General features: G+C 40.4%; 3 protein-coding genes across 6 annotated transcripts; 1 reads left to right on the plus strand and 2 right to left on the minus strand.

The window, feature by feature from the left end:
- Positions 1–5840: 5840 nt before the first annotated feature.
- glcci1a (glucocorticoid induced 1a) lies at positions 5841–37631 on the minus strand. Of its 2 annotated transcripts, XM_034601194.1 has the most exons (8): positions 36936–37629; positions 24648–24799; positions 19348–19437; positions 14922–15068; positions 12606–12758; positions 12227–12437; positions 10329–10449; positions 5841–10237 (listed from the first exon to the last, which is right to left on the minus strand). In XM_034601194.1, the coding sequence occupies exons 1-8, from the start codon at positions 37300–37302 to the stop codon at positions 9922–9924; spliced, it is 1557 nt and encodes a 518-aa protein (XP_034457085.1). In that variant the 5' UTR covers positions 37303–37629; the 3' UTR covers positions 5841–9921. The 2 variants fall into 2 exon arrangements, with proteins under 2 accessions (XP_034457085.1, XP_034457086.1); XM_034601195.1 differs by lacking the exon at positions 19348–19437 and having other exon boundaries at positions 36936–37631.
- Positions 37632–38894: 1263 nt separating this feature from the next.
- On the minus strand, positions 38895–50668 carry umad1 (UBAP1-MVB12-associated (UMA) domain containing 1). 3 transcript variants are annotated; one of them, XM_034601247.1, is made up of 5 exons: positions 50315–50668; positions 49727–49817; positions 47425–47510; positions 41808–42094; positions 38895–41694 (listed from the first exon to the last, which is right to left on the minus strand). In XM_034601247.1, the coding sequence occupies exons 2-4, from the start codon at positions 49806–49808 to the stop codon at positions 41819–41821; spliced, it is 444 nt and encodes a 147-aa protein (XP_034457138.1). In that variant the 5' UTR covers positions 49809–49817; positions 50315–50668; the 3' UTR covers positions 38895–41694; positions 41808–41818. The 3 variants fall into 3 exon arrangements, with proteins under 3 accessions (XP_034457138.1, XP_034457139.1, XP_034457137.1); XM_034601248.1 differs by having other exon boundaries at positions 38895–42094; positions 49727–49818; positions 50529–50668; XM_034601246.1 differs by having other exon boundaries at positions 38895–42094.
- A 123-nt stretch (positions 50669–50791) lies between these two features.
- rpa3 (replication protein A3) lies at positions 50792–53162 on the plus strand. Its single transcript, XM_034601253.1, has 4 exons — positions 50792–51044; positions 51131–51205; positions 52756–52867; positions 52946–53162. Exons 1-4 carry the CDS (start codon positions 50946–50948, stop codon positions 53026–53028), a joined length of 369 nt encoding a protein of 122 aa, XP_034457144.1. The 5' UTR covers positions 50792–50945; the 3' UTR covers positions 53029–53162.
- Positions 53163–61856: the final 8694 nt, after the last annotated feature.

Below are 61856 nucleotides of genomic sequence, written 5' to 3' on the forward strand. Positions count from 1 at the left end.
TATTATTATTATTATGATTATTATTATTATTATTATATTGGGCTTCTGTGGCTCAGGAGCTTGAGACTCCAGTATCCAGACAGTGTGTGAATGGTGTAAAGCACTGTATGAATGTACGAGTGAGTGGGTAAATGTACTGTAAAGATCTTTGAATGGTCAATGAGAGGAAAACCTGTTACATCAATACAGTACATTTACCATTAATATATTTTAGAGATCACCTTTGACTCTCAACCTGTTACTAGAATCACAGGCACAGCCACGGCTTTATTTAAACCCTGTTTTTTTTCTACACTGTCAGTTAATATGTGTCCGTACCAGTTTACTGTATATTCACTCTGAGCCCACATTTTCCACAGTGAACTTTAACATTTGTTAAATGGTCAGTAAGGCCCCTGTACCTCCATTTTTCTCCTGGGTTAAATTTGTTCTGACTGCAATATCTTTTTATACCATATTGGTGTAATGACATAATAGACATGTAGCGACATAGAAGACGTGTTGACAAACAAAATACAAAAGTCAGAAAAAAATAAATAATAATAAAGTAAAATTAGACAAGTAAATAATTGACATGAAAATAGACAGTGTGGATAACAAAGGGTAATTACATGGTTCGCAGTTATTTTTCTTTCATGCAAGAACTTTTTCAACCTGCAATATGAGAACATTGACAAGTGGGAAACAAACAATAATAAGTTTCAGCTCCATTTGAAGATCGGCTATTCTCAGACCGATTTCCCCCTGAATGAATTAATAGTTACTGGACAAACTATGGCTGCCTTCAAGAAAACACAGACATTCCAGCTTCCAATCTGTTTTTATCAGTGAATAACTGAAGCGAGCATCAACAGCAAATATCTCCTTTCCACATGCAGGGAGCAGAGCAGTGTGGAAGCATGTGTTTAACCTCCGAGCCCTGGCTCTGTGTCAGCAGGACTGATTGGCTGGATGAGAGGGCTCTGATTGGGGACAGCTCTCACTAACTACGTGCTAATTTTAAGGCTTGATTGGTCAGAGAGGGAACGCAGAGTGAAGGGCAAACCAACCTCTGTCCCAACATGGCGGACTGTCTTCATGCAGCCACATGTCACACGCGTGTGTTCCAGCAGCTGGGCGCCAGTTTGATGTGCTCCATTATCTTTTTGTCTTTGATAAACAGGGATTAGCATTTTGCACAGAGCTGCATCTGAACGGAGGAAACAGCATCACTGCAAAGACGGCTGGAAAACAGAGGATTACAAGAGGCTTTATGCTCTGTAATTTGATTTTAAAAGAGTCTTACCTTTGTTCTGTGTGCCCAGTTCCCATGTGCTGGGAGGTTGAGATTAGCACAGAAAATCGAGTTTTGTGACAAAGCCGATTAGCAGCTGAAACAGCGCAACAATGGTTTTCTTCGTAGAAAATCTGCATTTTAGAGTCAAATTTCTCCCAAGTCTTTCTACTTCCTGTTCCAAATTTATGGCAACCCATGAATCATACCATAATAAGTCCCATGGTGATAAAACATGGCATTAACATGTATTTGCTGTAGCAGTCAGAAGTAGACAGGTAGAGTTTTAGACATGTCTTAATAAGAAACTAACACAGTGAGTTCATTGAGTTAAACATTTCTGTTGGTGCTGATCAGGCCTCAGCTGCAGCTGTACTGTGGTTATATACTGCCATCTGCTGGATGAAGACACTACTGCATGTTACTCTGTACTGTCCCTTTCACAACAGACACCGACTTTAATGCATATTTTACCCTTTTAATTTTTGGGGGGAATAAAAGACTTTAAAACCAATTTAGTTAGTTAGTTTAAATGATGTTAAAACTGCAAATGAGCAGAGTAACTGAAAAGTTGGGGCTTTTCAGTTACTCTGCTCATTTACAAGTGTTAAATCACCACTGATGTGCTATATTCATTTGAGAGCAGACACTGTCACTGCATGACTGTTCAGCCATGCGGCGCCTCCTTTATAGAATAGAATAGAATAGAATAGAATAGAATAGAATAGAATATATCTTTATTGTCCACCGAGGTGAAAATGTGAAACCTAAGCACAAGACAAACAACAACATAAAAACTGCAACTTACATACTAGTGTGAATAATGGAATAAGAGGGAAACAGTAAACCATTAAAGGACTTCCATAATATTACATTTTAAGGCCCATGTTATCACATGACCAAAGCTGATGACATCTGGCCCATGCGTTGCAGTTGAAAGCTCAATGTGCAGTTTATATAGTATAATGTCAAAAATACTGTTTCCAAAATTCAGTCTCAACCTTCATGCTGAATTACTGATGCAAATGACACCTGAAGTTCTTGGCTTCATGATGGAACTGCCTCAACTGAGTGTGAAGTCATTTATGTCAAGTACAGTTCAAACATCTACCATTAAGTCCCAATACAGAGTGAAGATAATGTAATAACAATAACAATAGATTGCATGTCACTGCACATTTCTAGACACCCAAGGACACCTTACAATATATGAAAATATATCAAATATATACACTACCGTTCAAAAGTTTGGGGTCACTTAGAAATTTCCTTATTTTTCAAAGAAAAGCACAGTTTTTTTCAATGAAGATAACATTAAATTAATCAGAAATACACTCTATACATTGTTAATGTGGTAAATGACTATTCTAGGTGGAAACGTCTGGTTTTTAATGAAATATCTACATAGGTGTATAGAGGCCCATTTCCAGCAACTATCACTCCAGTGTTCTAATGGTACATTGTGTTTGCTAATCGCCTTAGAAGACTAATGGATGATTAGAAAACCCTTGAAAACCCTTGTGCAATGATGTTAGCACAGCTGAAAACTGTTTTGCTGGTGAGAGAAGCTATAAAACTGGCCTTCCTTTGAGCTAGTTGAGTATCTGGAGCATCACATTTGTGGGTTCGATTATACTCTCAAAATGGCCAGAAGAAGAGAACTTTCATGTGAAACTCGCCAGTCTATTCTTGTTCTTAGAAATGAAGGTTATTCCATGCGAGAAATTGCGAAGAAACTGAAAATTTCCTACAACGGTGTGTACTACTCCCTTCAGAGAACAGCACAAACGGGCTCTAACCAGAGTAGAAAGAGAAGTGGGAGGCCCCGGTGCACAACTCAGCAAGAAGACAAGTATATTAGAGTCTCTAGTTTGAGAAATAGACGCCTCAAAGGTCCTCAACTGGCAGCTTCTTTAAATGGTACCCGCAAAACGCCAGTGTCAACGTCTACAGTGAAGAGGCGACTCCGGGATGCTGGCCTTCTAGGCAGAGTGGCAAAGAAAAAGCCATATCTGAGACTGGCCAATGAAAAGAAAAGATTGATATGGGCAAAAGAACACAGACATTGGACAGAGGAAGATTGGAACAACGTGTTATGGACAGAGGAATCAAAGTTTGAGGTGTTTGGATCACACAGAAGAACATTTGTGAGACGCAGAACAGGTGAAAAGATGCTGGAAGAGTGCCTGACGCCATCTGTCAAGCATGGTGGAGGTAATGTGATGGTCTGGGGCTGCTTTGGTGCTGGTAAAGTGGGAGATTTGTACAAGGTAAAAGGGATTTTAAATAAGGAAGGCTATCACTCCATTTTGCAACGCCATGCCATACCCTGTGGACAGCGCTTGATTGGAGCCAATTTCCTCCTACAACAGGACAATGACCCAAAGCACACCTCCAAATTATGCAAGAACTATTTAGGGAAGAAGCAGGCAGCTGGTATGCTGTCTGTAATGGAGTGGCCAGTGCAGTCACCAGATCTCAACCCCATTGAGCTGTTGTGGGAGCAGCTTGACCGTATGGTACGCAAGAAGTGCCCATCAAGCCAATCCAACTTGTGGGAGGGGCTTCAGGAAGCGTGGGGTGAAACTTCTACAGATTACCTCAACAAATTAACAGCTAGAATGCCAAAGGTCTGCAATGCTGTAATTGCTGCAAATGGAGCATTCTTTGACGAAAGCAAAGTTTGAAGAACAAAATTAATATTTCAAATAAAAATCATTATTTCTAACCTTGTCAATGTCTTGACTATATTTTCTATTCATTTTGCAACTCATTTGATAAATAAAAGTGTGAGTTTTCAAAAAAGGGGCAAATTGGGTTTGGGTTAACTGGAGACTATACATTGACAGTGGGTGTAAATGTGAGAGTGAAAGGTTGGTTGTCTCTGATTAAAAATAAACTGCTATTGTGTTTAAAAATGGAAATATTTTCAACTGTAGATGTAATGAAGGATTAATTATAGAATGTATTCAGCACAATTATCCCCTTCAATGTAATTTAATAATTATTATATCAAATCTATGACACTTATTGTCTTACCACTACATCTTAAACAGCATGTCCACAGAGAAGGGTTCAATCATTCATGTGACGTAAAATGGATACAAAAATTTTTAAAGAGTAAAAAGAGCTTGTTTAGGAAACGTAGGGCGTACACACACATAATGGTGAAGCTACATAGACTTTATGGGTCTAGCATAATGTGAGTGAAAATGTACTTGTGTTTTGGGTGTCTGATGGTGGTCTAAGGTTGTATCAAAGCATACCTCAGTAGCTTAGTACATGGTAGATACATACATGTAGTTTAATTTTTCTGAGCTTAAAGTTTCATTTTTTCAATATGGGATCCTGTTTTGTGCCACTTCTCAAGAACCAGTGCTCTGTACGTTAGCCCCACGATGCATTGGTGACCTGTCCACAGTGTCTGGCACGTCAGCTGGGTTTGGCTCCGGTCCGTCTGCAACCCTTACGACATGAGTGTTATAGATAATGGATGAATCACTACAGTCATGTTTTGTATTTTGTGCATTTATGGAGTGTTATGTAGTGGAGATTGTAAAGTGGCCCATCCTATAATTAACAGCAACATTTCACCATATTTAGCTCCAAAACATAAAAAACTATTTTTTTATTTGTTTTTACAAGATTTATAGCAACATTTGTGAATTTTGAAATATATAATTTTTTTCATAAAAGTGTCAATGCCAAATCTGAATATTAATTTTAAACCTTAATGTTAAATGTTAAACCTAAATGTTAAATAGAACTCTTAAATCTAAAACATTAAATGTTTTAATTAAAATTTTATCTGAGGAAGAGTGATTTTGGTACTGTAATAAGAATTTGCATGTAAACTAAACATTTAATTAATTGATATTTAGATTTAGATTTATTCTTAAAGTTTTTATTTTATATATTTCGATTTAATATTTTAATTTAGATGTTTAGGTATAACATTTAACATTAAGATTAACATTGACATGATCTTTGATATATTTTTTTTAATTAAAAAAGTAAATATGGAAAAGGTTGACAAATATTAAACCTGGTAAAAAAGATTGCATATAAAAATACACACTTTTGTTGAACGTTTTGGAGCCAAACATGGTGAAATGTTGCTGATATTTTCAGCATGTACAGCTTTCTGTGCCCCGTAATGTGAACATACTAACAGGCTAAACTAAACAACATGAATCTTCTAAAGCTTCATGAGCATGTTAGCACACTGACACTGGTGCTCAGTTCAAAGCGCCGCCTCATAGTGCTGCTGGTATAGTATACAGATCTTTTATTTATAACAACCCACTTGAGTTCCTGGCACTGGATGTTTTTGCTTTTCTTTTTACCGGAGCTGTAATGTGAAGTGGCTCAGGAACAGAGAGGAACACTGTTTAAAACCATCCAAACCCATCAGTAGATCAGACTGAAGCTGGTTCTGTTCAGATGGAGTATAATGGAGATATAATGGAGTATAATGACACATCATAAACACGACCTGTGTGCTTGTTGATCAGTGGTGATGCTCAGACTTTCCCTTGACTCAGACTCAGACACACACACTATAGAGTGGACAAAACAACCAATATTTCTTTATTGCCATTGTGCATGAACTTTGACAATGCAGATTACACAAGGAGTATCATGTAGTAAGTCTATGCACACTCTGACCTGCCAGTGATGTGCTCTGGTCACTCTCAGTGCTGGTTTTGTATTGGTTGATGGCTTTAGCAAAGAACTACTTGCTGATCCAGCCCCCGTGCTCAAAACCAAAGGAATGCAAGATGAGACGCTCGAGTCAAAGAATGGACAACATCCCAGAGAACATCACCTTTTTTTATCTATTATTGCACACATCTAGTTTACCAATGTCGTGTATATGTGGGACATTGGGAAAGCTATAGCTCTTGGTAAGGTGCTGAAAAGTCTTTAGAAACCACAACACTGCATTGAGCCTCTTTAAAAGCCACATATATGCAAAATATGAAGGGAACATTAATGCAGGGATTCCACAAGCACACCAGATATCAAAATAAATGTGGATTACGTTTCACTCTTGCAAATCAAAGTGGTGGATCATTTACACTTGGCGATGCTCACTTAACAGCCTAAAAGACGGTGTTTAGCACAGAGTACATGGGATGTTCAGAAGGTTCAGCTGCCTGGAGGCAGCGTGAGGAGGCCTACAACACTCAGTAATAACAGAGACAGGCTTTTATCTGTGCATCACACACATGAAGGTGCTACTGACTCTGCAGCCAAAACATCGCTTAGTACTGCAGCTAGTCTCTTACAGCAATCACAACAAAAGGCTGAGAGATATTTTAGGAATGAATCATCATGAGTCTATTCATGTCTTGGATACTAAAATCGCATGGAATGCATTTAATAGAATAACAAGTGTGTGGATGGTTAGTACAGTCTGAGTTTGGATATCAACTGAATGGAGATAAAGGTTGTACAAACATTCATCTGATGTGGCCGCACCCGGAATTTTTAAGATTGAACCAAGCAGTGTTTCCACATCCACTGTTGCCCAGGGCTGGGTATCAAACCTGATTACTTTACTTACTGAATCATTATTAAAACATATATAGTGCCAAGGGGAGTAATTTAACGTGTTTAATTGTTGCTTGTCAATTTAAAGCTGCATTAATGGGGTTTTTGTCACTTGGGGGCAGCAAAAAATACAGCTGTGTCTCAGTTTAGGGGCCGCATACTCTGCAGGCTGCATTTGAAGACTGATTGTGTCACCGCAACTAGACTAGACATTTTAAGGCTCCTTCAAATGCAGCCCACAAACACTACCTTCCATCCCGGAAAAATGATGGCTACAATGGGTGAATCCCTCCCATCGCTTCATCGACAAAACGTTCTTCAAAGAGGTAACGGCATGAAAAGACGTCCAATGCTTGAGTATCAAGCTTCAACTAAACCGAACAGCTAACGGTACACGTTAAAAAAGGGGCATTAAAACGTTATCGTGTCCAACTTCAGCTCTGTTGCTAGGCAACAGCAATAAGGATAGGACAAGCTGGTGACGGCAATGACGGGAAGCTTCTGTAGACCAGACCGTCTCATTTTGGTTCTGCCTGGTCTACACTGCAAATAAAGAAGGCGGTCTCTGTGGGCTGGGTGGACCACATCCTCCGAAGGATGCAGCCCCTGAATTGAGACACAGCTAATAAGTGACATGTACCCGTTGACACATCCAGCAAATACAAGTGAAGGAAATATTCAGTCTCTTAAAAGCCCTGTATTGGTTTCCATTAACCCCCCTGTCTTTTTAGCTGCGTCATGGTCTGTCGTTGTCATTTTGTGCTGAGTGGATTTTTAAGAGTTGTTTTCTTTAAAAACATATGTTGGCTGGTTAAGAGTGAAGTTTTTAAAAAGAAAAGAACTCCATGGAGCTGAGGGGAACTGCAGATTGGTGAGTTCTCTGTGACTGCGGCACAAAAAAATGATCCTTTCTACAGTTTACACAGATATTGGCCTATTGGAAAGAATATTCATAAGTGCAAGCTTAAAGCAATTTGCCAGTCAGGATGAGTTTTTCTATTGAAGTTGCTTGTGTGTATTTAAAGCTTGGTCTTTCACAATTGGTTTGTTTGACAATGGTATTGATACTGAAATTTGAACGTCTTGACGGTACCCTGCCTGAATGTGCCTCGTGCAGTCACACATCTCCTCATTCATTATTCTAGAACTATTTCTTGATGAGGGAAAAATTGTATGATTCTCTGATTGAAATAACAATTCAGTCTCATGACACGTCTTATACATTCTTTGAAAACAATGACCTGTTGCTTTCCTTATCATCAGTGTTATACTGGAAGAAATGCTGGAAAACGGGGAACATTGTGCTCTATATCTTGATTGCAATTCTTCCAACTTAGGAGGATCATCAAATTACCAAATATTGGTAATATATAATATTATCTTTTTTAAATATATGGATATGAACCTCAGAAATTAGGTGAGGTGTGGTCTTGATGAAGTCAGGCTCATTTGTACAATACACCTCCTTAGTAAGGTCCAATATAACAAATCAGGTCATGTCTACCTCAGAGAAAGTTTGTATAACCTCATCTCCAATCTGCACATATGCTTCTGTTAGAGTGTATTTTCATGTGATGGTACTGCAGACTTCTCGTCAACAGGCTCAAGAGAGCCAGTCCTACATTGTCATCAGACTTAAATAACAGACTTTCACTGCATGTCTTTCCAAGTCTCTGTCCAGCATGCTTCCATCAGTGCACACACGGCCACACATGTCATCAGTCACAGTGTGTGTGGTCCAAACAGTGTTCCACCACCCGTCCAAAAGGAAGCCCACTAACTTAAGCCTTAACCCTCTGCAGCTCCTGTCACGGGTCTAGTCTCAGACTGGACTCTGGAACAGAGAGGAACGATTCGTCTGGGAATGAGAGAAACCAGGAATAAATGACAGTGAATCTGCTCTGCTTTGTCAAGCTGCAGATATTTGTATGGACACATATTCCATATTACCTGAGTATATACTCTGATTGTGAAATACCTGAAGCAAGGCCAGATGCAAGGCCAGATGCAGACACTGTGCAACCAATTTGTGGCCATTTTGTATTTTCTTTAGTCTTTGCCCAAATTATTTTTAAACAGGGTTCAATCATGTGACCTGGATAGTGTAAACATAATCCAATCCATTATACAGCCGTTTCTCCTGCTCAGTACATAACACAGCGATACAGTTTTGGATTTTTCTTTTAAACAAGCATATGTCTTTTGTTATAATACAGAAAATATATATATATATATATATACAAACACACACACACACATAAAATATATGCATATATACATTTATGTATGTATATATACACACATTGATCAGTCTCAACAGTAAATGTGGTAAGTGGTATTAATATTGTGGCTGACCTGTGAATATGTATGTGTATATACATATACAGGGTTTTCCCTACGGTTATGGGACTTTTTGTGAAGCGTCTAAACCGAAGGAAAATAATTTCCTGAGAGTTCTTTACTACTCTAGAGAGAAAAGATGGCGTTCAGCTCCAATGTAAGAATGTCAGTCTCTTAACGTCTTTACTGCAGAAATGAAGAAAGATGAGCTCCAAGACAAATGATTTGAGAAGAAGGACTCTCGCTACAGTAGCTTGGTCAGCTGACTTATGACTTATAAATATCAATAATAAAAACCAGCACCTAAGATGCCTAGGGAAAACCCTGATATATATATGTGTGTATATATATATTAGAGCTTATTTATACTGTGATTGTTGAAACAGAAAACAACACATAATTTAACCAGACTACCATTTTATAATGCATGCCCCCACCCCCCCATCCAGAGTGCTCCATTCCTCCCTCTGATGCCTGCATATAAAAAACTTTAACCATCAAGTCCTTCTCTACCAACAACAGCTCAGACATTGTGCAGGACAGAACATTGAGGTGGCGAGTCTTGTGGTGGTGGTGGTTAATTGGGACATTGGTGCTACGTCATGCAGAGACAGAAGAGTATGGAGGGGGTCAGCACAGAGAGTCGCAGACTCCCCTGGCAGAGCAGAGGGAGGTGTTGGTGGGACAGTTAGTGGTGTTGGTTGGTGGCTGCTAGCGTGGATCCTATAGCCAGAGGCCAGCTCTGCTCAGGTCTAGCTAATGGCTGGGCTGTCTGTCAGGGGGTCTGCAGTCTCTGAAGGTGAGCCGGGCTCCTCTGGAGGGTCTTCTGTGCTGGTGCTCGTGGAGACCTGAGAAGGGCCACCGTAGAATGATGTGGCCCCCTGGGGCACTGAGCCGGGGCCCGCCGCCACATCATCTTCATCCTCTTCCGGCTCTGAGGCCGGGGTGAGGTGCAGGGAGCCGGGGAGTTTGACGGGGCAGAATGCCGAACCTGTCGAGATGAAGTTGACCTTGTTTTTGTCGGGACAGGAGAAGAGGGGGACTGACGCCGATGCGGACTGCCTCGAGCTGAAGAGAAGCACAAGTAGCATCAGTGAGGTTCATACATTGCTGAGGCCTTAGAGCGATGCTTCAATTCAACACAAGTTACAGCCTATACCTCATCTCCTCAAAAGCTTTGATCTTCTCACAGCCCTCCGGCGGCTCTCGCTTGAACATGTAGCTGTTGTTGGGTTTGGGTGAGGAGGCGAACTTGGGCAGTGGTGAGCTGCTTCCACTGTCTGTGAACAGAGACACATGGTAGATACAGCAGAACAATTCACAAGGGCAACATTGTATTTCTAAAGTTACAGGTGCATTTTTCATGTTGCCCACTTATCCGTCTCATGCAGATGTGCTTATAAAATGTAACAACTCGCCCTCCCTGTGTCCTCTTTGATGTGAATCCAAGGTCCAACTTATTTGGTACTATAAGTGAGAATAGGGAGCATATTACATGTGTTGTTGTCCCTCATTGCCTCTCTACTGGTCGCCTACAGTGCCAACAGTGTGCAACGCTACCTAACATTACCTTAGAAATGTCCACCAATATCAAGAACAGGGTGGTGCATGAAAATCCAGTACCAATTCCAAGCCACCAGTTCCGACAGAGCAGGCACCTACCAGAACACTAACAACTCAGATTTCAGTCCCTGCTTGCATGACCCTACCTACTCAGTCGCCACCCTGGCCCTGGTGAGGAGACAATTGAAGACTAGTTTGGGGCTGAAGTATTTAGGTAGCGCACAGGTAGCGTTGTAAAAGTCTCGATTTAGCACCAGTATCAGAAAAAAACGCAAACGATACCCAACTCAAGTCAACAATCAACCGGTTCCCAGGAGACTAACAACAACTCCACAAAAGCACCAAACACCAAAACAATAGCATAGCCAGGCCACACCAGGTGCACGGGCAACAGGATTCTGACTGCAGGTGCCTAAACAAAGGTTTTTTTAAAAGTTACACAGAGAACATGCTTTAAATGTGTGTGGTTGGTCCAGTTTTTTGAAGACTGCTTTAACAAGCTCTGCTTCTACAGGGGAAACAAATGTGTGACAAGTGAAATCAAGCTCTTAGAGTCACCTGACAGCATTACTGCAATAAATGCACAAGACAAAAAAATCTGTCAAACAGCCACAATATTCTCCCCCCTATAGCAAATCCAATGAAAAGACCAAATTCAACAATGTTTTAGTCATCTCTCAGGACTTCCCTGAGCCCCAAGCGCACTGCCTCCTACTGAAGATGTAATGAAGGCTGTAGCAAGAGGATCCAAACTAACAACCGATGAATCGGCTTACTGTACCGTATCTCAATAGCATGCTGTGCCAAAGTGAATTATAGTGTGGGCACTTCATTGATTTAAAAGAGGATTCTCACAGCTCACTGTCCCGACAAGCTTAATAAGAGAGCTATGAGCTTCAAAAGAAAATAAGGGATGGAAAGCTCACTGGAACTACAGAGCTGGTGTTCTCTGACCCATTGTTAATGATTGATTAATGAAACTTTAAATCATTATTTTCTAATTAAGGTTGTGGTAAGACAGTTTTCTGCTAACACAAAGTGAAAGTCATGAGTAAACAGGTGAACAGATGAAGATGACATCAAAAATCTGAGGAGTGATGTGAGGAAGCACTTTGGGATCAACACCATAGATGGAAAAAATATCAAGAGGGTCGAGGCTGTTTGTGGAAAGCTAGTTTGAGTCAAGTTAGACTGCAGGGGGACAACACATGAACACAATGTCATGTCACCCTGAGTGGGTTGTGTTACCTTCTTTTAGAATGAAGGCTATAGGGTAAAAAAAAAAATTGCTGAGGAAATCACTGTTGTGGGATATAAATGGAAAATGTTTGATAATACCCAGGGCAATTCCATCTGCCCTAAATTTAATTTAATGCATTCCTTTCTAAAATTGCAGAGCTTTCAAGGATCCACCAGAGACTTGTGGTTACAACTGGGGAAACAACATGAACTCAGTGACTCCAGGAGCCCGAACAACAGCTCGACGTTCTTTACCTTTGTCCCGGTCGTACAGTAGATCCTCTGTGGAGTAGGGGCTGCCGTCATGTGATCCTGGTGGGCAAGCTGGCGAGGGGCAGGGCGACAGGCTGGAGCAGCTGCTGGACCGGCCGGGGGCTGAGGGAGTCTGGGTGTCCACGCTACGGGTGCTGCTGCTGCGCTGCTGAGGAGGGAAGGGTGCTCGCCGCCCGTCAGGAACCTCCAGGGACTGTAGAGTCGGAGAGGAAACGGACATTGGGGTTTGGGAGTAGGGGGGGCAGAACAGCAATCAGAACTGAGACAAGGCAAATCTGTACACGAGTTCAAGAGAGGATTACTGAAACACTGGGTTGATCACATCCGGTCTCAGAATGAACTGAAATGAAACATAGCCCACCTTTAGCTCCTCCTTCTCTCCGTTGTCTTTGATGAAGACCTTCTCCAGCTCATGGTTGATGCCCTCCATGCTGCTGGGCACCCTCGAGATGGAAGGCTTTGGCACTGTGATGTTGGACAGCGCCATCTGGGCCGACTTCGACATGGAAAACTGCTGCACTCCACACACACACACACACACACACACACACACACACACACACACACACACACACACACACACACACACACACACACACACACACACACACACACACACACACACACACACACACACACACACACACACACACACACAATTTCGTTACTTGTTTCATCCCTTTGAGGACAACTCATTTACATAGTGCATTCCCTTGCCCTCACACTTACCTAAACCATCAGACCTAAAAGCTTAATCTTAAACTTTACTTTACCCTAACATAACAGTAACCTGGACCCTTGAAATTAATTATTACTATAAAGACAGTGTGAAATTCGATTTTCAACCCACGAGTGACACAAGGCCCCATGGGATAGTGTGTATTCAGTTATAAAGTTCTAAAAGTGCACACTCATGTATGTACATACACACACACACACACACAAAGCTGTGAGCTGGCAGTAAAAGTCAATGAGTCTGAATTCTTTCTGAGGCAACCGTATTATTCCTCATAACAGCAGTGCTACATATCAGATTCCAATGTTATACTAAGAAGATGGTTTTCTTCCAACTATGTTGCTATATTACTTTTGTTATTTTCTGTCCACTTTGGGTCTCAACTCAGTTATACTACCTCATACTCAGGGAAATCAAGGACTTCATACCAAAATAAATAAACATGAAGAAATTGGAAAAAAAGCGATTGTACCAAGTCCCCTTCTCCTCACTGAGTCCTACATGTTCTCATCGAAGTACTTTTCTATTAAATACACAGGAATTCCAGAGTCAGATTCTTCCTGAGTGAGGGATGGTGGAGTGTAGATTTGGCATGCAGTGTAAATAGGCAGGATTTTTGCAGCTAGAAGCAGAGGAATATATTTTATTCAAATAAAATACAGAAAACTGCACCTTGAAATGAGAAAAAGATGCACACACACACACACACACACACACACACACACACACACACACACACACACACACACACACACACACACACACACACACACACACACACACACACACACACACACACACACACACACACACACACAAATCAGAGCTTGTGAAAATGAGTGGGAGCAGTAAAACAGTAAAGCATTTTGTGCTGTCATTCTGCATGTAACCTTTCATAGCATGTGATTGTGATGTCACAGCAGCAGCAATGCCACTATTAAAAAGCCTTTGTTTACATTTCCTTCAGCGTGAGGTTCAGTTTCAACACTTGTTTTACTCCCCGGAGATCCTACGTAACACAGAGACCAGCAGCGTTACCATCCCACCAGCAAAATGACGCAGGCAAACAAGATGGATAAGATCAGAGTGAGATTACGCCTCAATTTGTGACTATAATCACAGAGACCTGGCTGAACAACAACATCCTGGACGCGGCAATCGAAGTAGCCGGCTGCTCTGTTTACAGAAGAGGACCAAACTAGGGACTCCGGGAAGAGCAGAGTGAGTGAACAAACACTGCTGCCAAGACCTAGAGCCCCTGGTGGTAAGGTGCAGACCATTCTTTCTTCCAAGGGGAGAATTATTAATCATGGCAGTATACATTCCCCCACAAGCTAAGGCTCAGGTAGCGCTTGAAAAGCTGCATGATGACTTCATGCATGTCTGCTGTTTGCAGGATGCATATCTATTAGGAAATGTATATTTTTGTTGCTGTATGATTGGTATTTTAAATTTTCTCTGGTTGGGAAATTCACATTTTGATGACGTTTGGGCCGGACCAGTTTGAGATCTGCATGATTTAGGTCCCCTGCTATGATGATCACACTGCCTGGGCCCAAACGTCATCAAAATGTGAATTTCCCAACCAGAGAAAATTTAAAATACCAATCATACAGCAACAAAAATATACATTTCCTAATAGATATGCATCCTGCAAACAGCAGTGTCTTTTTTTCCCCCCACTCTTTCCAAAACAAATGCACACGCTGACTAGACCAAGGTTTGTAGGACAAGAGAAGGTGGAAACACTACTGCTTTTGTCCACAGAGGCGCCAAAATCAACAGAAATGAAAAGTTCCTTGTATGGCCTTAAACCACACTCATCTGACTTTATGCTTCTTTAGAATGTTTTTCAAATTAGTGAATTTGAAAAACACCGAGATCAGTTTAAGCTCAGTCCTTCCAGTGTGAGGACAAAACGATTTTCAGGCAGTACACTACCTGAATGTGGCTGTTCGCTCTGGAGTTGTGGTTGGTAGAGCTGGTGAGGGTGATGGTGTTGTACTGGAGAGGGGACAGCCGGTCTTTGTCTTTACTGTGGCGTCCTCCTTGTTTACCGCGCTGGAACTGCTGCCGAAGCTTTGCAATCTGGGAGAAACAGAGAGAACAAATAGGGTCAGAATACTCTATAGTACACAGAGTTAATGTTATTACAGGTATTGAAATAGTTATTCTGTTTAAATACACCTATCAGACCTCAGTTCCCAGATTTCATTTAATAATATACATCAAATAATGTATGATACAATAAATGATAGCACCGACTGTCCCAAAAAGATAGTGTGGGGAATGTGCCAAGGAAAAGCACATTCACTTTTGAAGCAGAATTAATTAAGGGAGCGGATCCAGGATTTCCCCCCCACTTTTTTCAACATTGTGAGCATGTTATTAGATTGTTTTCTGCATTTTGTTAATTTCTGAAATAATACAGATGTCTGTCTGACAAACACAGGCATATCTAGAGTGCCAATATCTATGAACAGGTGACATTTTGCACAGATCTGGATAATGACAGGGTGTATCTGATCTCAGTACATGCCAATCAATCAATACAAACATATTTGTATGGCCAACAATCACAATTCACAATTTGTCTGATAGGGCATAACAAGGTGCAACACCCTCTGTCCATAGCCCTCAACAAGAGTAAAGAAAAACTACCCCCCCCCCCCAAAGAAAACCTAACAGGGGAAAAAATTAAGAAACCTCAGAGAGAGGCACATGTGAGGGATCCCTCTCCAAGGACATACAGAAGTACAATAGATGCCACATGTAGCTGAGCACGTCAAGGAAATAATATTTACAACATTCATGAAAAAAGACAATGTCTAACATACAGTAAATGGAAATGGTGTATCAATATTAAAAGTATTTATATATAAGAATGTCTGACAGAGAGGGCCCCTCTTTAAATAGTGAGTGATTTCAGACACTGTCCAGGAACCAATGGGTTATGTATTGTCACATGAAAGAGGTATTAACCTCTACACGTTCTTATGAACCAAAGGAATGAGCAGAGTGTTTAATATGAAGATAATATGTAGATGTTAATCTCTGCTAAACCTAACTCTGTAAAGCTGTAGCTGTTTGTGTCTGTAATTATCAGTGTGTCTGGAAGAGAGAAACAGGAACTCCCAGTTCTCCTTTCTACACCAGGACTCCAGAACATGTTCTAACACACTGACACAGGCCCTCTCCACTGTCACATGTACACAGTACAGTCCTGTGTGTTTTGTACTATGAAAGCCATCTAGCCCGCTTAGTAATATAACAAATTATAATAATAAAAACATGTTAAAATGTAATTCACATAAGAGAACAGATTTTAAGTAACATAAGAACAGGTTCAAATGACATCTAAAAGAAAAGGAAATACACTTAAATGAAAAAATTAAAAAAACAGAAAAGAAAGTGTGAAAATACAGATGACAAGCCAAACAATGGCACAGCAGGCGTGTTCAGGCAGTGGAAGGACATGCTGGCTTTGAAAGCTCAATGATGCACCAGTATTTAATGGCGTATGCCTGTACTAAATGTGAAAACAGACCTACTCCCCACCAGCCCACGTTTGTCAGTGGTTGTCAACTCAAACTAGATTTGTCTTTGACTAAGAAAATAAATTACACAATTAAACAATCCAACTCTTTCATACAGGACTATCATTCAGATTAGTTGTATGCACACAGCTCACTTTTCTAGTGTATTGCTCAAAGCAGCTGCAATGCTCAGGACTGTCCCCTCTTCTTTTCCTCCTTGAACCTTGTCTATTGAGGGGCTGCACCTCCTCTGCAGCCCTGCAACTCAGTAATGTGCCCGTGCACACATTAGTGAAGCTGAGCTGTCATCTGCCCAGCGTGTATTGTTCTCTTTGCTGCAGGAGGCAGAGAAGAGCCTGCTGGGGCTTGACTGACCATAAATTGCAGCAGGTTATAGCCTTTGCAAAGCGAGGAAGTAGTTAAGAGTGAGATAGCATTATCTGGCACGTCCGTGCTGCTGCTAGGTAGCAGCAGGGTGCAGCTTCAGAGGATGTGAGTGTGTCACTGCCATACACCATCAGTACCATAATGCCAAATATAACACAACTGTTATGTTAGAGCCAGAAGAAAATGGCAGCAACAGCAACAGCACTGAACTAACTATTGTTTTATCACTACAGGCAGAACATTTTCCGAGGATGAGAAACAATAATTTTTTGCCTCCACCTTAAAATATGACTTTTTATATTTCAGTCACTGTCCTCTGCATCGCACTCACTCTCACTCACTGCATTAACAGCAGCTGCATCACGTAACCACTCAGTGCATTTTCTATTATTAGTGACATCACTACTGTGGCTTCCAAACAATCTGTCTTTCTTCACCTCCATCTCACTAACAAACACTTCATCTTCTCATCACTTGCAGATCCACGTACGCATGTTTCCAGGTGGACTGTGATATATAAAGGGAACATTGCCCTCAGGTGTGCGTGCGCACAGTTTTATAAATCGGAATCCTTTTTTGTGTACGCCATTTTCGGCCTTTGTGTGCACATACACTTTTAGCATGAATCCTGCACCATGTTTTATGAATGAGGCCCCTGGTGAGGTGAAATGTGCAAGCTAACTTTTATGTAGCAACAATAAAAAGGAAATCTATTCTCTGAATTTCTCCAGTACAGCCTGCAGAACTGATAACGTCAGGACTGATACTCCGGTTAATAATAATTTACCCTCTGTACTCATTTAATACATTGTGTCAGTACCCACGGTCACTTTGACTGACTCTGTGACTGTGTGTCTGTCGAATGTTCAGAGCAGCAGTGGGGGTGGAATATTTATCTGACACATTAGAACATCCAGCTCTGTGGTGTGGAACAGCACAAAGGAGGGAACGCACAGCTGCAGTCTTACCAGCACTTCCCACCAGCTCATTGCTGTGACACAAGAAACCACAGAATGCTGTAAAATGAAATCTATTATTACAGTTGGTGTTATTATTATCCTGATTATAACTAGGCTATTATTCTTATTATCATATAATTAGTGCAGTGCCTGTACTAAACGTGCCTGTTTGGAATGGGCTGCGGTAAAGCTGCAGTTTTTTCTCAAACTGTAAAAGTAACCTGCAGCAATTGAGCCGTAGTAAGTAAAGACTGGCAGCAGGACTCCGACCCTAAAGACACAGCTGATGCATAAAGTTTGGTGAAGCTCAACACAGTACACAGAACCTATTTGCCGTGGGCGTGCTGCTGTAATGATCAACGTTACTTACAGAGCGCCGGTCGCCTGTTTTGGTGTATAGCCAGTTCAGATTGCACCTAATTTGACACTGTGCGTCCTTGGGTCTTAACAATACACAGGCCAAGTGTGAAGCCAATAAGATGAATGGTTCTCGAGATATGTGAGCCACAACCAGACAGCCGGACAGAGATTTCTGGAGATTAGTAGATAGAAATGTTTTCTTCTTAATCTTCATGTAAATCACATTGTGTTTCCTCCTGGATATAATATTTGATTTATGAATAAAACTTGCATATATTTATTAATATCAACATCAATCTCCTAAAGTGTTTCTCCCCCCCCCTGTTCAAAACCTGGTATCTACATGTACATTACCCACAACACATCTTAACCACCAACAGTTCAGTCAGAGTTTCAGCTGTGACATGCTGAGTAACAGAGAAATGATCTACACACATGTGGGGAACTCACTTCTTTCAATCTCCACACAACCAGATTTTCTTTTTCACTTACAAAACCTGCAGCTTCGGCTCTGGCCAACACTGAACCAAATGACTTCACTTGTAGGCATGTTTTGGCTTTTGTTTTAATATTTTATGAGTTCCTCAACATGCAAATTAAAAGATAAGTGTAAAGTGCAGTCTGGAGCTGCCAGGCCTAAACATACACTTGGAGAAAAGGTTACTCTTAAGTAACTGACAACTCTAATGTAAATGGCCTATTTTTAAGTGTTTTTCTAGTCTTAATGGCAGAGTCATGTTCACCCATTCACACACACATTCATACACATTCATACAGCACTTCTATATATAGCATAGAACCACCAACCCTCAGATTAGTAGAGGACCAGAGCATTAGTTGGTTGCTTGTTTCTGTCCAGGCTGTACCCCGCCTCTCAACCAATGTCAGCAGGTGGCTCCGGACACTGAACCCCAAATTTGCTCATGATGACTATGACTGATGAATATGTGAATGATGCACTGCCTATATTGATAGAAGTACAGTATGAAAGTGTGCGAAATGGTTGTTGTTCAGACTAGAAACGCATCATGTTGTCAACCATAATCTACCATCTACCATTCAGCTTCCAATAAAAATCTCTTTGACCTGAATATGTGTGTATTTGTGTTCATGTTAGTGACGTGCCTCTTTGAGCTGGTCGGCGCTGCCCCAGGACGCAGAACGCTGGTGGGTGCTCCTCTTCTCTCCTGATTCGTCACACCAACATCCAGGAGTCTGAAAACATCACAGCTACACCTTACTATCAACATACCTGCTCTTCTAAGCAAGACAGTGCATCTGCTTTTATGAAGTTCATGTCAAACACAGAGACGAAAGCTTTACACAGGCAAAGCATTAAGAAATAAAACATATCAAATGTATATAAAATAAAATGAGACAAAGAAATAGTTGAACAGAAATTTCAGTTACATAACGGTTAGAGATCACCAATTCGATGCTGAGATTGGATCATAACTCAACACTGACTCAAATAGCTTGATGGGCTATCAGCGACAAAAGCGTAGAAAACTGAAAATAGTTAGTTTACTATTTATATTCTTCCTTGGGATCTCTGATTACATGTTCAACAAAGTTGTATTAGTTGTGTTCCACCAAGAACAGCAAGAACATGCAATTAGTCAAAGTCCAAATAATTAGTAGGACGAGACACTGGCCACAAACATGACATCTTACTACCAACTAATCACTCCCCCACTTAAATCACTGAAGGCAAAACACAACATATTATGTTGTTCCTCATCTTAAATTAGGCAGATAATTCAACATCTGGACACACACACACAAACTTATTATATATTGCAGTTTGAATGTGAAAATAAATTAGCATAATGGATGTAATATTTTAAATTATAGATGGACTGAAAGCAAAGCACGACAGTTCTAATTTTGTGCGACTTTTGCTTGTGGAACGTTACCATGTTACGTGACATTAAAACTGAATGGAGCTACTCTCCTACTGCACCAACTAAGAAGCACCTCTGTGACAACTGATTGGTTTCAGGCTTCATTGACTACAACACAACTACTACTATTGTTATCTTTTAAGAGCTAATGCTCTTAATGATTATTAAGAGTGTGCCTCTCTCCCCTCATAAAAATATCTAGATATAATGGCCATAATACAATTCAGGTGAAGATGCTTTTAAATATGGAATGATTTGCAAATCAGAATAGGCCATTTGTGTAAAATCATTGTTTACCATCAAAGAGAGAGTTATTAAAAGACCAGGGAATCCCAAGTACCTGCTTTATAACAGTAAACACTTTTATAATAAATATTGATTTTAGAACTACATTTAATTTCTATTAACTCAAATATGCTGCAAAAGACAAAAAGACTTGAGGCCGATATTTTTGACATGAGGCATATAAAGTGAGTTAAGCAGTAAGTTTGGGGAGAAATATGACATCAGAGATAAGTATCTTGCTTGTGCTAGCTGTGCTGCCATCCAAAGTCTCCTCACCTGTACAGGTTTCATCATACTGTCTCACTAGGCCAAGTTTGTCGTGCACCGTTGCACTTCATTATATCACCATATATGATGAAGTACACATATGACACAGACACATATGGCCAGACTTTTTTTTTCTGTCAAATCTCTTCCAAACCTTTGAGTTTAGATTTGACATTGTCAGACATGTTGGTTTTGTTTTTAACTTGCTGAAAATGCTACGCTACGGTTACTGTGACGAGTCTTACTCTGACCTTTGGACCTTTGTAGATGCAGTGAGTGATATAAGTGACAGGCCATTGACTGGTTTATAATACACTAGATTTAGATGGATCCAGGGGTCTACATATTGATTGCATCTCTTACATTTAAGATATTCGTATAGGCAAAGTGTGACAGCCAAACTGTTTATGTTTATACTGAAGCATACAAGTATTATATAACTTGAAGGTGTGTTTTTTGCAGTTTCTGTATAAATTCGAATAGAACGTCTAGGACAATAAGGTCTCTTCTTCATCTACATTTGAAGTCAAGGTTTTTCCAAACTGTGTAATCATTAGAGCCATATTTGACCGCAGTGTTGTGGAGTATCCAGGAGTCATTTTGATTAACTTTCTTCATGTGGATTAAGATGTAAAAGGTTGTGTCAGCTTATGTTAAAGACTTACTCCAAATTCTGTGAAATCACAAATGATGTGGCACCTTTATTTCAGTGGTGAAAAAAACAACAGTAAATGTGAAAAACTAATCTATTGTTCAGATCCAGGTTGCACAAAGTTAAAAAACAAACACAATGACTGTTAAACAAATTACATTACATTTTGTAATTAACCTAGATTGTGGGGCAGACTACTCCTTTGCCTTATTTGATCATATTTATTTGAATTTCATAATAATTTGTCTTTCTTGAGATATTTTTATTTATATTGCCAACAGAAAGAAAAGAGGTAGGATCATGTTTTGAGTTATGCTGCCTTTTTTTCTAGAAAAAGCAGCTTCTGCACTTTGTCTGGACAATTTGCTTGTGCAGGCTGACATCAACAAAGGCTGTTGTAAATCTCCTTCTTTCTGGCAAACTACTCATGTTTTAGTGTAGGGATGCATGATATAGATTTTTCCGGCTGATACCAATAACCAATAATACAATGCTTCACATGGCCTATACGGATAATAATTCGAGTTCATAGCCTGTAGTTTATGCACACCTAAGGGTACAATTGCAACACATAGTAAGCAAATATGGATGAATTAATATAACATTGTTATCACAACAGAAACAGTTCTGACTCAGTTGTGAGTGTTCGTACATAAGAAAACTTCCAACAACTTAAGGTGGAGGAGGAAAATTTCTCCTTCAAAAGAATTTAAATTAAATATTTCGACATCTCAAATAAGACATGTCAATGTATTAAAATAGTAATTCAGATAAAATAATGTGCTTTCAAAAATAATGGCTTTTATAGACCTGAAAGCCTGATAAAAATTTTTAAAAGCACATGGAATATTGTGCTCAATAAAGACAAGAAAAAAGGTTCAGGATAGCTTATGTACTTTTAGTGCATGAGAGTAAGGAAGGTTTCTCTATACTTTGGCCTTCATGTAACATATATCTTATCAAATGTATTGCTTAAAAATTGAAAAATAAATTAAACGCACTAACAATATCTCTGAACAGAAATGTAAAGTGCATTTTACATTGCACTTTACAAAATGCAATGTAACAAAATATAAAGTGCATCTTTCCTAAAAAAATGAAGGCTCTTAAAGACCTGAGAGGCTGCTGTATGCGAGTGCATGCAACAATGTCCATTTCATATTGAAATTGTAAGCTATTTTATTAAGTTGCTTTATTGTGGAAGGTTGGTTTGTGTTTCCTGTCATAAGCACTGTGTCTGTTGGGACTCTTGTTGTGAAGGGTCACCAACGGAAGTGGTTCTGTTGTGGAGAGAGAGAGAGGAGTTAACGAGTAAAGAAGAAATAAATGGACATGTTCTTCTACTTCTTCTACTAATGCCTCGCAGTATAAATGAAGTAAACCCTCAGCTACAAAATCATTGTCCAGCCACCGAGCTGTCAAACCAAGAACACTCACTGGACTGACATCTGAGGTCCATATGTCCATGATGTCTGTTGTGTTTATCTGATGTTTTATCGGCTATAATTTCCGATTCTGATAAATAAATAATAATATAAAATTCCCATTATCGAGCCGATAATATATCGGAATGATATATATTGTGCATCCCTAGTTTAATGAATTGCTGCCTCTCACTGGTAAAGTTAAGTCACAGCACAGCTGCTCTATATCTGTGTGGGCTCTGCTGGCCAGCCCAGCAGATCCTACATTTCAAAAATAAAACACCAAACCAACATGCCTTAAAATGCACATCACGTGACCACCCATGTACAGTAGGCATGCACGTACTGGTGGAAACAGGAAGCATTTGGTTATTATTTGAAGACTTGTCTCAGATTGTTTGAATAATAGCTCATCGTCCAGAATAAAACACAGCCCTTTTTCAATCTAAAATGGGGCCAGTAGTGTTTCCAAACATCTTCTCCTCTGGAGAAGTGTGGACACCATTTCTATCTGTAGCAGAGTTGATGCATTTTCAAACAAAAATGTAGTAATGTGGATGTAGCCTTTGCAAAGTAGTTTTTCTACAATGTACTAAACTGAGCAAGCAGAAGTAAGCGAGAGATGAGCTATGTGCGTCTTCGTGCAACATCTGTCAAACAGCTGGTGCAGCATTCATGCACACTCACAGTTGTGCCTTTGTCACTTTAAGGGGTTAATAATACACTAAGAGCAAAGAGGTCATCTGGGTTTTGAAGCTGCAGAGATGTGTAGTTGGAAAATGTCACACAACCCAGAAGAAACAGGCTGAATAGAGCAGAGTGTGGAGGGGACATCTGAGGCTGCACAGCATGAGAGGATCACAGGGCAGGAAGGTGTGGGCAGAATGATACAGAATAACAACGCTACATCCTGAGAAGTAAATGATACAAACATGTTTACAGTCTAAGCTACCACTGAGGTTAAACCAGTGAACATGACATAGAGACCTTTGTTATATCCTTAGGAGAAATTCTTAAACCTCCGCAGCTCAAGTGCTGGTAGTTATGTGACCTACACAGACTGATAGTGGTGACTCATACAGTCCTCGCTCAGGTTGCAGATGGTGAAAAGGAAAATGACGCCAAATATCCTCCACTTAAGGCACAACCCAGAGGTGCAGCTCTCCAGTCTTTCAAAGGGCTTACGCAAGTGAAATAATGACCAATCCTTACAGGAAACTTAAGAAGTATCTACAACCATCTATTGATTACGGTTCACAGACATTCGGGTGGAAGATTTTAATCAACAGAAATGTGTCTTGCAGATATTCCCACATTTTTCCGAGAAATTCACAATGCCACTTGACCTCTGACAGTCCAGCCAGAGATTTGGGTGAGATATGCTAGTAACCGCTAATGATCCCTAGAGCTTGTGTCATTAAGCAGTGAGGATGAGTCGGCTACAGGTTTGGTGAGATCACTTTTTCGAGACTTTTTCCAATTTCTAAACCTAAGATATTATTCTTTTTTAAACTCGTCAACAAAAGCTAACACAGACTCAAGGGACAACACTTACTCAGTCTTCACACAGACTTTGACTCAATAAATAGTTGAACGTCAAAACTAAACTACGATGTTTCACATAGTAAATTAAAAGCATCGTGAACATGTTAGCATTTAGCTCAAATCCCAGACTTGCTTGAATGACTGTAGAACCTTAGTTTTGTTAAGAATCAATGTCAATCATATGTCATTTCCAAACCAGTATATCAGTATTATCCTCAAATACAAGGTCCCACACTTGTATCACCGTCCCAGTGACACAAACATCTCTGCCTTTAATTTTCTCTAGAAAATACTGCATGGCACAACGAGACACCTGGCAGGAAAAAGAAGTGTGTGGGTTGTGCTTACCTGTGTGGATTTATCTTTCATACAAGATGAGTAGAGCACGTGAGGATCACAAGGCCACTGTCCAGTGAGGTAGGGCCCAGTGATAGTACCCAAGGAGGATGTCCGCCCAATGGCCCCCAAACTGCACGCCTGCTGTGCCTTTGTCCTTTCAGCTGCACAAATAAATTATAAGAGAGAGAAGGAACAATGTCAGTTCAATATAACAGAAACAATTAAAGTTACAGACTTATCACCTAATGTGCTGTAATTGTTAGCCCACACCCACTGTCCAACACCTGCCCAGCATCAAAAAAGCACCAACAAAAAGTGAGCAACATCTGGCTAGCTACATGACTTCTCCACTCGTCTAAATGGTAAATGGTCTGTATTTATATAGCTTCTAGTCTTGACGACCACTCAAAGCACTTTACAGTACAGTTTTACATTCACCCATTCACACACATATCCATACAGTGCATCTATGTGCAGCCCTTTTCTCTATGAGAAGTGGACATTTGGTATTGCCTAAGGACACTTCGGCATTCGGAATGGGGAAGACTGGGACCGAACCAACCTTCTGGTTAGAGAACGACTGCTCCACCGGAGCAGACACACTCCTTGTGTGAAAAACAGATGCCTGCTAGACACAACAGATCAACGACTCAGCCATCATGCGCTGCACACGCACCCGATACGGCTCAGGACTAAGGTGTAAAAATTATTATATGAGAGTGAAAGTGAGAGTGAAAGAGGAATTTTGTAAGTTAAGAAATTATTTACAAAACACAAATCCCAAACAGCACTCATAATGCCACATGCTAATTATAAAATGCTAATTCTTTTGAGGACTAGAGTGAAAATATTTCAGTTGCATATATTTAAGTGAACATGTCTGCGAAAAGAATTTTGACTAGACTGATTTCAGTGACTGTAAATTCTGAAACCCTGTACAGCAATGCCAGTTACAGACAGTACTGTCCTCCATGTCTTATAACAGGAATGATGCTCGGTTTAAGTACAATGACCACATCTACCAAGCCTATGCGTGTTCATACACTTTATCTGGCCAATGTTCCTGTTGTAATCTGGATGCTTAGCCTTTTGTCCAACAATAGAGAATCCTATTACACAAGGTAGAGGGCAAGATAATTTGCTATAAATCCACAGGATTACAGGTACACTGGAGAGACTAAATTAGACTTGGCTGGCAACTTTCAACTGTGTTAAGTAGCTCAACAAGGTAGAAAAGGGTGAGGAAGGACCTCTTCCTTACGCAGTACATTTGTAAACCTATACTTCAGGGACCCAACTAAAACCCACTAGCACTGAGCATCCCGGCTCTCCACAGAAATTAAGTTCTCTTTAGTAATTCAGCAAACTATTGATAGGAACTTCAACTTTTTTACTACCCATTATCTCCACAAGGAGGCAACAATGGTGGACTTGAGGTAGTACTTCCAACTTCATTTGAATTTACTCATTTGGCAGCCAACGTTTTCCCCCAAATGTGACTGTAGAAAAATATCATTAACATCTTTACCTTATGTAATATGATGAAGTAGGTGTTTGGATAATTATCTCCACCAATGAGGTTATGTTTTCGACCCCTGTGGTTTGTCTGTCAGCAGGATTACGCAAAAGCCTAATGAATAGATTTCCCCAGAAACTTGGGCATTTTTTGGACATTTTCACAAATTTCTTCATGAAAAAAAGGTTAGGAATGTTTAAGGGACTGATATCTATGAGTGTGTGCAATTTGGTGGGGCTTGACTGAATTGAAGGCGACTGGACTAGAGGCAGGTGTAGGCACTTTACTGTGTGTCCCATTATTTGAAATAATTATGGTGCTTCAAACTGCAAATAGTTGACATGATTTAAAGGCTGGATGTAGGATTTGGATGGGCAAAAGGCTGTTATGTGTTTCTTTTTTGTTTAAAAACATGACTGTCAATGTTCACATTATTTTCTAGGTAAATATTCCGGACGTTTGATTGAAACCTTTGATATCTAGTAGTGTGTGGCTCTTTTCGAACATAAAATGCAGATCTATACTGATTTTTTTTGTCTTTAAGAGGTTGCGCTTCTATGAAGTAAATACAAAACTGATTATATTTTTGATTTATTTTGATTATTATTGAAATTGGTAATACAATGACTGAAGCTTAATATTAGTCAACTTTTATCAAATGTAATTTAAAAAATAATATGTTTTGCTTGTATGTTTAAATTTATTAGAATCTAATGGGTAGCATTGAGTTTTCTTGTGCAATAAGTGCAATAAAGCTGTATGTAAATCTTGTACTGACCAGGAGCCCATTAATTCCCTTCACCCTGTAACCAAGGTGTCATCATCCAGACATTAGTTAAGTACTTGATATGTTATTTTAACAGCCCACTGAGATCTTGATCTCTTTGTGAAATAAATAGTCTCTTGCGGGATATCTTACTAAGTATATCGTACACTAACTTTACTATCATAAAATATGACTGGAAGCTTCAGTTCTTAGTCTGAGGTAGTCATACATATAATTAAATGAATATTCATCTTTACTGCAAACAAGTAACATTTCAATAATATTTCATGGTTCTTTGATAAGTAACAAAGATGGAACAATTTATTTCAAGCATAACCATTCTATGACTTAATCTCTAACATCTTAAAGGGATATGTGATGTCACAGTGACCTTGACCTTTGGCCAACAAATTGTATTCAGGTCATTCTTGAGTCTAAGTGAATGTTTGTGCCACTTGTAATGTAATTCCCTTTGAGTTTACCTGATATATCGAGTTCAAAACAATGCATGGTCATGTGACCATGACCTTTTGACCTTTGACTACCAAAAGCAGTTCATCTTTGAGTCCAAGTGAATGTTTGTACCAAATTTGAAGAAATTCCCTCAAGGATTTCTTGAGATATCGCGTTCACAAGTTGGGCTGATTGAGAAAGGGTGTATTGAAGTAAAAATGTGTCGAATGAATCACCTAGCGTACCACCTCTGCGAACATAATTACAATCTTGTGGGTTGTGGGAAAATGGTGCTAGCACTGCTAAAGTTAGCCACGCTTGGTAAGACAATATGACATTGTTTATCTCAGTGTTCCCTATTACCTAGACTGTGGATAAAAATATTTTAACACTTAAATTATCATAAAAAATGTCTAACGTAGTATTTTGGTCTGATATGTCTGTATTTATATAGTGCTTTCCTTGTCTTGATAACCACTTGAAGTGCTTTACAGTACAGTGTTTTTGCCATGTACACACAGTGGATATATGTGCAACACTTTTCTCTATGAGCGGGGGCAATTTTGGGGATCAGTATTTTGCCCAAGGACACCTCGGAAGTGGAAAGACAGGGATCGAACCCCCAACAATCTGGTCAGAGGATGACTGGTCAAGCCTCTGAACCACAGCCGCCCACCTCAATTTTACATCGTTGCTTGAATGTAGAGTTGTGCACAGCTCGTTGATTTGCTCAGTCCCTCCTTGCCCCCGGACTCGATGACAAATGCAATGGACCTGTCTATCATAGTTGCTTCATTTTAGAGCTGAGTACAATGCTATCTCTTACTCTGTCTAACTTTACACATTAACTTGTCTTTCACAGTCGGACAGACCATCAGCAGCATCGGGAGAAATCGCATCACGTCGGTGAGCTGTCAATAATATCCATAAAGATTTTATCATCCTCGCAGGTGGGCAGATTATGTCATCATAGATTCAGCTGAACCTGTGCATGTTCCCGCTTGCAGTTCTCAGCGGGCAGGCAGACAAAGGTTACATACTATTATATTTACCATTTAAGTTTAGTCTGTTGTTAGTCTGGATCAAAGTGGCAGAGAACCAAGCAGACAGAGTACATTACCATCCAGAAAGACGTTGGTTGCATGGTTTACAATCTAAAGCCAACTGAAGGAGGCAAAACAAAAAAAAATGTAATGGCCTGTAAATGCAACTCTACCAGCAACAGACATAGGAATTGCATTGCCTGTACCACTCCCTAAAGTGTGTTTATTAAGAGTCAAGATAGCATATAACAGCTTCAGCTCTAAATTGAGCAAAAAAAACCTGAATGTAAACATCACATTTTCTAAAGATTTTTGCAGTAAATGTTAAATGGTAAATGTTTTGTATTTATATAGCACTTTTTTAGGCCACTCAACTGAGACTGCCCTCCTTGCTGTCTCTGAGTAACTTCACATGGCTAGAGCAGCCTCTCTCTCCTCTGTCCTTATCCTTTCTGCTGCATTTGACACAGTGAACCACCAGATCCTTATTTCCTCCCTTCAGGACCTGGGTGTCTCAGGGTCTGCTCTCTCCCTACTCTCATCCTACCTCAACCACTGCACTTACCGGGTAACTTGGAGAGGATCTGTGTCTGAACCTTGTCCTCTCACTACTGTGATCCCTCAAGGTTCCGTCCTGGGCCCCCTTCTCTTCTCTCTGTACACCAACTCTCTCAGCTCTGTCATTCAATCACATGGCTTTTTCTACCCTAGCTATACTGATGACACTCAACTAATCCTCTCTTTTCCCCAATCTGAAACACAGGTAGCAGCACGGATCTCTGCCTGTCTGACTGACATCTCTCACTGGATGTCTGCACACCACCTGAAAATTAACCTTGACAAGACTGAACTACTTTTCCTTCCAGGGAAGGGCTCTCCCACCCACGACCTGACTATTACCGTTGACAACTCCGTGTTAGCCCCCACCCAGACTGCTAGGAACCTGGGTGTGACACTCGTCAGTCAACTCTCCCTTACTACCAACATTACTGTAACAACATGTTCCTGTAGATACATGCTGCACAACATCCGGAGAATACACCCCCTTCTCACTCAGAAGGCGGTGCAGGTTCTGGTCCAGGCTCATCTCACGCTTATACTATTGTAACTCCCTCCTGGCAGGTCTACCTGCTAGTGCCATCCGACCTCTGCAGCTCATCCAGAATGCAGCAGCTCGACTGGTCTTTAACCTACCTAAGTTCACTCACACTACTCCGCTCCTCCTCTCCCTTCACTGGTTACCAGTGGCTGCCCGCATCCGTTTCAAAACATTAGTACTTGCGTACCGTGCTGCGAACGGATCGGGTCCACTCTACATCCAGGACACGGTCAAGCCTTACACCCCAGCCCGTTCACTCCGCTCTGCATCTGCCATCAGCTTGTTGCTCCCTCACTGCGAGCTAAACACTCAACAAAATCACGACTGTTTGCTGTCCTGGCTCCTTAATGGTGGAATGAGCTCCCCAATGACATCAGGACAGCAGAAAGTCTACACATCTTCCGCCGCAAACTAAAAACACATCCCTTCCGACTATACCTTGAATAAAAAAATTAAGTTAAAAAAATAAAGTTCAAATAAAACCTTTGTAGCACTTAAATGGCACTTACTTATAGCACTTTGTAGTTTGGCTTTCTTGAAGAAAATTATACTTTCTTGATTCTTGTTGTTCTTGGTTTGTACCCTCATTGTTGAATGCACTTATTGTAAGTCGCTTTGGATAAAAGCGTCAGCTAAATGAAATGTAATGTAAAGTAATGAGTAGAGAGAGTAGAGAGAAAAATATAAAACCTATGAGCTGAAATCTTTAAGTCCTCTGAGAGTATTATGAAGCAGAAGATTGAGAAACAAAACCCTTCCAGCAAAGAGCAGCTGAGCATGTTTCCACAGATTTGTGTTAGACTGGTATCATCCAAGACCACAAAGATCCAATCTGTCATCACAACTAGTCATATCATACATCGAAAAAAAATTACATAATTTTTGTACAATTTTATCAAATGTATTATATAAAGAACTAAAATAGAATAAATAGAGCACATAGCTCTGCCAAGGCAAAACAATCTTCAACCCTTCTTTTTAGTTTAAATAACAGGAAAATAAAAGGAAAAATGAGGTAATCTGCTAAACTGCACAAAACTGTACAAACATTGAGATCTCAACATTGTAAATTGGTCCAAGGATCTCACACCGTAAACCTTACTATTTGAGGACTATTCAATGACCCAACTCAGATCAAGCTTAATTACTGTTACAATAGTAGGAATTTCTATAATTAGAATGAGCAGGGTTTTAAGAAGCCCACAGACAACAATTAAAGAGAGAGAGAAGCTTGAATGTGTGAACACTTCTCAGTAAGTGATTAAATACGATGTGGTCTCCTGCCTTCTCTAAAACAGCACAGAACAGAAGCAGAGCTGTATCTATGAGTTGAAAGGCTGAGGCACAGTGGGAGAAACATGAAGCTTGTTTACTAACATTTAAAGACCAGTGTGTAGGGTTTAGGGGGTCCATTAAAAGAAATAGAATATAATATTCAAACTGATGTTTTCAGAGTGTATGATCACATGAAGCTAAGCAACCTTGTGTTTTCATTACCCTAAATGAGCGCTTCTACTTAAGGAGTGGATCCTCTATGGAGTCAACCATGTTTATGTTGCTGTAGTAGCCCAGAGCGGACAAACTCTACAGAGGGACCTTCATGTTTTTATGGTATTTGGAGGCCACTTCAGGTTCTCCTACTCACTTGGAAAGGGGGGTGAGGGAAGTTTTTTTTTCAGATGGTTGTAATATTAAACTTCGGCACTAGATGGCTATGATCCTAAACACTGAACAGTCAATTAAAAAAAATATCACAACTTAATAGGACAGTAACAATCTCAAACAGAGCCTGAAATCGTGGTCCAAACGTCTGCGGTTCTGTTTCCTGCAAACGTGCCACGTCTTCCTGCCCAACCCTACACACTGCCACAGCTGCAGCCTGTTGAGCTCTTATTATGTTACGTCTTGCATGTGGTTGCGCCGCAGAACGGCTACGTTTCCTGGTTCTGCTGCTTATCACAGTTGTCTGTTGTTCATACTGGCATCTGCTGCGGTTCAGTAGCGGAGCTGATACTGCCATCGTTATGTTTTCACATTGGGTTCGCCTTGAAAATGGCCATAAATGTGTGTGAGAGAGAGAAGGAGCAGTACTAGTACTAGTACTAGTATTTATTTGAGTACATATGACTACTTTATATAAGGAAACACAGTAGTTATACCAGAAACCTCAGATAGGCTCTAGATATATTAAAAGAACTTCGGGTGATGGGCAGTAGGCACTGCGGTAAACAAATACCAGTCTGAATAAAATGGATTCAAACAGTCAGGGTTTGTGATGCCACAAACCTAAGAAACCAATCCTGTCAACTTGTAGGTTGAGCTCAGTAGTGGAAAAGGCTCCTTAAGTATAGGTGAGCTGTTAAGGTGGGGAGATGGAGAGCAGGATCCATGTTAGCATATTAAGTCCCAGATTTAGATGCTAGTCATAAAGTGAGAAAGGAGTAACAATTAAGCCATTTTAAGGCCATGGGGGGGGGGGGGGGGTTTAATGATAAACATATTATAACAAAAGAATTGGTCTTTAAGTAGAGTGATCAAAATAATCACAACTTTAATGGGTTCGCTCCAAGCCCAGGTATGGCAAAGGCACCAAACCAAGGGCTAACAACTTATATCTAGAGCTCTTCATTTTGTATTTGCATTTATTTTTACCTTCTCAGTCAGTCATGAGTGGAACGAGTCTTCGCAAGAGTCAGTTTCAAATGCTCACAGCCATTTTTGTGCATAGGAATACTGCTGAGTTTCATATGAGGGAGGAATTGCTGCCTTTGCGAGCCATGCATGCTGTGGCAAGTGCAAATGGAAAGGGGTGACACTGAGAATTTTCCAACACTGCAAGAACAAAAGGCTGCTAGGACATCTGAATTTACTGGTGAGTTTGCAAAACTCCCCCGGGCAATTTTTGGGACATGAAAAGTAAACAAAATTAACTGTACACATTGTTAAGCTGTTTAATGTGGAGGCACTCCGTTTTTCTCAGTGCCTTACAATATGTTTTATATCTAGATATTGATTAAAAGTTGTAATACTTTATACTGTATATTGTGGCCAATTTTCAGTTCCTGTGGTAACCTATAAAATGTTTACTTGGGTTAGGAGTTAGTCTTTGGTCTAAGAATAAATGTTTTCAGCTGCATTCATTAATAATATTTTGGCCACCTGGGAGCAGCCTAATAAGCTGTAAGCACAACCATGTAATAGCTAATATGTTGCCAAACATTTGCCAATTCATCATGAAGCCAACACAGAGCAACATTAGCTTTCAATTGAAGTCATGTTTGTGTCCACATGATAAAGTTCGATATTCATTCTCCTTAAAACTGGTTTGCTCTCAACCAACTCCTGAGAAAAATATCTGACTCTTCAGCTTCTTAATATTCTGTGTCCATCCACTGAAGGTAGTTTTATCAGAGTCCTTTCACCGTAATGCTGCGTGTTGCTGCTGGAATAAAAATTTAAGATAACATCATGTGTGGGCTGTAAAACTAAAGCAATGAGCTAACAGATGCTAAAATCCCATAAGAAAAAGCTCCATAGAGTTCAGGGGAACTGCATTATTGGTGGTAACATTACACAGTGATTTGATTCATTGCAAAAATATTTGGTTATTGCAGCTTTGACCAAAAAATACCTTAAAGTTACACTATGCATCTTTTACTGCAAAACAGCACCCTCTGCAGCCCCATGTGGTGATTCATTCTGTTGGGTTCTGTGTTCGAACGATTTAGTGGTTTTTCATCAAGCAAAAAAACAAAGCCTATCAATCTCTTGACCGAAGCTCTGAATGCATATAGTCACATTCACTGTACTGAAACACAATTGAACAGTGGCTATTCCTCATGATCCCCAGCTTTCCGAACGAGAGGAGCTGCTGCTGTAAGACATATGCTTAATAATGGAGTCTAAGTTTTTTCAACTGATCTACAATCCAGCATTACCATTTAACTTGCTGGCCCTGATTCTGTCCATTTAAGCTGCGACAACGACAACCCACTTCCCGTGGGAGATCGTACCCGCCCACCAAAGTTACATAGAGCAACACCAGGGGAGTGACCAACTCATTTTGAAGCTACTATTTTAAGATATTTCAGTTCCACAGTGTTGCTTAGTAACTACCACAAGCAGAAGCTACATAATCTAAAATGTCCATAGGCAGCATGACTATGTAGAAAAAAGATAATATTAGGTTATTCATCTATTGGATATGTTAGAAAGCAATGGCAACAGACGCCCTTCATCCTGTTCATATAGCCACAGTTACTGTTCAGCAAAGGTCATCAAACAAAGTCTACCCTAAATAAAAAGGCTTAGGCACACTTAGCCACTACCGTGTTTTTTTCAGAGCACCATAAACCCTCTGCACACCTCGAGTCCAATGAGGTCAAAATGCGTTTGACTGACTTGACCTGCAATCATTCTTATTGATACTTGAATTTATGTAAAATAATGAAATCCCCAATTTTTTCAATCTGACCAGGTCTGATCAGCCAGAATGATTAATAACACCAGTTAAGGAGTGCAGAGTGTTAAAGATGATTGAACATGAAATGACATCCAGGCAACATTTCAGAATGAATGTACAAACAATACGACGTCTATGCTCTGTCGAGAAAAAAAAGTGGAGTGGTGGCCTGATCTCAGATGGAAAGGGAAAGATAAGCTGGCAAGAGAGAGGACCTGCCTTTCAACAGTCATTCTGGGTGAACGTTTGTGAGAATAGTCTGTGAGAGATACTCATTACCAAGCTAATCACAGCTGATTGGACATTTCTCAATAAATCATAAGCCGTTGTCAGACATGAAGTCCGGAGAATATCTGCAAATTGGGTGCAGACTTGAAATGTCATCAACAGGACCCCACGCTCGTGGTGAATCCTTTAGATAATCTCCTGCTGTACTCTCACATGGGCTTACTCTGACATTATGTAGAGTTTTTACCTGGGGGCTCGCAGGGAGAATGTCCGCAGCAACTGACTCTGGAATTTGCATTCCAACATACAGCCCCTCCGGAGAATGACAGGAGAATATCCGGAGTTCAGTGCATTCCTAAATGCAGCTCTTCAAATGACCTTATTATAAAGTCATTCTTTGGGATGATAACAACAGCTTTACATTAAGATGGAATTAATCTATCTGACTTGGCAGGCAAACAGAGCTAGGCTGTGTTCACACAAAACATATTTTCCTGATGAAAGCTTGTGGTCAAAGCATCTTTCATATAAATAAAAGTACCAAAATGCAGTTGAGGGTGTTTTTTTATTATGACCAGAAGCATGAAGCTACCATTAGGTAAAAAGTTAATTTTGCTAGCAACTGAAAATATAAACAAAAGCCTACAACCAAGGAACACACCTAATCAAATTAAATATTTGCCAGTAGGGATGAATATGATCAGCAACAAGAGTCAGATAGACTGGGACATTAAAACCCATTACTAAAGCCCAAAGTGTGTCCCCACACCATCACACCACCAACAGTCTGGACTGTTGACACAAGACAGGTTGGCTCCACGGGTTCATGCTGTTGACACCAGATTGTGACTCTACGACCTGCAGCCTCAGCAGAAATCCTGACACATCAGACCAGGCTACGTTTTTTTTAGTCTTCAACTGCCCAGTGCTGGTGAGTCTGTGTCCCTGCAGCCTCACATTTCTGTTGTTGGCTGACAGAAGTGGAACCTGACATAGTCTCTGCAGTTGTAGACCATCCACCTCAAGGTTGGACGTGTTGTTCATTCTGAGATGCTTTGTGCTTACCACAAAAAGTGGCTATCTGAGTCACTGCTGCCTTTCTGTCAGCTCCTCGTCAGCACAGATCAGCTGTTCACTTGATGGTTTTTGTTTGCTTTCCTGCCTGAGTAAAATCTCTTAACAAGTGTGAAAATGCCAGTATCAGAAATACTCAAACCAGTGTCTGACACCAACATTCGAACCACAGTCAAATTCACAGGGATCACATTGGCTTTATCGTTCTGAGGTTGGATGTGAGCATTAACTGAAAGTCTTGACCTGTGTCTGCAGGATGTTGTGCATCGCACTGCAGGTGTACAGGTGTTCAGAATCACTAGATGAGTGCAGAATGGACTGTGAGGAAAAGATTAAGGCTTCATCACAAAAATACAGTGACCACATACTACAAGCTGCGTGTTAGCTTAACTGCAAAAAAATATATAATAATGTCATGCATGTGCAAGGACAGTGTGTTCCATCTTTATATTCAAATGCACGTTGTAATCTCGGTTGCCAAATAGTGTTTTTATTTGTATGCATGTAGTTGCAGAGGCTGGCCTGCCTGCCCAGAGGGCTCTGTTTATGTCTCTCAGACTGCTAGGCCCCAGTGTTGCCACTGAAGCCACAGTCCCACCGGCTGACGACGTATGTCTGTCCGTCTCAACCATGGTAAACAACCTCAATGTGACGAATTACTATTAAACTTTCACTGTGCGCAGAATTGTCCCCCCCGAAAATCCGTCTAATCGTCCGGATCATGAAGCTCAGTGAGCGCAGTTAATCTTCGACCGAGCAGCTGCATCATCACCACCACTACTACACAGGCATCCATGTCCTCGCGTGTTTAACTGAGCGAGGGTCACGACAACATAACCTGACTATTTGATGTGCTAATATCAAATGATTGCGTTCAAAACGCCGACGTAACAAGCGAATAATCCACTGACAGCATGAAATGTGGTGTTCTGGAATATTACTGACACAATGACAGAAACCAGAACATTGGTTGAGGGGACATAATGTGAAAAATATAAACGATGACATGAACCTTCTCGGTGGTTATCGCGTCAATCATCTGACCCCCCCCCCCCCCCCCCCCCCCCCCCCCGATATGCCCCGATATGGGCAGTTCAAGAGAGAATGTTTCGCTAAATCGAATTAGCTATGGAAAACCTGACAATTTAAGGTGCTCCGGTTTGCTGCGAGTGTTTTCATCGCTGTGAAAGATTCTCACAGCCGCTGTCTGACTGTTAACAGTCAGCTTTACAATTCGGTTGACACCTTTTTTTAACAACACTGGCCATGTTTGTGTAAACATTGAGTAGTCGGAGCTGCTACGCCTGTTATTTCCACTAGCTTCTCGCACCAAAACACGACATGACGCCTGATGGCTAATGGTGGGTGAAATGATTAAAGTTGACATTTCATTTAGATGGATGACGGATGTGTTCTATACTCAAGCCGAATAGAAGAGTGGCGTGTTATCTCTTGGAAATCCTCAGTTCCCAGTCTCTAAATGCAAGCATCGTGTTCATTCATCACCGACACCATTGATTTGACAGTTTTGTGAAGCTAGTTTCGCGTGACGGATGCCACATAAGAGACAGGAGCGGCGCTTAGCATGCCAAGCTATCTGCACGATGACGGCTACGTTACGGATACGCTTCGTCCACTTTAAAGGATGTCATTTACCTTTAGAAAGCGGCGGGTCGTGGGGGCGTTCGGGTGAACCTCTGCCGTCCGGCGGTGACAGTCTCTGCCTGCGGACCAGCCTGCCGTCCGAGCCGCTTCCACTCGGGTTGGCGGGACTGGAGCAACGGGACGTCGTCGGTCCTGTGTTGCTCCCGGCTACTGAGGAGGAGGAGGAGGAGGAGGAGGAAGCAGAGCGGGTTGGGCTGAGCTGGCTTCCCCGCAGAAGCTGGTACTGCACCGTGGCGCGGACTGGCTGCGATCGGCCCGCGGTGGTGGTGGTGGTGTTGTTGTTGTTGTTGTTGGTGAAGGAGGAGCAGGGGGAGGTGGGGGAGCGGCTGAGTCTGCCAGCTGCTGTGGATGCCGACATGATCCGTCACTTCCACCTGATGAGCTTGTTTACAAGTAGAATACTACGTCCACAACCTAACATCGCGCTTTCACATTTAGGAAGACGACACATACGCTATTCATCGTGACAAACTTTACAGGTCAGATTCCCGAAGTTTCGGAAAGTTTATTCCCGAAGTCCACTCCGACCGTTCACGCTGCGTGTCTGCGATGGCAGCGACAAGAACAGGAAGAGCACACCAGAGTTCCGAGTGAACTTTCTACCGGAACATCGATAGTGTCGTGGTGTTATCTTCCTCGCTCCTCCTGAGTCTGTAGTTTTCTCCTTCTTCTTCTTCTTCTTTGGTACCACAGACACCACAGACAGCGGTTGACAGAAGAGGCCGGACTTCGGGTGATGTTCTCTCTGATTGGCCCTGCACGACTTCCTGGGCAAGTCACTGATGTGTTTAATGGGTCCATGGAGGCTTTAGGCCAGTATGCTGAATAACAATACATCAGTGAGTTTATGTCTGATTCTTCTTTGCAGATTCATTTGCAGAACATGGATCTTGATTCAAGTCATGTCTTTAATTTAAATGTTCTCATTCTTGTTTTGTACATTTTTTATTACAAATACTAAATACTCATTAGTCCAAGCATAAAATTAAACTAAACAAAACACCAAAAGCACTGACAAATCAGAAAGCATCAGGACTGTAGTAACTTCTTTTTAATGTCATAATCCTTTTCTTGTTGTTGGTTTGCTGTTGTTTTATGTTCTGTATTTTCTTTTATGATCATCGAAGATTTAATCACATTAATCAAGTCATTTTAGTCCGTGCCATTGGTTGGTGACCACTGTAGAGGAGCCATACGATGCACTTCTGGTATATATAACAAGCTAAACTTTCTGTGACACTTGTCTTTTTTAACTGGGCACATTAATTATCACAAAGTGTTATCTAATTTATATTTTGACTTTTCACACATCATCATTACAAAGAACCGAACTCAAGCTAGGTGGGATGGTGTTTGCTATAACTGGCTGTTGTACACCTAAACATGAACGAAATCATTTTCTGTTCCTGATTGACTCTATAAAAATGTGCATCTTTGACCAGTGAAGAACAAGTCCCCAACCAAGTCTCAGCCAAGTCACAAGTGAAGAATGAGTCTCACATTAAGATGATCAAGTCAAAAAGGCCAACATGTTCCAAATCAGGGCTAAGGAGTTATATAGTCAAGAAAAGTACAGCACGTCCTAAATCTTGTCCCAATTCAAAACCAACAAGACCCTAGTGATGAATAGGAAGTCCTAAGTCAGAACAAAAGGTACCATGTTAACACCATTATGTCCCATCAAAGGAGCAAGTCTCACATTGACACCATCAAGTCATAAAGTCCCAGATCAAAACAAGTGAGTCTTACGTACAGTCCCCCATCAACAACAGTCCCATGTCAAGCCCAAGTCCCACACATTGTTTTGAGCCTAAAATAAATAATTTTTGAACATAGAATATAACCTGGTATATTGATGTTTCTTAACAGTTTGATAATATTATTTATTTCAAACTATTGTCCAAGTAACAAAAGAATTTAATGAGACAATAATTGACGATAAAACACCACATCCTTCTTCAAATTTATTTGTGAAGTAAGTTGCCTTCCACAGTTACAACCAGGAGAACACCAAACCAGCATGAACTGATTTTAGTGACATATTAGTGAAAGGGAAAGGTACAATCTGAATGGTATGGGCTGCTTATTAAAAGGCACATCAGGTTTTAAGAGACCCAGTTTGATCATGTATAAACAATTTAGAGGTAAACACAGTATTGCTGCACAGTATAGCTCACTCTGCAAAATTCACTCTGCAGAGTTCAAAAGCTCATGTTTATCAAACTAAGCGAGAACAAAGGACAATACAAAGGTAAACAAGACGTCAGTCCATCCAGCTTTGTGTTCTCTGCTGAGATCATGGTTCAAAGCAGGACGTACGCATCTATCTAAGACAACAGTACTCAAAGTAAAAACTACTGATGGACGAATGATGAACTAAAAACCCCTGTATTTTTACAGTGTGTATCAACAAGCACAAAAGCTAGCTAAGATTTATTCATTCTACCCCAAACTCTCAAATATAAACTCTAACAGAGCACAACTGTTGAAGAGTTGAAAGACGATGGGACACACATGCAGAGAGGGGCACAAAGTCTATTTACTAGTGTTAAGTTCAATAAAATTATATTTGAAAACCTTAAATTTCTATTTTGACATAAATGTATGAATTCAAACATTTCCAATGATCCACGCCTATTTTCAAAATTATTCAAGGCCTGGATTTTTCTTTTCAAATTCACAAAGGTTCAAGGATTTCAAATGACGCGTGGGAACACCTGCAGCTCTTGAGCCTTGTTCTGTGTTTAAAACACAAACAGCAGGTGACTTCACATGATATGCAGTACCACATCACTGTTCAGTATCAGTTAATGAGACAGGGCTCGTGCTGTTCACAACAATCACTTTTTCTACATGTAAAAAGTGGTAGTTCAGTTTAATTTCTGAGGTATTCACTATGAACACCAGTATATTGAGCGAGGTCAGAACTAATAATTAGTATATTTTAACCAATGTAGTGAACAGTGTGTTCCATAAGGAAGGCCATATTCATGAAGGAAAATAAGGACATGGAGGTCATTGGCAGCTGTAAAACACTCAAAATATTGATTGTTGAAAGAAGTGTTGCTGCCTCATATAATGTCAAATATATAAAAGGCAATGGCATCATATTAAATTATGACAGAAGACACAGGAAGCTGAAGTTAGTAAAAAAAAAATATTTTTTCATTTAGACAATCCTCTGAATTAGTTGCTTCTATCCAGTGACTCTAATGAAGAGTTGTCCAAGTGCCAAGCTTTTAATAGTTGCTATTGCTTCATCATCCAGGAGCCACAGCCTCAAATGGGCTCAAATAAAGCAGGCTTTTTCTCATAGCTTTTGAAAAGACAACCTAGTATGAACAATACATATCTCACATCACAAGGACGATGGATCTGTATGTAGTAACTTATCACCCTTTACTTTAGGGATCATTCCAATTTCATACAACTTGGGTCTTGTCATTATAGTTTGGGTCACCCTGTGTACCTGTAATAAAAGAACAGCGCTTACAAAGTGCATTGTGGCAACATGGAGGCTGAAGTCTGGCAGGACAAGAGACAAAGGCAGTCTGTACTGATGATCTAACACTGGGACGTAAACCCAGCTCCAACACGTCTTTACAACCCAATTTTATATGAACATGACTACTACTGCCAAATTTCAGACCTAAACTTGACCAGAGAACCAGAGGCTACATTCATGCTTTGCTTCCAATGACTGTATATAAAGATGGACAACATGACAGTTCCCAAAAGTGATGCCAAATCATCTCTATCGCCCCCTGCAGGCTGTCTGCAGTGTAGGTCATAACCCCCACTCCATCCATATTAGAAGAAGGGACATGGACACCTCAAACAATTGTTTTCCAAAGATCGTCTCTGTTATTTGAAGTAGTTCTTATCACACAGATTTTTTTTCAAAATTCATGTTTCTGACAAGTTTGGTTTCAATTAGTTATTTGATGCTATAAAAACAGGGTGAAATGTCATGACTGATAGATGAGACTGACTCAAGATTGGCCAAGCACCTGTATCACCTTTAGACTACAGTTTCACCAAATTATGTCACCAGCACAAGATGGCAGCGTCCATTACCGGGACATTTTGGCTTCATTTCTTTTTTACTTGTGGAGATGCATAGTCTTTATATACGGTCATTGTTTACTACCGTGACCTTGTCAAGCTAATACCACATATTGGCTACAGCTCTTTTTATCTTCTTGTAATTAAAAAAAAACATGAAATATTGAGTTACTCAGCTACACAGTAGAGAGAGGAATTTGACTTTGTACATTAATTTGATAATAACGAAACCCAAAACCGACATCTAATAAGTAGATATTTTAATTGAAAAGGGGACAGTAAAACTATTACCAAGACTATCTTTGGTAAATTACCCATCATGGTTTGTTGGCCAACTTCCTGGTTCAAATTTGACCTGATTTACTTACAGTATTTGTAAGCAATGTCAGATTGACACCAACATTTCAGGTGTGTTTGTTTGCATCATTGTCCCCAGAACTCAGCAAATGTCTTGGTAAGTAAAATGTAATTGACCCAAGTTGTCATAACCCATAATTATCTTGTTCACAGTTAGACAACATCATTATAACACACTGTACTCCATGTATTCACACTGAGCAGCACAACAGGGAACAAGGCCATTCTGTTCCAACAAATTCAGTTAGACCCTATCATCCTCATCAGTTCAATGCCTTTCAAATCTACAACTTTTTGGGGTTTTTATGTCATTTTAGTGAGAGTTTAATTCCTCATAATTCTACAGAATCGCATTTGCTTATTCAATAAGTTGTGGAGCTGTAACTTCTCATATAGTTCCCCACATTGTGAACTCCTGCCGACAGCCACCGATATATAAACATTCAATCAAACTAGGCATTATGGAGCACTGAGTTCTCTAAAGTGAAGTCGTAATGAAAATTAGCCAGGTTGTAGTTAATGTCCCGGGACAGCAGCACATCAGGAATCAGCTGGAATCCTGCCTGCATAGTCAGGACATGAGGAGCCAAAGTGAAGGGGACGTCTCCGAGGACATCCGGAAGAGTCGAAGCAGTTTCCGCTGCTGAGGGGACTGGTACTTGCCCTATTGTGGGTAACGGTGGATAGAGCTCTCTGTTGTCATGTTGAGCTGGAGGTGTGTAGGATGACTGTGAGGAAAAGGAGATATAGATTTACCATCAGTGTACAGTGGTGAAACAGAGTCTGCTCAGATATTACTTTTATAAACACAGTTTCTGCTTTTTCTGCCCCAACAACAGCAGTTGGAGGGCTTTAGGATATCAGCACCGTACCATTTTGTAACAAAAGAAAATGATACAATATGTGGACCGACTGTATGTGACTTAACCAACAGTCCCCTTAAATTCAATCAAGCTGCACCAAATTTCCCATTCACATAGATTTCAGTTCCCTATAAAGGCCTGGTTTTTTCATCACGATCCATGAATTATTCCCTGGAAAAATGTTGAAAATGTTGAAAAATGTCCTATCGCACAATCATCAATTGCTCCAGATCTGCACCAAAATTGAACGGGTTCTTCCCTTACCCATACCGCATCCTTCCACCAAGTTTGGTGGACATATATATCCAGTAAAAATATGTAGTATTCACCAGGTAGTGCAACAACATGCTAGGCCCTGTCCCAATTCACCCCTTAGCCCTACCACTTGGCTCTACCTCTATGTTTTGCATGTGGCCTTGAAGGGGTAGAGTTGTCCCATTTCTTGGGATGTAATGGTAGTGGCCACCTGGCCCTTCAAACACCCCTTCAACCGTAGTGTTTTCAGGACCCCCCTAAAAAGATGGGGCAGATGGAAATTCTCGAATGCAGACGAAGCGAATCAACATGGCGACCGCTGTGGTTAAAATGCTCATAAATGTAAGCATGAAATCTTGCAAAATGACATTTAAATCCAGCTGAATATCTTATTTTAAGTGTTTCAGAAAAATCGCGATTCCCGCCGTCAAAACAAGCATGTAAACAGTCTGAGTGAGAGTAACGATCGTTACTCCCATGTCCCGTATATGAAGTTTAAAAAACAAAACTTCTCCACTCATGTTGTACATTTTCAGACCGGGGCAGAAGTTTCTATAGACAGGACTAACGTTACGTTGAAATAACTGATGTAAACATGCTGACTGACTGTGTATTGATCAATAGATCAATCTGTCCATTCTGTCCTGCAGTTGTCAGATGTGTCAGTATTATAATGTTGGTTGATATGGGTTCTGTCAGTTGAAAGTGTTTGTCACTGTAATAACGTTTGTTGCTGCTGCTGAAGACGTAGCAATGGGTGTCCCACTTCCTAGGGGAAGATTTTCTAGCCCTCTCACTTGTGGCTCTGTTGGGAGGTGGACACTATGGCGTGAGTGCTATGATATTTGCTAAATATATTCATAGTTTCCACAAAGAGACTCTTTAATTTGGTGACTTTGTGTAATCCTTAGGTTATATTCAACTGTTCGCCCCAGCCTCTACCAAAAAAAGACTTTGACACAAGCTGCAGTTTGTGTGATCCAAGGGTTTTTATTCTGGGGTGTCATGATGTAATCAGCCCCTTCAGGTACAGTATTTAGCAGAGCTTCAGACATTTCTTGATTCAGTCATGGCTGCATAGAATTTCCTGGATAGAGAAGTTTGAACAGTCTGAGTCATGTGCAGGTCATATTATTGATTGAATATGTGTAGATCTAGGAGGCATGCTTTTCCTAATTACTGCAGCCAAATACAAAAGTACTAAAAGCAAGTTAATGATTTACACTGACCACACTGCCATTCATTGTGGCTGTAATGGTGCACATCAAAGTGGTTTCCCATGGTTACACACTGTGTGCTGTTTATCCCACCACTGTATCCATGAAGCTGACTGGCATAACACTTGATGTTGATGATATAATATTTAATCATGACATTTCTATTTTGTTCACCAAACCAAAAATAATCAGAGGGGATAAAAGGCTGCTAATAATGTGGAAGTAAGTAAATTCATATTTTTTTCATTATAATGAACTCAACACAGTGTGAAGCCGCTGTTATTAGAGTGAAGAAAACTTTACAGGGCTCAGTCACAACTTAAAAAATGTGTTGGTTTCACTGGAACTGATGAAACTGTGCACCAGGAACCAGGAAGGAAGTTTGTGCTTTCACCAAGAGATTCACTCTAAATTCTGACATGGAAATGTGTGGCATGCGAACTATTTGAGACCACAAAGAGAACCAACAAGTCCCAAACCGAGGAAGCTATCATATCAGCTGTGTCATCCATGATTCTCTGCCAAATGAGAAGCAACACGAGGAGAACTTTCTGCTCCTTATCCAGTCGGTCGTGAACAACACAGAGTTTCCAGGAGCTAATTGACAAAGACTTGTGAATGAATTTCACAGTGCCACTCTTTTGTGTTTAACAGGAGTGACACCACAAGCACTGATGATAAAAGCCTGCCCCCTAACTGCTCATGATTCCAATCATCACTTGAAAAATAGGGCTCCATGATTTTGAATAAAAAATGAGGAGTCATGATTTTCTTCACCTGGAATTTAGATTTAAAAAATGTCCTCAAGATTCTTGAACAATATGTTTTTAGCTAATGAATGGATGGATATGCATTACTGTCATTCTGAAGACAAAACAAACGATATCAGGAATGAAACAAATGTTAACAAAACATTAGACTGTATAATCTAACATGAAAATGAAGACCATGATAAACCTAAGGCCTTATATGCAGCTAACTGCTTGAAGATTTTTCCAAGAACATTGACAGATGATGTATTCCAGTTTTGAGGCCTCAGACAGGAATGACAATAAGTCTTTTATATTTATTGTTATTATATATTTATACTTTTCTGCAGCTGAAATCCCAGCAAGAATACACAGGTATTTCCTGGCCAGCACAGACAGTTTGGGATATTGACCTTTGTGTTCCCTCTTAATGGGTCCTTCCTGCTGTCAATGTAACATAAGAGGAGGAAGACATGGCTTGCTCTTGCTGTAATGTTGTAATGTAATGCTTTATTGTGTCACTAAAATACATGGATTGCCCTAAAAAATAAACATTTATCAAAACTGTTTGTGATGAGTAGGTGACTTATTTTGCCTTGATCAACTTTGCACAGGCACAGAGCTTCATAGACTTCGGCCATAAAGCAGCTTCTATGCGCTGACATCACCTAAAGGAATGTACCACAAGATAAAGGACTGTCCTCTTCTCTATGTGAGCTGGGTGAACACGCGGGACATGTAGGTTTGCTCCATCAACCCTCCACCCATGCATCGATCTCAAACTGAAGGGCGTAGGAGGCAAAGAAGGCAACAATATTTCACACTTAAAGGCCATTATCTTTGACAGTGGGAGGGGCACTGTGCTGACACCTACTACATCAATATTTGCCGTATCTGTGAGTGTCAAGAGGTTGTAACACCTTTGAAGTCAAACTACATGAACATTCTCAATGATGTAATGACAAATCCCATAACAAGAGCTCAAATGATCTCAGCACCTCTGAAGGAAGTTCTGTGGAAAGTGTATGATAACAGTTGAGATTAATGACTTTCTTACTGCTCCATGTTTTTAGATTTCAAAGTCACCTTTATATTTGCCAGCTGTGCTTCTACAGGTCCTTACCATGTACTGAACATTGACACGAACATGGCACCGAGCACTTAGCTGCAGAGACTGCAGGCTGATTGAACAGTGAGTGGGTATGTGCAAGGAACACTCAGGAATTAGAGCTACATTTGAATATTTTCCATAAAGGTCATTGGTGGGAAGTTGTTGTGAAGACAGAAAGAGGGATTTTCTTCAACATTGTGCTTTTCATTGAGATTCAGGCTGTCTGATGAGTTCATGATGTGCTGCCTTGCAAGTAGTGTTCAGGCCTGGTGTAAGTGTGTAATTAAAGACAAATGTAAGACTAAATGCAGAAAAGATGCTGTTACAGGAAATGTTGAGGCAGAGGTTTCCTTTGGGACTAGAGCACAGGGAGGGTGTAGCAACAAGGTCCCTACAAGCTCTTGTTTTCTGTTGTACTCTCAAACACTCACAGTTTCTATGAAACAAAGCATAAAGCACCTTCACAAAAACTCATACTTACTATAATAAATGAGCTTTCACAGTAGTCATTATAGTTACCTTGTGGAGTTTTTGACCTTGGTGGTATCATTATGTAACCATTTGGTCATAGACTTAGTTGTATTAAGTTATTTAGTGCAATGTGCAGAATATGCACATGGTATTGCAGCAGACTGCAGAGGGGGGTTGTAACTATCCATCACACAGGCACAAGCAGACTCTTGAGTATGTCCATTATTATATTTTGATATGGTTTCCTTTGCAAATGCTTCTTTTACCTTCTAGTTCAACTCTCTGTCCAGACCGAAAATAGCGTTCATCTTCCAAAATGAGCTTTTAAAACCTGGCCCACTGAGTGTTTGAATCTGGAAATGCTCATTGATAGGTGCTGAGGGCTGTGTGGTGGTAATGTACATGTATAGCAATAGTTAGCACAATGCTCTCTTGAGGCAGTGCAAAGTTATTGTGCTTTCGACAAACAAAACCATGGTCTGAAATGTTCCTGCTAATAAGGCTAACACCAACATATAGATCTATTTACAAACCAATATGATGACAAGAAGACTTAAAGCCATAATAGTGTTGTCAGCTACAGGTAGGTTCTCAGAAGCTTTCTGCTCTTTTCTCTTTTCAGTTTTATCACCAGATGATTTTTGATACATTTGGGTATTCTTCACATTCTTATTTTGTGTACCAAGTGATTAAAGCCTATCTTAGATCAGTAAGTTTTGGAAATCTGGTGCCTGTGTCGGTCCTCATAAAAATGGTAGAACACGGTTGTGTGTGTGTGTGTGTGTGTGTGTGTGTGTGTGTGTGTGTGTGTGTGTGTGTGTGTGTGTGTGTGTGTGTGTGTGTGTGTGTGTGTGTGTGTGTGTCTCTCTCTCTCTTTGGAGTGAGGTTACAGTGTGATTGCATCTCAGCGCTTCCTGTTGCACCGTGTTATTAAGACTGGAGGGATGAACCGCTCACTAATTGTGGGACATGTGGTGACTCCAAGATGCCATATGGACCTAACAGAGTGTGCACGAACACACAAACGCACGCATGCACACACACACACAGACACACACCAAAATACCCTTAATTAAAAACCAAGTAATTAACATTGAAGTCTTAAGGCTCATAAAGTAAATATAGGAACAAACAGAAGGCCAGCAGAGATGTTCAGCAGCTTCTGTTTGAGCTCGGCTTTAAAGCCAGAGTGGTGGATGGTAGAGGCACATATTGGCACAGTGGTTCAGCCTGACCTTCCAGCACCTGCTGGGAAACTCACAACTACCGGTGTAAACGGTGAATCACTTAGTATAGGAAGAAAAGAACAACTTAGGTCTTTTCTTCCTCATGAAAACAGCATGTTTTTTTTCTTTGAATGTCATACTATGAAGCATCTATCAGCGTGCTCACCTTTGATGGCTGCACTATGACGTTTGTTGATGGATGTGTGACGTTCATGCTCTGCATCTTCCTCCTCTGTTCTTCAGCTGTTTCTCCTGCAGAGCAAATAAGGCAGATACTTTCAGTAAAAAAATACTAAATGGACATATGGAGGTAAAATTACAGAGTTTCAGGATTTTGTTAAACCAAACCAGCCAATTTATACCAAAGGTCTAAGATAAACAAAATGTTGGAAATTCCAGATGTTTCCAAAATAGCTCTTTTTTCTCTTAGGTTGAGAGGAACTGAAGTCGTTTTGTGAGGGAGGAACTACCCAGTCCCAAATAAAGTGCATGGTGAGTGTATGAGATCACCAACACTTAGCTATTGACTGAATATGCAGACGATAACAACACCATAAAAAATGAACTACATATGTTCCAGAGAATAGAAATACAATCTGGACAGTCATGTATCAGTATAGTAGGTCCCTACCTATTTTAAGGTCATGCTGAAAGCCTGGCAGCAGGCTGCTGTAACTGAGCCAATTCATTTGATCCCCTTGTCAAGTGGCTGAAACACTGAGTGAAAAGAGGCGCTGATGGGAGGACGAAGTGAGAAGGTACTGGTGTTATCCTTCTATTCCTCTGCAGGGCCAACATTACTTTGTCCCCAGAATGAAATTGTTCACATTGCCTCTGTCTCAGCTCCCGAGTCTCTGCACTTGATTATTCATAGAGACATATTTTCCTCTGGGAATCAACGAGGCCTAAATAAATAAATAAAAAAGTATAATAAGTATGCTCAATATCATTTGTCACTTATAATATAATTATAATAATATGAACTTCAACTAGTGTCATGCTATGGCAGCAACACTTTATTTCAGGGGTTGTCTAATGTTAACTCATGTGTTAAGATCTTTTGCCGTTTTATGAGACAGAAGATTATTTTGACAGAAGGTAAAAAAAAATGTTTAAGTCATAGTTCATGGTATTTCTCATTGGATGGAGATGCACAGTTAGAGATATATGAGTTGCTGTTATGTGACCTTGGTATGAAACATGCTTGAACAGGTGGTCAAATATGCGGGTATATTGAAATCCTTGTACACTGCGGTAAGGGGAATGAAACTACAGTTTCCAAGGTCAACAGTTTAACACTCGAGAAATCTGTATAAATCAATCAATCAATCAAATTTTATTTGTATAGCCCATATTCACAAATCACAACTTGTCTCATAGGGCTTTAACAAGGTGTGACATCCTCTGCCCTTAACCCCCAACAAGAGTAAGGAAAAACTACTAAAAAAAACCTTTTAAACAGGGTAAAAAGAAATGTGAGGGATCCCTCTCCCAGGACAGACAGAAGTGCAATAGATGTCACGTGTGGCAAAACAAAACCACACAGTCTGAGGAAGTTGTGAAATCTAGGATACTTTGGATTATGTCACGCAGTCAAGGCTGATCATGAGGTGAGACAATGAGCAAAGCAAAGAAATTACTTGCTGCTTCGGTACCAATTTGTCCTCCCTGCTTCTGCATATCAACAGGCTAAAAGCCCAGAGAAAGCTTGATCGGGTATCGAAAAATGAGGCTGATCCATGGAGCTGATCTATTCACTTATATTCTATGTTTGTGACATGTGTTACTTAATGCATCAGCAGCATGCGCAGCATGCAGGAAGACTTGACTCACAACAAACACATAGAGCAACAACATGGAGTGAACCAAAGATTCAGCTGTATGGAGGTATTTCACACTGGCTACAGCAGCAAGTTCGACGGCAACTTGCAATGTCAGCGAGGGTTGGTGGTAGCACTGCAAAATACAAAACAACAAACCTAGTCAAGCACCTCCAGACGCATCATGCTAAAGAGCACGCTTTCTGGAGCTCCGGCGTGTGCCCCCCCCCCCCCCCCCTGTCCAAGTTTAACTGTCCACTGATAGAGGTTTGATTACTGTGTATTTTGAATGTTTGACCATGTTAGTTATTCTACTTATTTATTCTCAGTTTCAGCCATTATATTTTATATTGGATTTTGGATTCCTGTTTGCACAAAATGTTTACAAAGGAGTTTGATTACTGTTTGGGTTAATTTGTTACATTTAGTTTTACAAAGTCAGGAAGGTAATGTCTCCTCCACACGGCAAGGTATACAGTTTATTGATTCAACAATGGTATTGGATCGCTATCGGGTATCCATATTGTATCGGGAGTGAAAAAGTCAGATCGATGCATCCCCAAAATTATTGCTAAACAACCAGTTTAATGGTGTTAGTGAAAATACTAACATGGCAGGTTCATGTTCATATGAGCTGATGTCACTCACCGATGATGACAAAGCCTCCATCTGCCTCCTTCTCCGATGTTGACTTCTTCCCATCTTTTCGTAGTCCGAGGAAACTGAACATGACGACACCCTGTCAACACAAGAGAAGGAAGGTTAGAGCAGCAGCCCCTGTGTGTATTTGTGAGAGGTAGATTTTGATAAAATGTATACGTGCCTATGCTTATTTGTGTATTAAGTTAAAGCCTACCTTGCAGCTGTGATGTTGATGTGTGATGTCGTTCACTGTGATTTGTTTGATTATGTTGGAAAAGTCACATTACGGGTAAGAAAAGTTAAAGCAGCAGCCGTAATAGTTGCCAGGTTTCAGTTGTTGACATGTTTGATATAGATATTATCTCACTTGATTACTCTAAGGACATTTTACTTTTGAGCTACAATGGATCAGGAGGAAATACACTTCCTTCTCCATAAAGCTACTAAATGTGCATTAGTTTGTTCAGCTGGCATTTCTCTGGAGAACAGTGTGGTTCATGGTTCACGATGCAATCACAGCACGGATGGAGAGTTGATTTCAGGTAAACATAAACATGTCACCGTTACTGAAGTCACTGTAGTGCAGCACTGTACCTTTTGATCCTGGATTAAATGTCTTCTTTCAGCAGTCTCAACGAAACTGTGTTCCTCCAAAGTCAAGTAACGAAAGTGGATGAACAGATGTCGTTGTTCGATAACATTAAGTTCGGGTTACAACAATGAAATCAGTTCACGGTTCCATAACGTTTGAGTTCCGTTGAGTTTGGATTCACTCGGCTACTTTCAGCTCAGTGGCGAATGTTCGAGCGTTACTGAATATGCTTTGATGTCCGAACTGCTTCAGTGCGAATCATCCATGTTGTTATGTTCTACTGTTGACGTCACTGACCTCTATAGTGTGCTCATTCGTGTAGAAACTCTGACTGCCACATTCAGTTCCGCTGCACTTCATCCTGTAAGCAGCAGCAGCCGGAACCTTGTGTTGTTGTTTCCGGGGAGCTACATACTAAAGCACAACGACGGATATGTCGTGCAAAAAAACCCGGGGCGTTCGATTTTAACGCCGGGGTTTGCTTTGGCAGCAAACCAAGGGGTGGTTTCAACGTAATTTGAGAGACCCCGCCCGCTCGCGCTGCCATGTGACTCAAACCCATACAACGAAACATTTCCCGCGCTCTGCTGCATTGTCCAGACTCCAGTAGCGTCCCAGCCCGAACCCGTCAACATGGCAGGAATAATAGATGTCCCCAAACCCAGAGTCAACTGCTCCATGCTGTCGCAGTACACCAACAGACCTGTGTGCTTCGTAGGATGCGTTGAAAAGGTCGGTGTCGCCTGCAGCCACTTTGTAATTCAAGGTGGCGTCCGCGAATGTTCCCGACTTTCAGTGTTGTCTTTCTGCGTTGACAGGTTCACCCGACAGGAAAAACGTTCACTGTGTCGGATGGAGAGGGAAAGGTGGTCACAGTCGAACTGAACGACCCGGTGAGTACATGCGTGACGTCTCGGCCCAGCGGCGCTTCCGTCTGACTGGTGAAACTGTAGAGAGGCCATTACTCTTTAGTTCCTGGTGTTACACATGTGTCGCCATTTGTCGTTTCAGCCCCAGAGTGCGTCTGCGAGATTGGTGTCACCGCTCACTCCCATAGACTGTTTGTAAAGGTCACTCCATGATATGACATGTTAACCTATCTTAAAGGTGCAGTGTGTGGGATGTAGTGACATCTAGTGGTGAAGTTGCATGTTGCAGCTGAACACCCCTCCCCTCACCTTCCAAACGAGAACCTGTGGTAGACTTCAGTTGTCTTTAAACTCTAAAGGTGTTTAGTTTTACGACATGGCGGCCTCTGTAGAGCGGACCAGCTCCCTATGTAAATATAAAGAAAACAATTCATACAATTTAGATGATTAAACATTATTATTATGATTATTTTGCATTCAATATCTGCATGTAGATTCCTCTCACCTAAAACGTTCACACTGAGCCTTTAACAGGAGGGAATGAAAACCATCCCATTCAAAAGACTCTTAACGAGAATGATCCCCAGTTTTGCTTCAGTACATTCAAGGCTCCAAGCTCAGCAACTCGTTTTTTATTTGTATGACTTGATACAAAATAAGGTTTTACAAGTTGTATAGGTGAAACCTGCACGTCATGTCAACCCGTGTCACGTGAGAGGTCGTGTCGCAGACTTGCTGTCATCCCTGGGTTGATGAAATGTCAGCTGTGATGATGCACTGAACTCCTGGATAAACTCGTGACATTCTCTAGAGGGGCTGCATGAGAGGAGGCAAATGTCCGAGTGAGAGGCTCTGGACTCTGGACCAGCTCCCTAGGAAAATCTCTGGATACTGTCTGAAGCTGCTTTCAGACATACACTGAACTCCAGAGATCCTCCAGGCATTCTTCGAAGGGGATGTATGCGTGTACACAAATGTCAGAGTGAGAGCCTCCTGACTTTCTGCAGACTTTCTTTGGACAGTCCCCTCGTATAATGTCGACAAAAAGTCTGTGGGAGCTGATGTGAGAACACAGCAGGAGATCCTCTGCTGGATTCCCAGCGAGCGACCCAGCGGGTGTTGATGACGTTTCTAACGCGCGACAGACGCAAAACAGGCAAAAAACAAAAGGAATACAAATATGTCAGGATGAAAAAGCGGTGCCACACGCGTAGAAGATGCTGACAAACATTGTCAAGAGAGCTTTTGGTGCTAAGGGCCGATGCCAGTGTTGATGTGCTGTAAACAAAGATGTGATCATCTCCAGCGGCAGAATGAATTAGTTGCGTCCTCTGCTTGATGCACCCACTCACCTGAATGCTACAGAGATTTCTTTGTTCTGAACGAAGAATAAGCGAAGAATCTCCTGCTGTGTTTTTCATATGTGAAAGGCAAAGGCCGGAGGACGGCTTAAGAGATTAATCTTACTTCATTAATGCATCACTCAGAGGTGTACAACTCACTCAAAGGGTGAACCTGTTTTCAGTCAACAAGGTAAAGGTGTTTAAGTTCCGTTTCATTTACGTATTTTCCAGCTTGACGAAGAGCTGAGCGGCGTTGTGGAGTTGATTGGTATGGTGTCCAACAAAGGAGGAATAATGGCCACGACATACAACATGCTGCGAGAAGACAAGGGCATCGCCTTCGGTAGGTTTTATTTCATGAAGAGATCAAATGGCTGTCAAACAGCAACATTCATCAGTTTGAACTTGTTCTGTCCCACAGATCTGGAGCTCTACAATGAAGCCCTGAAGGTCGTCCATGATTTCCCTCAGCACTACCCTTTTGAAGTGACTTCCAGTGGATGAGCGTGCACGTTAAAAGATTTGTTCTCTGAAGTTGTTAGTTTTTGTGTCCAGTTTCTGTTGTCAGAATAAGATTCTCTCGAATGTATAATATCAAATAAGATTTTTTTGCAATAAAATTGAAACCCTGAAAGAATAAGGTTGGTGGAATCTAAATTTAACATAAAATATGATCTTTTGTTCAAAGCAGAAATAAAACAGACTGATCCAAGAACATGAGTTTATAATACTGTACTCTAAATAGTAGCGCTGCTGTAACAACTAAATGCTTTTATATATATATTTTTAAACTCCAATTCACTTTTATTTGTATATTACCAAATCATAACATATAATCTCAAGGCACTTTACATATTAAGGTCAAAACCTTACAAGGAGCAAGCAGGAGAGGGAGACCAGGAACAGTTATGTAACTCACATTTAAACTGTCAGACTGGTTGTTAAAATTTCAATAATAAAGAGAGGTGTGTTTATTGATGTAATATTGTGATTAATTATAGCAACAGTTATTATACATAATAATAGTAACACTACGAATAAGAGTGTTACATTTTTTTCAAGCATCTGCATCGTGCCCTCCATAACTGCAGAGTTTGTGCCCTGATATATTACAATCAGTGTCATACAGCGGTTAGTACACTGTAGCGAACACTGTGTGTTAGCATTGAAAGTGTACATAATGTACTTAACACTGAATAAATAGCAGCTTTGTTAAATGTCTGGTATCAGTGTGGCGAGCTGGATAGTTCTAATGTTCTGGAATATCAGCAGCAGAGGTAATGCCTCCTGCTATGAACATGAACTGGATTGAACAGCAGGGGGCAGTGTGAGCAAAGGTTGCTGCTAGGCGAACTGCCATGGATTTAAAAAAAACACATTGACGCCCTCAAGTGAATTTCTGGAATTAAACTCGAGCTTCTATTGATCTATAATTTAAGAGTATACATGACCAAGAAAGAGTATATTTTGATCTACTGGTATTAATAATTAATTTATAGAAAACAAGTCTTGATGTTGGTTTTCTGTAGTAAGTAGCCTATTCAAGCTGGGAAGCTGTTGACGTATTAAGAGGCCACTACTAACAACAGAATATTCAGTGTGGAATATTTATTTCTAAATGTGAGAGCAAATGAGCAGTGTAGTGGACCATTGGATACTATATAGCTGTTCAGCTCAGTAACATACAGGTTCACAGCCTTAACCTTTTAGTTTGATCATCACACTCTGCTTGTTCACACTAACTGGACCTGCAGCCTCTGGGAGGTCAGTGTCCTCTACCTTAACATAAAGATGACTTTCGAGAGACAGGTGAGTGTTCACTGAGTTGCACAGAATCCAGGACGTCTAAATGTGATCTTTACGATGAAAAATTCATCACAGTGAAAATATAGTCCAGGAGCTGTTACGCAGAGCAAGCAGAGGAGATTATTAGGGCCAATTGTTTCAAAGGTCAATCAGTGTTCACAATCTGTTTTAGCATATGAAGAACCAGTGAGTGACCTCACTGGTTCTTCATATGCTAAAACAGATTGTTTTTAGCTGTATACAATACATCGGAAATAGCACGAAACATAATGAAATCCAAACAACATCAGACAACAATTAATATTATTCATAAAATAAAGTCTTATCAGTTTTATCATTCCAGTCTGGATACAGTCTCCTCCAAAACTACTGAATGGCTTTTAGGTTAAAGATTGAAAGATGAACATGTTACAAAAATCCAGAGTTTCAGCTTTTATTTCCTGGTGTTTACATCTAGATTTGTTCAACAACTCAGGATACAGCAACTTTGTATATGACCAGGTATGAGGGTCAGCTCATTCACTTGATCAGTCTGAAACCTTCCTCTTCTTTTCCACAGTATGTTGTGTTCAGGATCATGGACGTTAGGAACATGTCTCTGTTAACGTGCAGACAAAATGTTTCTGTAGACATCTGTATTTATCCTGCTGCTTCCATGAGGGCAGATGTCCTCCATATTTCTGCTTGGTACAGTGGGTTGTGACACCTTCACCCTTTCCTCGTGCAGTTTCACGGTGATGTTGTGACAGTTGGTTTGGGGTTTTTCCTCAGAGCTGATCATTTCGATGCCTGTTGTTCAGTACACAAGTCACTTCATTCTTTTTCAGGACATTCCAAATGGTTGTATTGTCTTGATCCTGTGTTTTGTGCCAAAGCAGTTTTCTGTCTTTCCTCAGCTTCAGGATGTCTCTTCTTTTTCTAAAACCAAGAGCAGAAACTCAGAGCTATTTGATATTTAAACAATGAATGTAAATTGTGGGGAACCTTTTTCCTATCAAGACCCGTTAAAATTTGGTAGCATCCATACACGCACACATATCGCACTAATCGATCTGATGTGATGGCTGGAACTGTTTCTAATTGGTCAAGCATCTGAAGTCAGATGGTAGTGATGCTGCCGCTGCTGCTGCTGTGCTGATGATGATGATGATGATGATGATGATTACATTTCTTGAAGTGACCTTCTTTGCTCAATATTCTCCATAATCTGCTCTGTGACAGTTCAAACTGAAACTTTGGAACAATTGCTTGTCTGGTTCTAACCAACAAGCATCAACACGGCTCCTTCACTAATTCTCCTTCTGAAAGAGGTTTCAGCTTCTTACCTCACTCACATTGTAACATTGTCTCTGTCAGACTTTGGTCCAATTAAGCTGCTTGTTGGACCCAGACTCCACTCAAGAGCGTGAACTTTATCCAGGAATATTTATCCATGTCAATCACCAAGTTAACATGTTTCCAGCTAATGATGCTGAGATAAGACTTTCACATTGAGCGTACTACAAGTCTTTATTCTGTTCCCATGTAGGAAAGTGCAGCAATCCACATTTACTGTTGTCACCATGAAGTTTGTCAGTGATAACGCATATACGTATGCATGCATGTAAGTTCACCCTGACAGTAACCCGACAAGCATAGAGCCAGAAGGTCCCACTCCTGGCAGGTCTACCTGCTAGTTCCATCCGACCTCTGCAGCTCATCCAGAATGCAGCAGCTCGACTGGTCTTTAACCTAAATTCACTCACACTACTCCGCTCCTCCGCTCCCTTCACTGGTTACCGGTGGCTGCCCGCATCCGTTTCAAAACATTAGTACTTGCGTACCGTGCTGCGAACGGATCGGGTCCAGTCTACATCCAGGACATGGTCAAACGTTACACCCCGGCCCATTCACTCCGCTCTGCTTCGGCCAATCGGCTTGTTGCTCCCTCACTGTGAGCTAAACACTCGTCAAAATCACGACTGTTTGCTGTCCTGGCTCCTTAATGGTGGAACGTGCTCCACATTGACATCAGGACATCAGAAAGTCTACACATCTTCCGCCGCAAACTAAAAACACACCTCTTCCGACTATACCTTGAATAACATTTTCAAACTAACACTTTAGTAGCACTTAAATGGCACTTACTTATAGCACTTTGTAGTTTTGCTTTTTTGAAGAAATTGTACTTTCTCAATTCTTGTTGTTCTGGGTTTGTACCCTCATGGTTGAATGCACTTATTGTAAGTCGCTTTGGATAAAAGCATCAGCTAAATGAAATGTGATGTAATGTAATGTAACAACATGTTAGTCTACTATTTTATATTATATCCTTTTGTTGTAGCATTAATTTATAAATTGCCTCAGGGGCTGGATCAGATTGTCTCGCAGTTTGTATCTGGCCCACAGTCAAAAGATTCCCCACCCCAACACCTGGGCCACAAGAAACATCTGTCATATGTTTTGACATATTTTTCGATATTTTTGCTTACTTGAAAATGAGGGACTTCAAACCGAGATGTAGATGTAAATTAGAATGAGTCACAACACATAACATGAGATATAACACATAATAACCAAACAGAAAACATAGGGATGTTAATTCTCTATGAAATGTTATAAAGAATAGACATAAATTGACACTAAAATTACATTTCTTATGTTTGAAAATTGATAAAGTTGATGATAACAGTACACACCATGGTACTGATCAAAATTCTTTAGGACATTATGATTCTTTTCACCCTCTCATATAAAAAAAAGAATGCAGCACACAACAAGTTCCCACAGGTCTGAAGCATTCATTATTTAGATTTGGACAAACTCCACATACGACACATATTATTATTATGACTGAACTTGTTGCAGGATATTGTCTCTACTGCTCCAAACAAAGCCAGGTCGACTGTTGCTTTAAGCTTAACCTTTACTCTAAAGACATGTGTGCATCAGTGTAGTATCCAAAATATCCAACTAACTACACTAACAGAAGTATAATCACAGAAAGTGTCCCTATTTTAACATAATATCATTGCATTGTTGAACTATTATTACAATTACTTTAAGTTATCAACTCTTCATGTTAGAGCACATTAATAGGCAACATGTATTGTGAGATTAGATTATAGGATTAATTGATTGAACAAAAAACATGATTGATCCAATGAGACAGACATAAATAAAACGATGCAAGTAAATGAATAAAAACAGAATAAATGGATGAAACAACGATGCAAACAGCAGTGAACATGCATCAAACAGACCACAAAGTAAAGCCAGTGTGTGGTCAGTCATGTCTTCATGGTGACTATGAAGAGGCAATAGAAAAAGAGCTGCTGTTTTAAGACAAGTTTTAAAAATACAATGTAGGGGAAGGTGTGTAATTGTTAGTGACAAATTATTTCACAGTTTACCCTTTGAACCTGGGGAGTGGAATGGAGAGCAGTGGTTGGTCAGCAGATCTCAGGGACGTGGAGGTGGAACAGGGGAGGATGTAACAGGGTAACACTTTATGCTTCTAAAAGAAACAAAAGAATCTTTAAATCACTGCGCTAGAAAGTTGCCAGTAAGTGGCTTAAGATGGAGAATTTTAAATTGTTAAAATGTTTTTTTTGTTAATTTATTTTCCAATCAGTGCACATATTGTTTTATACAAAAGTTAAGCATAGAATATTTCCATCTGGAATATATTAATATACACATAGACCAGTGAGGATTTGAGTGAAATATTTTCTAACCATTCTTCTTCTTACCCTCTTATCCTCTTCATTTAACAATCATTACAATACTGCCCACACTGTTTCCTGGTCAGAAAAGAGAAAAGCGAATATGAAAACATCAAATTAATTTCTTTGGATTGTCTTGAATCAGTTCTGTATGATCCCAGAGTCTTGGAGCTCAGAATATGTTGCAAGGATTTAAATGTAAGTCTCCATCCACAGAATGATTAATACCAGCCACGTCAGAATAGTGACATAATGTGATCAAGGAGGAAATTAGTGGCAAACCAGTGAATTAATGTGTATTTCATTACCAACGAGGCAGGGTGGTAATGTCACCTGCAGTAAAAGAACTAAGTATATGCCTGCCACAGCCAGTTGATGGGTTGGAGGGAGTAGCCTGGAGGAAAGCAGCTGCTGTGTCCAACAAGTTGAGACACTGCTGTTAATGTTGCAGCCTCTGCTCCATCTGCTTCCACCCACTGACACACTGTTATGGAAACATATTCATTTTCTGCCATAGCTTATCTCTGACACACACACACACACATACACACACACACACAATTTGGCTCATAAACCCCTTAAACAAAAACACTAGTCTTGGTTTAACTTTGGTGTAGTAAATGTCACTTTTTAAACATATCTTTATTATTATGACATTGATTAGTTATTGTTTACATAAAGACAGTTCCCCCCCCCCCCCCCCATTTGTTTGCCCTTCCCTCTCCATCAATAGCCTCTTAACTCCCACCCCTAAACACAAACATTCAAGGTAGGATACATAGAACAGCACATTCACAGCCTACATGCATAGTGGGACAACAGGAACAAATACATCAGGGATTAAACAAATAAACTCAAGTAAGTCAAATACAGACAACAAAACCTCCTCCGTTGCACCATCACTCCTCGGTCAGGGAAGTGCCTTCCAAAGTATATTAGATATTCTGGATCCCACATAATTCAGGAATAAGATAGAATACACCAATTGAACCTCTGGACCAGTATGTCAGATATTCCATGGGCAAAAGATATACGTGCAGCATAGGTTACAATTTCAGCATTTTTTGTCTGTTGGTCCTGTTGATTTATGAATGTTGCATTCCTAACAGGAGGCTTACTGGATCCGAGTCTAGTTCTTTATTGAAAATTGATTTAACTTTAAAACCACTTTTGCCCAGAAGCTTGATCAGTCACTTTTGATCATTATTTATAGTTGATATCATTAATCTTGGCAAATGTCAATCATCTGTCACTATGTTTGATGAATTTGTGTTTTGCTGACTTTTGTCAAACAAAACAAGATATTTCATATGAAGCCCAACCAGTAAATTTACATTAATCAGATAATCAGTAACATGACATGTCAGGTCCTGAAAGCCAGAGATACATTTGAGATGATGTAGATACTGTTGCCACTGTGTACTGTGCAACTGTAAAGTGAGCATTGCCCCATAAACAATTTTATTACTAGATTCTTTAAACTCTGAACTACTTAGATCAGTTAATACCGCTAAGATCCACTATCATTCAGGCTGTACTCTAAAGACATCATCTTGATCACAATTTCTTTCATTTTCCTGACAAATTTATATAATAAACAATTAATATATTCATAAATTAAAACATAAAAATGAAATTAAAACTGTTTCCGAAGTGTATTGCTTAGAAACTAAGACCAGTAGTAGTCTTAAACACAGGCTGGCAAACACTGATATTTCAAAGCAGCATTCATATATATATTAATATTTTTTTTATCCATTTGGGGGCAACAGAACAAGCTGAACATAATATAATGAAACGATGTCACTCTCTAAAGTTTCTAGGCTATTAACAAACAGTTTACGCCTTTTCCTGCTGACACACAGCAACAGTGTCTCTGTAGCCAGTTGATAAACGTTAATCTAGTTCTCTGGAGGTTTGTTACAACCAAACCCTCCATAATACACATGTGATGTGTTACCAGTACGACATGATCGTTGTTTTTGTCCAACTGATGACACAGAGTCCAACATTCACTCTTCTTTTACCTTGGCCACAAAACAATCAGCTAAAAGAGGCTAAACCCTTAAAATTGGTATTTAACATCTTTAAAATGGATCATTCCTTGGCCAGGTATTCAGTGCTTCAATGGGGCATTAAGGTGAAATTCTTTGAATGAGTTAATAGCTCCATAGGCAGAATGAGGCAGGTTTCACTGCAGGTTTTACAGACCGACACTCCTGAAACTGTCACATAATATTATCCTCTTGGTCCTGTTGGTGGGTCCTCAACGACAAATGCCTTAAAAAGCTATTATCCAGTCAATGAATCTTCACTCCCAATCAGTCAGACCCTCCCTCTGTTTATCTGTTTGCTTTTGTCAGGTCATCATCAGTCATAAAAAATGTAAATTTCCATCTTTAGGTTAATCCCTCTTAGGCTTTTTTTTAGGGCTGGATGTTTGTGATGCCCTTCTGTTCAGCCTGTTAACCTTTCAATGACCACAATAACTGAGCTGTGGATCTTGTAAAGTTCTCCATGCTCCATTATCATACCTCAAAAGGTTATTAGTTCATACACCACATACCAAACTGGACACTGACTTTTTTTCATCAAAGCAGGCCATGAATGGAGCAGCTCCTCTTGATGCAATGTGACCCAGCATGTCTAAAACAACCTCTGCATATCTATCACATGCCTATCAGGGCCCCAGAGTTGGGCTATTGGACCATCTTTATGAAGCTGTCAGGCCTGCCAAAGACTGAAGTGCCACAGGGAGCTTCAACAAATGGTCCGTGCATGCCAAGTTCAACAAGACTTTCATACCTGAAAGCGTCCCATGTAAGCACTCACCTGGCCTGATACTGTCTCTGGTAGTGGAACAAGTTACACTTGTGTGTGTCTGAAGGAGAGGTGTCGCAGGCTGTTCCTTCCTGCAGCAGTAAGACTTTACAACCAGAACTGCTCCTAGTAAACAACACCCGCAAATTTAGATTCACGCACTACTCAGATGCACTTCAGTAAGTGAACGCATCACAACATATTTGCACTTCAGTAAGTGCGTCGGTAGGCGAACGCACCACTGCTGCTCAAGGATGATTCCAGTAGAGAAACTCGGTTGGGAAAAATACTGTATGAAATATGACTCGCCAACAACACTTTGCTGATAAGGGCCATACAGAGCAGTACAGGAAATATACTGTCCACAGGAAATGACCTGCAACGTAACGAGGAGCCAGTTAAGCTACAGGGGTGGATTGAGGAGTTTCTGGACACGTTCATAGGTTTTTCAACTGGGAAAAGTTCAGTTTTTTCCCCATAGAACTCTGGTTCTTTTTTGGTTTTGTGTTTCTGCTGGAGCCGAACGCTTTTTGACTCAGTGCTAATAATGTTTGAACATGGCCTTCAGTTTCTACAGCACCTCACACAACCCCACATTTAATTAAGATCCTTGAGTTTCTGTTGCATTTTGCACATCGAAGACACATTTTGTGCAGGGGCAAAAGACTTTAGAAGTTAGGTTTTCTCTTTCTTTATTCTTTCTGATAATGGAATAAATGTCCTGAGGATGTGCATGGTTTCTTCTTGGACTCAGTGTGCATTCGTTTAGTCTGGCTCTAATATGTGAAGTGCCTTGAGATATGCATATTATGATTTGGCGCTATACAAATAAAATTGAATTGATTTGAATTGAAAACGGTGAACATCATTCATTTTGCAGTTTTACATTGGAATTTTGCTTCTTATCATTTGTTTGGGGAATGTAAAATGACAAATAATTCTATATTTCCCCAAATCTAAACTTAATCAAGGTCCACTTACCTGCCATCTCCTTCTGACAAC

Source organism: Hippoglossus hippoglossus, chromosome 11 (assembly GCF_009819705.1).
Source record: "Hippoglossus hippoglossus isolate fHipHip1 chromosome 11, fHipHip1.pri, whole genome shotgun sequence".
NCBI lineage: Eukaryota > Metazoa > Chordata > Actinopteri > Pleuronectiformes > Pleuronectidae > Hippoglossus > Hippoglossus hippoglossus.

Bases quoted from the DNA above. Each gene is read 5' to 3' on its own strand.
- rpa3 (XM_034601253.1), top strand. From the start codon at position 50,946: ATGGCAGGAATAATAGATGTCCCCAAACCCAGAGTCAACTGCTCCATG. The intron at 51,206-52,755 runs GTGAGTACATGC...CGTATTTTCCAG, and splicing joins CAGTCGAACTGAACGACCCG to CTTGACGAAGAGCTGAGCGG. The intron at 52,868-52,945 runs GTAGGTTTTATT...TCTGTCCCACAG, and splicing joins AGACAAGGGCATCGCCTTCG to ATCTGGAGCTCTACAATGAA.
- glcci1a (XM_034601194.1), bottom strand. From the start codon at position 37,302: ATGTCGGCATCCACAGCAGCTGGCAGACTCAGCCGCTCCCCCACCTCC. The intron at 24,800-36,935 runs GTAAATGACATC...TTATTTGTGCAG, and splicing joins CGACCCGCCGCTTTCTAAAG to CTGAAAGGACAAAGGCACAG. The intron at 19,438-24,647 runs GTAAGCACAACC...TGATGTTTTCAG, and splicing joins TGAAAGATAAATCCACACAG to ACTCCTGGATGTTGGTGTGA.
- umad1 (XM_034601248.1), bottom strand. From the start codon at position 49,808: ATGTTCAGTTTCCTCGGACTACGAAAAGATGGGAAGAAGTCAACATCG. The intron at 47,511-49,726 runs GTGAGTGACATC...TTTGCTCTGCAG, and splicing joins TGGAGGCTTTGTCATCATCG to GAGAAACAGCTGAAGAACAG. The intron at 42,095-47,424 runs GTGAGCACGCTG...TTTTCCTCACAG, and splicing joins TCATAGTGCAGCCATCAAAG to TCATCCTACACACCTCCAGC.